The 72,089-nt window shown below is 43.8% G+C and overlaps 1 protein-coding gene across 1 annotated transcript; it reads left to right on the top strand.

The window, feature by feature from the left end:
* Positions 1 to 27,229: 27,229 nt before the first annotated feature.
* Positions 27,230 to 62,732, top strand: LOC311146499 (kinesin-1 heavy chain-like). The gene is made up of 24 exons (XM_084183002.1): positions 27,230 to 27,599; positions 47,364 to 47,451; positions 47,691 to 47,869; positions 48,202 to 48,250; positions 49,847 to 49,902; positions 50,178 to 50,265; positions 50,855 to 50,979; positions 51,454 to 51,558; positions 51,877 to 52,022; positions 52,309 to 52,457; positions 53,109 to 53,296; positions 53,770 to 53,838; positions 54,007 to 54,213; positions 54,422 to 54,565; positions 54,751 to 54,939; positions 55,409 to 55,526; positions 55,686 to 55,741; positions 56,281 to 56,390; positions 57,052 to 57,153; positions 57,369 to 57,429; positions 57,639 to 57,815; positions 57,936 to 58,152; positions 58,486 to 58,621; positions 60,139 to 62,732. Exons 1-24 carry the CDS (start codon positions 27,471 to 27,473, stop codon positions 60,152 to 60,154), a joined length of 2,904 nt encoding a protein of 967 aa, XP_084039128.1. The 5' UTR covers positions 27,230 to 27,470; the 3' UTR covers positions 60,155 to 62,732.
* Positions 62,733 to 72,089: the final 9,357 nt, after the last annotated feature.

The following is a 72,089-nucleotide window of genomic DNA, read 5'->3' as shown; positions in this document are numbered from 1 at the left end:
TTCGGGAGCCCAGATAATTTATTTATAAATCCCATCATTGGATGTTTCGGTAGTTGGGTTTCCCAAGGAACTCCATAGGCCAGCATAGCTGACCAAAGTTGTAAATATAGAAAAAGAGTTGGAGTTGCCTGGTTATGTGTATGCATTTTTCAAATATTGGAATGTTCTCAAACCATTACTGTCCATGATATGTATTGGGGGGATGCAAAAGGCCACCCTCCAGATCGCAAGGCGTTATTGTGAAATATTGGAGTATGCACTGCACTTTTGATTTCCAGTTACATTGTTTTTCAATTTTGCGCCAAATAGAAATTGTGTGAGCAATAATAGGACCAAAGAGTAGTTTACATTGTTTAAGGGATATATCAGTGAAAACCACCTCTTCCAGAGCAATAGGAGACACCATATTTATCTCTATACTCAGCCAGGGGACAGAATAATCATGACTAAACCAATTTAGGATGGGGCAAAATGCTAGAGCCTGGAAATACAATTTTAAAGTTTGGTACGGATAGTCCTCCTACGTCTTTCCCTCTTGGTAAATGTATTCATTTTATCCGGGATTGTTTACCTTGCCATATAAATGTTGAAACCGCACTATGATTTTGATCCCAATAGCCAGAAGGGGGAGCCACGGGAAGCATTGAACTACAGAAATTCAGCCGCGGCAATATTCATTTTGACAATATATACAGCAACTGGGGATATTATTCCATCTACTGAGGTCAGATTTATTCAATTTTATTATATACCAGAAATATACTGTCACGATCGTCGGTAAGAGATGAGGACCAAGGCGCAGCGTTGAATGCGAACATATTTATTTATATAATGATCACCCGATCAAAACAACAAAACGATGACGTGACAGTCAATGGTCAAACACAAACCAACACGAACAAACCAAAACGGAACAAGATCCCACAAACACGAATGGAAAACAGACTGTTTAAATATGGCTCCCAAATCAGAGACAACCAGCAACAACTGACACTCGTTGCCTCTGATTGGGAGCCACTCTGGCCAACATAGAAATAGCACCCATAGAATTTACACCATAGAAACAAAACACATAGATCTACACACCCTGGCTCAACATAACAGTGTCCCCAGAGCCAGGGCGTGACAGTACCCCCCCTAAAGGCGTGGACTCCGACCGCGTCAACCAAATACCACAGGGGAGGGACCGGGTGGGCACTCCACCTAGGCGGCGGATCCGGCTCCGGGCCTGATCCCCGCTCCCTCTCCAACCCCCCAAAGTACCCCTGGTCCGGTCTGGCCCCGCTGGCCGGAGCTGGACTGCACACTGATGGAGCGGATTGCTCTAGCTCCGGCGTAAAGCATCTGACCGGTGCCGAACCAGGCACCAGTGGAACAGGCACGGGCCGTGCCGGACTGACGACGCCCACCACTGGCTTGGTGTGGAGAACAGGCACGGGCCATGCTGGACTGACGACGCACACCACTGGCTTGGTGTGAGGAGCAGGAGCGGGCCGGACCGGGCTGGCGATGCACACCATAGGCTTGGTGCGGGAAGCAGGAGCGGGCCGGACCGGGCTGCCGATGCACACCCCTGGCTTGGTGCGTGGAGCAGGAACGGACCGGACCGGGCTGACGATACGCACCCCTGGCTTAGTGCGTGGAGCAGGAACGGGCTGGACCGGGCTGACGACTCGCACCCCTGGCTTGGTGCGAGTGGCAGGAACAGGCTGGACCGGGCTGGCGACACGCACCATAGGCTTGGTGCGGGGAGCAGGAACAGGCCGGGCCGGGCTGGCGACGCGCACCGTAGGCTTGGTGCGAGGGGCAGGAACAGGCCGGGCTGGGCTGGCGACGCGCACCGTACACTTGGTGCGGGGAGCAGGAACAGACCGGACCGGGGACACACACCACTGGCCCTACACCGGGATCTCGAACGGGCCGGACCGGACTGGTAACACACCCCAGTACCTCTCGCCGTGCCTCTACACCTTCCTTCCCTTCTTTGACCAGTGGCCCCCGTAACCTGGCGGCCTCCTCTGCCAACCCGCTGGACCGCTCTATCGCGGCCTCCTGCTGCCCCGACGTCGTGAGCCCCCCCCTAAAAAATTTCTGGGGGTCTCTCTTCCCCGTGGGCCAGGCCTCTATAGTTCTCGCCCAACTCTCGCTCTTCTGCTTCCAGCTCCAGCCATTCTGCTCCTCATTTGGCTTGACCCAGTCGAGACTCTTCCTCCACTGTTCCCAAGTCCACCCTCTCTGCTCCTCACTAGGCTTGACCCAGTCGAGGTTGCCACGGAGATCTGCTAGCGATTCCCCTGGCGATGGCTCCTGGACACGCTGCTTGGTCCAGTTTTGGTGGGATCTTCTGTCACGATCGTCGGTAAGAGATGAGGACCAAGGCGCAGCGTTGAATGCGAACATATTTATTTATATAATGATCACCCGATCAAAACAACAAAACGATGGCGTGACAGTCAATGGTCAAACACAAACCAACACGAACAAACCAAAACAAGATCCCACAAACACGAATGGAAAACAGACTGTTTAAATATGGCTCCCAATCAGAGACAACCAGCAACAACTGACACTCGTTGCCTCTGATTGGGAGCCACTCTGGCCAACATAGAAATAGCACCCATAGAATTTACACCATAGAAACAAAACACATAGATCTACACACCCTGGCTCAACATAACAGTGTCCCCAGAGCCAGGGCGTGACATATACCTACTGTGGTGTCAGTGGACTTGGAGCCTACATTGACTATTGGCACAGAACCGGGATTAAGGTCTGGAGTTCTTGGGGTCAAATATTTTCCATCTTCAAAGTGGTAGGCATGTTGTATAAATCAAATGATACAAACCCCCCAAAAAATCCATTTTAATTCCAAGTTGTAAGGCAACAAAATAGGAAAAATGCCAAGGGGGGTGAATACTTTCGCAAGCCACTGTAGCTGAATGATATCTAAAGTTGTTATTCCATTATAGCCAAGTCAACCAGCTCTTAGGTTGATCTGCGTTTAATTATTAACATTAGAATATCTGTCTTCAGTTCACACATTTTATCAATTCCTCAATTGCTTTTCAAAACTTTTAAGAAATACAAAATGGTAGTGTCTTTCATGTGTGTGTGATATGTTGTGTCCCAAGTGCAACATAGAGCTGCCATCTCCGTTCCCCTTAAAGCCTCTTTATGACAGACTGATGACTGTGCCTGTGATGCCTCTTCAGAGTCATCCAGGCCTGTGCTGTGAAATGTTCCATACTTACTCACACAGTAATGACACGCAGGCACAAACATACACAATGATGTGCATACATTTTTTGGAATAGAAATCCATGCATTTACATGTGTGTGTGTGTGTGTGTGTGTGTGTCTGTGAAATGTTTGGATCTTTTTAAAATGTACATTTGATTGGTGGATTCAAATAAAGTATTTAAAATGTGCGTGTGTGTGTGTGTGGACAGGGAGAGGATAGACTGCTGCACCCCTGGCAGTGGGAGTGATAGCAAATTGGTGTCATTATGAAAAGTGCTCATCGTGTCATGCCCACAGTTACCTCATCCTCTTCCTCACGTCTCTCTCTCATTATTACAGTACACCCTCTCTCTCTCTCTCTTTCTCACCTCCTCTCAATTCTTCTCCCTGATCCCTTTATAACCTCTCCATCTCTCTCCCTCCCTCTCCCTCTCCCTGTCATCTCTCCATCTCTCTCCCTCCTCACCCTCTGTCTCTCTCCGTCTCTCTCTGACATCTACTTGCCTCTCCTCCTCATGCTCTCCAAAGTCTCTGCAGTAAATTGGTTTATTGGGATGTCAATCATAGCCTGCAGAGTATTAGTCAGCTCAACATCAGCTCCTGCACACACAACACACACGCACACACCCACACAGACAATGAAGCTCCAGCTCAAGAGCTCAAGGCCTCTTATGCTGCTATCACTGTGTTGTGTTGTGTGTGTGTTTTTTCCCCTCTACGTCACAGCTCTTGGGATTCATTACTTTAATATTTCCGACTAGGAGCCAAGGTAGGAGTATAAGCTCTTTGTCGAGCAAAATTTAAATTAATTGTTATGACCTTGGTTCCCATCTCCGATTTCATTATGTTCTATTAAGTTATTCTGCCTTCATTTTTAACAAATGTAATGTGTGTATAAAATTGACAGAAAGAGAGAGACAGAGAGATTACATTTATCTTTCATTGGGTGAATTGATCACTAATATGGCTCTCATCGTCTCTGTAGACCAGAGGATGAGAAAAAAGAATGAGGGAGAGAGAGAGGGCTGTGCTCATGTGTCTAACCCCTCCTCCACCAAACCCCCTCTATTGCCAATGATGCACGGGAGCCCAGCAACCAAAGCATTATGAGGGAGGAATGAATGGCACACAGTTGCCATGGTTCACCTTCCTTTGAACTAAGGTATCCATGGTGATTTCTTCTCACAACTGCTCCAGGGCCGGGTTAATGCAGGGGCTTACCGGGGCTGAAGCCCCTGGGCCCAGGCCTGTGGGGGGCCCAAGCGGCAGCACATTTTTATACTTTAAAAAATAGTAAATACATTCAATATATGAATAACCCTTTAGAATCCATAACGGCCGTCAACGACCTTTCTTTAAATTGATATAGCGGTCACAAACAGTCTTGTTTTTCTAACAATAAGATATTTGTCAATATCGCAAAATGTACTTGCGAACAACCTGTCGTATTCGTGTGGCTGTTATCATCAACCAGAAACCGGAAACAGGGTATGCTATCATTTGAAAAAATAAAAATAATAAAAACGGAATTACTCAAAATGACAGCGCCGAAGCGACCACAACTTTTCACTAGAGGCTGTACCTATGTTGGTTGGTGATACGGATTCGGACACATCATTGCACTTTGAAAGCGATGATGTCGAGATGAGTGAAATAAGTAAACAGCAGATACAGTGAGGGAAAACGGTATTTGATCCCCTGCTGATTTTGTACATTTGCCCACTGACAAAGACATGATCAGTCTATAATTTTAATGGTAGGTTTATTTGAACAGGGAGAGACAGAATAACAACAACAAAATCCAGAAAAATGCATGTCAAAAATGTTATAAATTGATTTGCATTTTAATGAGGGAAATAAGTATTTGACCCCTCTGCAAAACATGACTTAGTACTTGGTGGCAAAACCCTTGTTGGCAATCACAGAGGTCAGACGTTTCTTGTAGTTAGCCACCAGGTTTGCACACATCTCAGAAGGGATTTTGTCCCACTCCTCTTTGCAGATCTTCTCCAAGTCATTAAGGTTTCGAGGCTGACGTTTGGCAACTCGAACCTTCTGCTCCCTCCACAGATTTTCTATGGGATTAAGGTCTGGAGACTGGCTAGGCCACTCCAGGACCTTAATGTGCTTCTTCTTGAGCCACTACTTTGTTGCCTTGGCCGTGTGTTTTGAGTCATTGTCATGCTGGAATACCCATCCACGACCCATTTTCAATGCCCTGGCTGAGGGAAGGAGATTCTCACCCAAGATTTGACGGTACATGGCCCCGTCCATTGTCCCTTTTGATGCGGTGAAGTTGTGCTGTCCCCTTAGCAGAAAAACACCCCCAAAGCATAAAGTTTCCACCTCCATGTTTGACGGTGGGGATGGTGTTCTTGGGGTCATAGGCAGCATTCCTCCTCCTCCGAACACGGCGAGTTGAGTTGATGCCAAAGAGCTCCATTTTGGTCTCATCTGACCACAACACTTTAACCCAGTTCTCCTCTGAATCATTCAGATGTTCATTGGCAAACTTCAGACGGGCATGTATATGTGCTTTCTTGAGCAGGGGGACCTTGCAAGCGCTGCAGGATTTCAGTCCTTTACGGCGTAGTGTGTTACCAATTGTTTTCTTGGTGACTATGGTCCCAGCTTCCTTGAGATCATTGACAAGATCCTCCCGTGTAGTTCTGGGCTGATTCCTCACCGTTCTCATGATCATTGCAACTCCACGAGGTGAGATCTTGCATGGAGCCCCAGACCGAGGGAGATTGACAGTTATTTTGTGTTTCTTCCATTTGCGAATAATCGCACCAACTGTTGTTACCTTCTCACCAAGCTGCTTGGTGATGGTCTTGTAGCCCATTCCAGCCTTGTGTAGGTCTACAATCTTGTCCCTGACATCCTTGGAGAGCTCTTTGGTCTCCATGTGTGGAAATCCTAATAACGCCTCTGCTCAACTGTAGCCTATACCACATGGCAAACATTATTATGGTTTTATTATAAAGAGGATTTTTCTTCAACAGAAAATTTACCAAGCATCGAATTGCATCTTAGTGCACAGATTTGTTTACAGAAAATGATGGTGTGCCAGGAAGGGTGGGCTGTTAAAAAAGCCTAAGCCCTAGGGCCTATGATTTCTTAATGTGGCCCTGAGTATCCCAGAGTCAATGTAAATTGCCTTCAGAAATTTCACACACCCCTTTACTTTTTCCATATTTTGTTGTCTTACAGACAGAATTTAAAATGGGATTTTTTTGTCACTGGCCTACACACAATACCCCATAATGTCAAAGTGGAATTATGTTTTTTTCTCTCGAAATTGTTACGATTAAATGAAAAGCTGAAATATCTTGAGTCAATAAGTATTAAACTCCTTCAAATTCAGAAGGAAAAATGTCCTTAACAAGTCACATAATAAGTTTCATGGACTCACTCTGTGTGCAATAATAGTGTTTAACATTATTTTTTAATGACTACCTGATCTCTGTACCCCACACATACAATTATCTGTAAGGTCCCTCAGTCGAGCAGTGAATTTCAAACACAGATTCAACCACAAAGACCAGGGAGGTTTTCCAATGCCTTGCAAAGAAGGTAGATGGGTAAAAATAAAAAGCAGACATTAAATATCCCTTTGAGCATGGTGAAGTTATTAATTACATTTTGGATGGTATATCAACACACCCAGTCACTACAAAGATACAGGCATCCTTCCTAACTCAGTTGCCGGAGAGGAAGGAAACACAGGCAATGGAACATATGGATAGGGGAAACGGCTCGGGTCACACAAAAGGGAATATATCAATGCGGATAAAGTTAGTATAAAGTTTATGCCGCAGACTCCGGCTCCGAGTGTCGCGTGTTCAATCCCAGTGCTAGGCACTAGTGAAACTAGGGAAACTGAGGCTTTCTAAATACTTCGGAGCTTTCACCAAATTGTGCCGAAGAAAAGGTTTATTACTCTGAGCTTCATTATCGGTTCACAATGCACATTATTGACATCTGCTGGTCAGCAATAAATAGCAGCAAGTGATTATCAGATATAATTGTATTTTTACACTCTTTTCATCAAAACACAGTGGCGCAGTGGTAAGTCATTGGTTTTAGTAGCCCATAGCCTAATCAGTTGGAATACCAGGTTTGCATCTTACAACATGCTTCCCTTTTTTTCCTTCAAGTTTACTATACTGAACAAAAATACGAACGCAACAGGCAACAATTTCAACGATTTTACTGAGTTACAGTTCATTTAAGGAAATCAGTCAATTGAAATAAATTCATTAGGCCCTAATATATGGATTTCACATGACTGGGAATGGGTGCAGCCATGGGGTGGGCCTGGGAGGACATAGGCCCACCCACTGGGGAGCCAGGCCCAGCCAATCAGAATGTGTTTTACCCCATAAAAGGGCTTTATTACAGACAGAAATACTCTGCAGTTTCATCAGCTGTCCAGGTGGCTGGTTTCAGACAATCCCGCAGGTGAAGAAGCCAGATGTGGAGGTCCTGGGCTGGCATGTTTACACGTGGTCTGAGGTTGTGAGGCCGGTTGGACGTACTGCCAAATTCTCTAAAACGACTTTGGCTTATGCTAGAGAAATGAACATTGAATTCTCTTGAAACAGCTCTGGTGGACATACCTGCAGTCAGCATGACAAGTGCATGCTCCCTCAAAACTTGAGACATCTGTGGCATTGTGTTGTGTGACAAAACTGCACATTTTAGAGTGGCCTTTTATTGTCCCCAGCACAAGGTGCACCTGTGCAATGATCATGCTGTTTAATCAGCTTCTTGATATGCCACAATTATATTGGCAAAGGAGAAATGCTCACTAACAGGGATGTAAACAAATTTGTGCACAAAAGTTGAGAGAAATAAGCTTTTTGTGTGTATGAAAAAATGTCTGGGATCTTTTATTTCCCCATGGTCAATTTGGTTTGACATTCGATATCCTTATGGGGCTAGTTATGGGAGCAATTGTGTTCAGCTTAGTATTTGTATTATTTATTTGAGTCTTTTTTGCTCATCTTTATCAAGGGTTCCAATCATTTTGGAGGTGACTTTATTTCCTCCAGCCCATCCTCTCTCATCTTCCTCCTCCCTCTCTCCTACTCTCTCCATCCCCCCTCTCCTGCCCCTTGTTTCACGGTAAAATAGTGTTCCTGTCCATTCTGTCAGTGTTCCTGTACGTTCTGTCACAGGTGGTTACTAACAAGCTGCATTGATGAGGTGATTAGCACAGAAACAAGCTGATGAGGAGGGGAGAGATAGAAAAGGAGAGGATAAGAGATGAGAGGAGTGGAGAGGGGATGAGAATAGGGGAACGAGGAGAAGAGGAGAGGAAGATGGAGGAAGGAGAGGAGAGAAGAGAAGAGAGAAAAGAGAAGGCAAGGGGGAGGAGAGGAAGAGAATGAGAAGAAGATAAGAGAGGAGAGGAAGCAGGGGTGCTCTTTATTAGGGAAGAGAGGAGGGGAGAAGAGCCAAGAGGTGTGACTCAGAAGACTGCAGGAGACTATTGGTATTTTATTAACAGAGAGTGTCACAGACATCTATCTTGTTACCTGCAGTGAGTCACCACTTACCCTTTCACCAAAAAGCATAAGACCTGGGTAAATGAACAAAATCCTTTGACAGATATGGGAATGATCTTATCTCTTATCTTTCCAATCAGTGAGCATTTTAATGTAAATTATAATGTAAACCTATTTTCCTATTTTTTACCATCTCCATATGTTGTTTTTCTTTCATATTCTCTGCTTCTCTCGGCTATTCAGTTTTCAAACATGTGCTCTTAACTTTCTTATCTTCTCATCTGTTCATTCCAATCCCTCCTCTCCTTCACACTCTTTTTCTCCTCCGCCTACCTTTATCACATTCACTCGTTCTACTGTATGCTTTTCAGACTATTCCTCTCCCTGCTCCTCTTGCCTGTCTCTACCTTTCCACCTTTTATTTCTGTATATCCCCCCTCTACCTCTGCCTCTCTCTCCCCCCACTCTCCCTCTCGCTGTCTTTCTCTATCCTCCTGTACTCCCTCCACCGCTCTCTCCTGTAGTGTGTGTGTGTGTGTGTGTGTGTGTCAGTAGCGGTTGGTGACATTTAAGATGAGGGGGGACGATATTTTTTTTAATGAGCATAGCCTTATTTCTATTATAGCATATTGGATGACTGTCATTCATATTCCATTCACCCAGCTCAATGTAACATCGATAGGTTTAGGCTACTACATGATACTCAAATTTTCCCTACACCCATCATGAGGTTGTTACAACCGAGCCTATGAATGAAAGTTTACAACGTACAGTACCAGTCAAAAGTATGGACACACCTACTCATTCCAGGGCTTTTCTTTATTTTTACTATTTTCTACATTGTTGAATAATAGTGAAGACATCAAAACTATGAAATAACACATATGGAATCATGTAGTAACCCAAAAAGTGTTAAACAAATCAAAATATATTTTATATTTGAGATTCTTCAAGTAGCCACCCTTTGCCTTGACAGCTTTACAGACTCTTGACATCTGATTTTATGCACTGCAGTGCTAGTTAGCTGTTGCGTATGCTTTCAGTACTAGATTCATTCTCTGATCCTTTGATTGGGTGGACAACATGTCAGTTCATGCTGCAAGAGCTCTGATAGGTTGGAGGACATCCTAGGTTTTGTATTGAAATCAATGTACCCAGAGGAGGACGGAAGCTAGCTGTCCTCCGGCTACACAATGGTGCTACTCTAAAGAGTGCTGTTGAAGCTACTGTAGACCTTCATTGCAAATTTTATTTGGTGACTTGAATATATTTAGTATAGTTTTATCTAAAAATAATAAAAAATTTAATGTTTCACTATTTTTATTTTTATTAAATCCCTGAATAGGATGGTCCTCCCCTTCCTCCTCTAAGGGGCCTCCACTGGTGTGTGTGTGTGTGTGTGTGAGTGTTCACCTTGGATCTGTCTGACTCTTCGCTGTCAGATGCGCTGCAGGTGTGTATGAAAGTGCCTGTGTGTAAGTGTGTGCGCATGTGTGTGTGTGTGTGAGGTACACAGTGTGACGCAGTCTCTGTCGTAAGGTCAGTGCGAGGGGAGGTTTGCCTACTAGCCCAGCTTTAGAGACTTTTTCACCACTAAAACTAATGAAGAAGACCTCCTGCTAGAGACCAAACATCTATGGTGGTATTGTCTGGGGAAAAGGACAACCTCCCTGCACTTGTAAAATAAAAGGTGCTATAGCAATGGCTCCCTTTATATATGGCCCTCAAAAAGGTTCAATATAGAACTGCAAAAAAATGTTTTGTTGCAATGTATCTCTTCTTGTTCCTTGCATACCTCTTTATCTATAAGTTATATGGTCCATTGTACATAGAGTGTCCAAAACATTAGGAACACCTGCTTTTTCCATGACATAGACTGACCAGGTGAACCCAGTTGAAAGCTATGATCCCTTATTGATGTTACCTGTTAAATAGATGAAGGGGAGACAGGTTAAAGAATGATTTTTAAGCCTTGAGACAATTGAGACATGGATTGTGTATGTGTACCATTCAGAGGGTTGAATGGGCAAGACAAAATATTTAAGTGCTTTTCAATGGGGTACGGTAGTAGGTGCCAGGTGCACCAGTTTCAGTGTGTCAAGAACTGCAACGCTTCTGGGTTTTTCACGCTCAACAGTTTCCCATGTGTATCAAGAAAAGTCCACCACCCAATGGACATCCAGCCAACTTGACACAACTCTGGGAAGCATTGGAGTCAACATGGCCAGCATCTCTGTGAAACGCTTTTAATATCTTGTAGAGTCCATGCCCAGACGAATTGCGGCTGTTCTGAGTTCAAAAAGGGGTGCAACTCAATATTAGGAAGGTGTTCCTAATGTTTTGTACACTCCGTGTATGTTCCTATGTATGGTAATTGTTATACCATCTTATAAGTAGCATTCCTTAGTCTCATTCTGTGGATTAACTCATTAAGACTCCTAATGTATTAGTCATAAAAGTGCACTTGGCTCACTTGACCGGAACTGTCATACTTAGGCTATGCAGACATACAGTTGAAGTCGGAAGTTTACATACACTTAGGTTGGAGTCATTAAAACTCGTTTTTCAACCACTCCACAAATGTCTTGTTAACAAACTATAGTTTTGGCAAGTCAGTTAGGACATCTACTTTCTGCATGACACAAGTCATTTTTCCAACAATTGCTTACAGACAGATTATTTCTATTAGATTTCACTGTATCACAATTCCAGTGGGTCAGAGGTTTACATACACTAAGTTGACTGTGCCTTGAAACAGCTTGCAAAATTCCAGAAATTGATGACATGGCTTTAGAAGCTTCTGATAAATGATGTCAATTAGCCTGAGTCAATTGGAGGTGTACCTGTGGATGTATTTCAAGGCCTACCTTCAAACTCAGTGCCTCTTTGCTTGACATCATGGGAAAAACAAAAGAAATCAGCCAAGACCTCAGAAAAAAAATTGTAGACCTCCACAAGTCTGGTTCATCCTTGGGAACAATTTCTAATCGCCTGAAGGTACCATGTTCATCTATACAAACAATAGTACGCATGTATAAACACCATGGGACCACGCAGCAGTCATACCGCTCAGGAAGGAGACGCGTTCTGTCTCCTAGAGATGAACGTACTTCGGTGCGAAAAGTGCAAATCAATCCCAAAACAACAGCAAAGTACCTTGTGAAGATGCTGGAGGAAACAGGTACAAAAGTATCTATATCCACAGTAAAACGAGTCCTATATCGACATAACCTGAAAGGCCGCTCAGCAAGGAAGAAGCCACTGCTCCAAAACCGCCATAAAAAAGCCAGACTACGGTTTGCAACTGCACATGGGGACAAAGATCGTACTTTTTGGAGAAATGTCCTCTGGTCTGATGAAACAAAAATAGAACTGTTTGGCCATAATGACCATCGTTATGTTTGGAGGAAAAAGGGGTTGGCTTGCAAGCCGAAGAATACCATCCCAACCATGAAGCACAGGGGTGGCAGCATCATGCTGTGGGGGTGCTTTGCTGCAGGAGGGCCTGGTGCACTTCACAAAATAGATGGCATCATGAGGAAGGAAAATTATGTGGATATATCTCAAGACATCAGTCAGGAAGTTAAAGCTTGGTCGCAAATATGTCTTCCAAATGGACAATGACCCCAAGCATACTTCCAAAATTGTGGCAAAATGTCTTAAGGACAACAAAGTCAAGGTATTGGAGTGGCCATCACAAAGCCCTGACCTCAATCCTATAGAACATTTGTGGGCAGAACAGAAAAAGCGTGTGCAAGCAAGGAGGCCTACAAACCTGACTCAGTTACACCAGCTCTGTCAGGAGGAATGGGCCAAAATTCACCCAACTTATTGTGGGAAGCTTGTGGAAGGCTACCCAAAACGTTTGACCCAAGTTAAACAATTTAAAGGCAATGCTACCAAACTTCTGACCCACTGGGAATGTGATGAAAGAAATAAAAACTGAAATAAATCATTCTCTCTACTATTATTCTGACATTCACATTCTTGAAATAAAGTGGTGATCCTAACTGACCTAAGACAGGGAATTTTTACTAGGACTAAATGTCAGGAATTGTGAAAAACTGAGTTTAAATGTATTTGGCTAATGTGTATGTAAACATCCGACTTCAACTGTATTTTTAAGACCTCAGAGTTAGTGTATTTGGATAACGAGCAAAAGTGTGTAAATTCACACATAATGTTCAGTGTATTGTACCATTCTCTTTCCATAATGATCTTTATTGGTTGCTACTTGACTAATGGCCTTGGCACGCGTAGCTCTCCGCACACTATGGGAGGTTATTTGTTCATTACAGTCCCCCACCTTTCCATCTCTCCATTCCTCCATCCCTCCCTCCATCCCCTGACAGTGTGAGGTTGTGGAGGATTTGTTCTGGAGAAGAGTCTGCAATGGTAAGTGATGTGATGGTGTTGATAACGCCAGAATTTGACCACACTGGAGACAGAGCTCATTATACTACAGCCGCCTGCCTGCGTGTGTGTGTGGGCATGTGTGCATGTGTGGGCGCATGTGTGCGTATGTAAAAAAAAAGAAAAAAAAAAAGAGCACAACAACACAATGGGAAAGAGAAAAACGTACACACATGAACTCAGACAGAAATGGGCAGACAGATAAATGCACACGCACATGCACACACACTTCTATGAGTGAGAAAAGTGCACAAACCTACATACACTCACTTCAGCTTTCTGAGTCATCAAACCAGCAGCCGTCTGCCACACCCTAGCCTCATTGAGAACCCTAATCGGAACGCCTGGTGAAGTCAATGGCAGAAAGTAGCTAAAAAGGGGTGGAAACCCAGTTTAAATCAGTGGCACCACGTCAAACCAATCGAATGCCTTGCTTGGGCGGAGCGGAGTTGTAATTTCTTTTTTTTCACCTTTATTTAACTAGGCAAGTCAGTTAAGAACAAAATCTTATTTACAATGACGGCCTACACCGGCCAAACCCGGACCAATTGTGCGCCGCCCTATGGGACTCCCAATCACGGCCGGTTGTGATACAGCCTGGAATCAAACCAGGCGGTCTGTAGTGACGCCTCAAGCACTGAGATGCAGTGCCTTAGACCGCTGCGCCACTCGGGAGCCCCTGTATTGCCTTCATTGATTCGATTTTGTATATAGAGCACACTTCTGGCCAAAAACCTCCAGTCTTTCTTCAATTTAGCAAACTAGCATACTGTCACAACTCCCTCCGAAGCTGCCATCTCTCCTTGTTCGGGCAGGCTTCGGCGTTCGTCATCACCGGCCTTCTAGCCAATGTCGCTCCTCTACTCATCATTCCATTTGTTTTGTCTTGTTTATTACACACATCTGGTTCATATCCCCTCATCAGTACCTGTATAAGTGTTGCCTCTGCCCCCTTGTCTTTGTGTGGGATTGTTTATTGCAGAGGATAGTGATGCTCGGGGGAGCTCCGTGTATTTTGTATCGCCGGGATATTTCCCCGTGTGCCTGTTTTGCGCACTGAAGTGTTTTTGACGCATTACTGCGTAATTCTGTATTTGCGGAATAAAGCCTGTTATTCCGTGATTTACACTCCTGCGCCTGACTCCTTCAACATCACCTCATCACACATACGCAACAGCTCTCTGCAAAATGTGTCCTATCCGGTCAGAAAACAGTGATGTGACGAACACAACACGCAGCACTCCTTCTACGGGCATGTGGGGAGATGTTCTTGAAATGTAACGTCCAATAAAAATGTAGCTGTTGGAAGCCAGCGGACCATTCGTATACAAAATCCAGGAGGCGATTTCGAGGTATGGCTACGCAAGACTAACCATGTTTGGGATTTGTTATTGTAGTGAGATTTTCAAAACCGTTCCTCCCACTACCTTTTCTTCTCCTCCCTCATCACCCTCTCTCCCCCGCTCTCCCCATCATACCTCTCTTCTCTCTTTCTTCATGCGTTTGTCCGCTCTCGCTCGCTCTCTCTCTCTCGCTCTGTGTTGGTTGTGTGATGATACTACTTTGGCTGTCTCCCAAAGCGTTTGCCCCCCCCTGACTCCCCTTCTACCTCCCCCCACACTCATATTATAAATACCCCGCACTAGTGAGTCATTGGACAAACATATGGCACTCCCTCTCTCAATCCCTCTCTCCCTCCCTCATCCCCCTACCTCATCCCTCTCTCTCTTTCATCTCTCCCTTAATTTCTCTCCCTCAACCCTCTCTCTCTCCCTGCTGAATGTCTGTCTCATTAAAGACCTCACACACCAACACAGCACAGCACAGTACAGCCCATTCCAACTCAACACAGCGCCAGCTCCAGCTCAGCCCAGTATAGATTAAAACAGCCCCAGCCTCGGCCCAAGTCCCAGTCCTAGACCCAGCCCAGACCTGCCAGTGTGAGCCAGAGAGCAGAGCCAGGTTGTGGGTGAGTTCATTTGAACAGAGTTCAACAACTTTTGTTGTTATTTGTGTGCATTCTCAGAATCCGACTGATTCTGAAAATGCACACAAACAACACCAAAAGTGATAGAACTCAGTGTGGGCTGAGCATTGTACTTTAAGGAGAGAGAGGGGAGGGATGGGAGGAGAGAAATAAGTAGGTGTGAGACCAGGGGTTGGAACCAAAATGATTTTCCAATCATTTCGTTCTGAACAGAACCCACATTTTTTCTTTCCTTTCCACTGTTCCAACCAGCAAAATAAAGTAAACAGGTTCGAACCCCAAAAAAGTAACTGTTTATATCGTTCCTTTCAGTTCCTTTTTAAACCTCAAATCGACATGTTTTTACATTTAGCTCAAAATTAAATTACTTCACCAATCAGTGAGGATAGAGCAGCTTGCAATGGAGCAGGCAAGCTATAGTTGTTTACATGCATTGGACAGACAAGTGTAGGGCGCGAGTTGTGACTGAAATTTTGCGGAGGGCGAGAGAGGGTGGAGGAGAAGGCTTGGCTTGAAGCCCTGTGCATCTTGTTATGACATGCATTATTTGAATTAGGCCCACAGAATCATACCTATGGAGGAGTGAGTGGCTTCTATGAAGGCACTTTGAACTTGAACGGTCTTTGAACTTCCGAGAGTTGGCTTAACGTTGGACTAGAGCTAGCAAGCTAGCTAGCTAACAATCGTGTGTGTGCAGAGCGGCACCAGAATAAAAATAAAAATATGTCTTACCTTTTTGTAGTTAATAAATCCAACGTGATAACTATAGTATCCTTAACTAGCATTGAAAAAGTTAATCCATTCTTATCTAATAAAGAATCTCTCTCCCTAATTTCTGAATCACGCTTTTAACGTCAGTAGGCTACAGTAGCCTATGCTTCGAGGGGCAGGTAGCCTACACAGGCACTCACACTGGCAAACATTTTCAGCTGGCAGGCAGACACTGGAATAAGTTTGAGTGACAGAGGGAGAGCTTTTTTGTGGGACTGGGGAAAAAAATGCACAGAACATAAAATCACGTTATTAACCGGTTCCCATGCTCTTAAAATAACGGTTCTGTTCCGGAACGGTATAGAAATCACTTTTGCACTTTCTGAATCTGTTCCTCAAATAATTTCGTTATTTTACGGTTTTCTGTTCTGTTCCCTGAACCGGCTTCAAACACTTGGTACACGCACACCAAGTTTGTGTGTGTCATTTACATTTTAGTCATTTAGCAGACAATCTTATCCAGAGCAACTTACAGTTAGTGAGTACATACATTTTCATACTGGCCCCCCGTGGGAAACGAACCCACAACCCTGGCATTGCAAGCGCCATGCTCTACCAACTGAGCTACAGGGGACTATATGTGTCACGCCCTGGCTCTGGGGACTCTAGTATGTTGAGCCAGGGTGTGAGTTTTCATTTGTGTTCGTTCTAGTATTGTGTTTCTATGTTGGCCAGTGTGGTTCTCAATCAGAGGCAACGTGAATCAGCTGTTGCTTGTTGTCTCTGATTGGGAACCATACTTAGTCAGCCTGTTTCCCACAGTATGGTGTGGGATCTTGTTCCTTTTGGTTTGTGTTTGTACCGTAGGACTTCACGTATCGTTTGTTGTTTTGTTTGTGTAACATTAATAAAAAGCATGTTCACCTTTCACGCTGCGCCTTGGTCCTCTGTTCCCGACGATCGTGACAGAAGATCCCACCAAAACTGGACCAAGCAGCGTGTCCAGGAGCCATCGCCAGGGGAATCTCTAGCGGATCGCCTTTGCAACCTCGACTGGGCCAAGCCAAGTGAAGAGCAGAGAGGTTGGACTTTGGAACAGTGGGATGAGAGTCTGGCGAGAGATATGGAGGCCTGGTCCACGGGGAGGAGAGACACCCAGAAAATGTTTAAGGGGGGGCTCACGCCGTGGACGACGGGGCAGCAGGAGGCCGCGATAGAGCGGTCCAGCGGGTTGGCAGAGGAGGCCGCCAGGTTAAGGGGGCCACTGGTCACAAAGGGGAAGGAAAGTGTAGAGGCACGGCGAGAGGTACTGGGGTGTGTTACCAGTCCGGTCCGGCCCGTTCCTGATCCCCGCGTAGGGCCAGTGGTGTGTGTCCCCAGTACGGTCCGGCCTGTTCCTGTCCCTCGCATCGAGCCTGTGGTGCACTTCGTCAGCCCGGTCCGGCCCGTTCCTGCTCCCCGCACCAAGTCAGTGGTGCGCTTCGTCAGCCCGGTCCGGCCCGCTCCTGCTCCCCGCACCAAGTCAGTGGTGCGCTTCGTCAGCCCGGTCCGGCCCGTTCCTGCTCCCCGCAGCAAGTCAGTGGTGCGCTTCGTCAGCCCGGTCCGGCCCGCTCCTGCTCCCCGCACCAAGTCAGTGGTGCGCTTCGTCAGCCCGGTCCGGCCCGCTCCTGCTCCCCGCACCAAGTCAGTGGTGCGCTTCGTCAGCCCGGTCCGGCCCGTTCCTGCTCCCCGCAGCAAGTCAGTGGTGCGCTTCGTCAGCCCGGTCCGGCCCGTTCCTGCTCCCCGCACCAAGTCCGTGGTGCGCTTCGTCAGCCCGGTCCGGCCCGCTCCTGCTCCCCGCACCAAGTCAGTGGTGCGCTTCGTCAGCCCGGTCCGGCCCGCTCCTGCTCCCCGCACCAAGTCAGTGGTGCGCTTCGTCAGCCCGGTCCGGCCCGTTCCTGCTCCCCGCACCAAGTCAGTGGTGCGCTTCGTCAGCCCGGTCCGGCCCATTCCTGCTCCCCGCACCAAGTCAGTGGTGCGCTTCGTCAGCCCGGTCCGGCCCGCTCCTGCTCCCCGCACCAAGTCAGTGGTGCGCTTTGTCAGCCCGGTCCGGCCCGCTCCTGCTCCCCGCACCAAGTCAGGGGTGCGTTTCGTCAGCCCGGCTCGGCCCGTTCCTGCTCCCCACACCAAGCCAGTGGTGTGCGTCGTCAGTCTGGCACAGCCCGTGCCTGTTCCACCGGTGCCTGGTTCGGCACGGGTCAGCTGCTTCACGCCGGAGCTAGAGCAATCCGCTCCACCAGTGTGCAGTCCAGCTCCGGTCAGCAGGGTCAGACCGGACCAGGGGTACTTTGGGGGGTTAGAGAGGGAGTGGGGATCAGGCCCTGAGCCGGATCCGCCGCCAAGGCGGAGTGCCCACCCGGTCCTTCCCCTGTGGTGTTTGGTTGGCGCGGCCGGAGTCCGTGCCTTTGGGGGGGGGTACTGTCACGCCCTGGCTCTGGGGACTCTAGTATGTTGAGTCAGGGTGTGAGTTTTCATTTGTGTTCGTTCTAGTATTGTGTTTCTATGTTGGCCAGTGTGGTTCTCAATCAGAGGCAACGTGAATCAGCTGTTGCTTGTTGTCTCTGATTGGGAACCATACTTAGTCAGCCTGTTTCCCACAGTATGGTGTGGGATCTTGTTCCTTTTGGTTTATGTTTGTACCGTAGGACTTCACGTATCGTTTGTTGTTTTGTTCGTGTAACATTAATAAAAAGCATGTTCACCTTCCACGCTGCGCCTTGGTCCTCTGTTCCCGACGATCGTGACAATATGTGTCCTGCTGGTGGTGGTTTCCAGTCGGTTTTACCTGACCCGCCACTCCTGCCTGCATGTGTGTGCGTCAGAGGGTCAGTGGTCCAATACAGAAAGTGTTACTGCTGGGAGGTGAGTCAGACTCAAGCGCCAGTAGGTCTGAAGGAGGGACAGCCAGGGGAGCTGCCATTGATGACTACATATCTCCCAGTAGTACTCTATAATGGCTTCTGCTCCGAGTCTTCCGCCCACTCTCCCTTTCCTTCACTGATAAAATAATTGGAAATGTCGAAGGGAAGGAGATAAGGAGATGAATAAAGGAAGGCAGGCATTAAGGGAGGGAGGGAATCTTAAGGATTTCTGTGACTCAGTGGGGTATTTTGGAGGGGGAAATGGTCATATTAAATAATAATAATTTGGTGGGTGCTTATCATTCCTATTTCAGACATTTACAAGTGTGTATTAATACACGTGTGAATTGGAAATGTGTAGACTGGGGTTACGTCACGGCCTCTTATTCAGTAACAAATATTGGTGCATATTCCAACTCCCCCTGAGATACCCTCGTAGCGTGCGGTCACGTCACGGCCTGCTCTTCAATATCAAATATAGGTGGTGATGATGATAAAACTATTTCACCCACAGTATTGCATCTATACAGTATTTTGGCACCTTTCATTAGAAACCACAGTGCCGCACATGTTTGTTTGCATATGAATATATTGGAATTATCCTGATATTCATGATGCAAGGGTATAGATTCAGCCCTTGATAGAATGGAATTACAATGTGATTTCATCCTAGTCTGCCGGGATCATGGGAATTGACTTCCTGTGCGTTAGAATGGAAGGCTTTTGTTTACTTGAGCTGAAATGAATGACTGTGAGTGTGGTATGAGCTTGTTTGTTCTGTCCACGTCAATTCATCATGCATCACACAGTCATCTTCACAACTGACACACTCATCAAACACACACTTCCTCCTGGCCTTCATTGCCATAGAAACGCTCGCTTCAGGACACGACTCTAATCAAGCCGTCGTGTTAGTCACTCTGTGTCTGTGATGGAATGTACAGGTGTACAGACACGGTTCAAGATCATTCTCATTCAAAAGGCAGATCCACATTCACAAGAATCAAAATAATCCTCACAGCAACTATGAATGAGCACATACAAATATGGGCATTTTTTAGACCAATCACAAACTTTGATTTTCATGACAATATTCCAAGGTGAAATTAGAAATATAAAAGGAAGGTGACACTTGCAAACAGCCCATGATGTCACAAGGCCAGTAACCCACAGAAATGTATAAATATTGTACATTCAATCAGAATTTCATATTTCATCAATAACTAGAGCTATGACAAAAAAATATGACGATGTATTACTGTAATACCAAAAGGGATATCAGAGTAGATAGGCTACTGTATGACACAAACAGTCTTCCAAACAGCAATCAAAAAGGCAACCAATGTATAGATCTGGACTACAATTCATTGGTTCTCTTGGAAACATCCATGCAGTACATTGCAGCATATAAAGCAATACTGTAATACTAATTTGCCATTGACCAAGAATTTAGGACAACTATTATAAAGGTATGGAGTATGTTGTGATTGTTCCAACAGTTATCCTGGCTGTCACCAAACCAAACTCACATTACAGCATATTCTCATTCACCCGGTTTTAGTTTTATCTCAATAAAATTTTAATCTGTGATTTAAATATACAGAGATACATGTTCATACTTTTATCTGTACTACTCAATATCAGATCAAATCCTAAAAAGACAGGTCAAACATGTCTAAGTGAGGACAAGTAATCAAAACTTTGTAATTCAAGTTTAAAAGTTTTACAATGAGAAGAGAAAGAAAGATATCAAAGGACCATAGTCTAATGAGTCAGAACTAAAAGGTCTGTCAATGTGAAAAGCTGCTCAGAACACAATCTAAAATTAGGTGTAAGTCTGCCATCTTGTGGCGGCTTTGGATGAGGCTGCAGAAATGCCTCTATTGAAAAGATGCATGTATAATTCATAACTAATTTGTAAGTCGCTCTGGATAAGAGCGTCTGCTAAATGATGTAAATGTAATAACTGTGTATATTTTTGGGGAATGAGTCTACTTGGGTTGTGGCTATTTTGTATGGATTTCTTGACATTTGAGTGTCTTCCTGATATATTTTAGCTTTTTTTCTATAGATGGTGTAGTAATTTCTATTATCTTAAATGTCTTTGGTATTCACTTGCCTCTGCTGTTTTATACATTTTAAAGAAGCCTACTACTACATTCCATTGTGAAGTATTCTCTGATACGATGAAGCATTTTCTAGTACGTTCCTCCAATTAGCTAAACTGACCACCTGATGTCACTGTTGTCACATGCAAACCCAAAACCAACTCTTGCAGGCACAAACTCGTGGGTGCATACTTGGGAACATTAGAATAAGTTTAAACATTTTCTGTCTCAATGCGCATCAGCCAATTAAAATAGTTGACATAGTTACAAGTGATAAAACACTACATGTTAGCTGTTAACACAACCTAGATGGCACATTTAGCCCTATGCTGACCTGACCAGGTGACAGTGATTATGTCCGGTACAAATTCTGCATCAGCCAATTACAAATATTGACGTAGTTGGACGTGATGGAACACTTTTCCATGAGTGTCCTTAACAGAAGTCAAACAGCACCATCAAAGTTATTAAAACACCCACAAAATTTGACTAATAGCACACAGTGTAGCCAGCCTGACTCCTGGTAATTTTCGCCGTTTGCGGCAAGTTCGAATCCCAGGTGAGATATTGGCCGTGTTCGAGAGCATCAAAACGACTCCCGGCGACTGACTGATTTATCTACTAATTGCATAATAAATAATGCCTCATTATTAGATCAGTCAGTCAGTCACAATTTACCTATGGTCCTCTGTAGCTCAATTGGTAGAGCATGGCCCTTGTAACGCCAGGGTAGTGGGTTCGATCTCCGGGACCACCCATACGTAAAAATGTATGCACACATGACTGTAAGTCGCTTTAATAAAAGCGTCTGCTAAATGGCATATTATTATTATTATTATTATTATACATTGCGGTTTTGATCCTCTCGAACACGGCCAATTTTTTTCCTTTGAAATGTAGAATTACATTTATTCTAGTTAGGCCTACCCACTGGGCACAGACGCCAGTTCAACGTCTAATTTTGATTTACATATGGTTGAGGTGTCAACTAACGTGAATTCAACTTCAAATCAACAAAATATTTCACCATGTCATTGGATTTAGGTTCAAAGTTGGGAGAAAAAAAAGACGACATTCCCTTACATTGATGACTTACGTTGCAAATCCAATTAGTTTTCGTCGTTGATACAACGTCATCGCATTGTATTTTTTTGTTTGTTTAAATGACATGCAAACAACGTTGATTCAACCAGTTTTTGCCCAGTGGGTAGTGCGTTGCGAAGGGAAGTGCAGCCAACATATTGAAAATTAAGGTAAGAATAGCCTACATTTAACGAGCTGCATCTTTCTTCAGCCTTGTAGACAACTACACTGCTAATAATCAAGTTTATAGAGAACCACTATGAGTCATAATACCCATCAAATCTAGCGGTCAAACAGGGAAATGGTTCCAATCGTTTTTCCACAATTAATTTTCCTATAGGGGATTTCAGAAACACTTAAAATAAGGGCTGTGTTTCGTGTAGGCTTACCCTGGCGTGACGTTTTCATAACCGTGTAAATCTCTCTAGGACAAGGTGACTTTTATCAATATACACTGCTCAAAAAAATAAAGGGAACACTTAAACAACACAATGTAACTCCAAGTCAATCACACTTCTGTGAAATCAAACTGTCCACTTAGGAAGCAACATTGATTGACAAACTAAAATGTAAATGTAATAAATGTCACATGCTGTTGTGCAAATGGAATAGACAACAGGTGGAAATTATAGGCAATTAGCAAGACACCCCCAATAAAGGACTGGTTTTGCAGGTGGTGACCACAGACCACTTCTCAGTTCCTATGCTTCCTGGCTGATGTTTTGGTCACTTTTGAATGCTGGCGGTGCTTTCACTCTAGTGGTAGCATGAGACGGAGTCTACAACCCACACAAGTGGCTCAGGTAGTGCAGCTCATCCAGGATGGCACATCAATGCGAGCTGTGGCAAGAAGGTTTGCTGTGTCTGTCAGCGTAGTGTCCAGAGCATGGGGGCGCTACCAGGAGACAGGCCAGTACATCAGGAGATGTGGAGGAGGCCGTAGGAGGGCAACAACCCAGCAGCAGGACTGCTATCTCTGCCTTTGTGCAAGGAGGAGCAGGAGGAGCACTGCCAGAGCCCTGCAAAATGACCTCCAGCAGGCCACAAATGTGCATGTGTCTGCTCAAACGGTCAGAAACAGACTCCATGAGGGTGGTATGAGGGCCCGACGTCCACAGGTGGGGGTTGTGCTTACAGCCCAACACCGTGCAGGACGTTTGGCATTTGCCAGAGAACACCAAAATTGGCAAACATCTTATCTTTTGATTTTAAGCCTCAAAATACAACAACTTGCCTAGCTAACAGCTCGAGGCTCTACATTTTGTCATGGAATTATTAATGTTATGTTTAACAACCAATCATGGATCACGCACAAAATCCAGCTGCATAATGTTGCCATTACCGAAGGGCCAGTCTCTGGGAAAACAGAGTACAAGGAGTGGAATGTTAGCTGAACAGACTGGTACCCAGGCTATCGAGGACCAGCAGTGAATGTTTTTTTGCCCTTAACAAAAACGCTTGATGCAAGGGGGGCTCGAACCCATAATTGATGTACCCTGCCAACTTCATGTTAACCGCTTTAGCGATTTGTGCCACCTGCAGTGATGGTGATAACAGAAGCCTACATGACAGCTATTTGACTAGTCCATAAGGCTCTTCTACTTTTTTAATGATGTATGATAAATGTACAAGTTGTAATTAATATTTTTTTCTGTAAAAGCAAGTATGTGAATTTTATAAGCTAAATTGTGGGATTTTGTACTGTATGCTAAAACATGCCTTTTGAAGTTTGTCTAACGTAGGTACTAGTAGCTAGTAGCCTAGTCCAGGGGTTCCCAAACTTTTTCACTAAGGCCCTCCTTCCAGCATCGGGGAACATCCCGCGCCCTCCATTTCTATGGACACAAGCACTATTCATGACACATTTACATTACATTTACATTTTAGTCATTTAGCAGACGCTCTTATCCAGAGCGACTTACAGGAGCAATTAGGGTTAAGTGCCTTGCTCAAGGGCACATTTACGTCATTTAGCAGACGCTCTTAAACAGAGCGACTCACAAATTGGTGCATTCACCCTATAGGCAGTGGGATAACCACTTTACAATTTTTTTTGGGGGGGGGGGCGGGGGGGGGGGGGGGGGGGTAGAAGGATTACTTTATCCTATCCCAGGTATTCCTTAAAGAGGTGGGGTTTCAAATGTCTCCGGAAGGTGGTGAGTGACTCCGCTGTCCTGGCGTCGTGAGGGAGCTTGTTCCACCATTGGGGTGCCAGAGCAGCGAACAGTTTTGACTGGGTTGAGCGGGAACTATGCTTCCGCAGAGGAAGGGGAGCCAGCAGGCCAGAGGTGGATGAACGCAATGCCCTCGTTTGGGTGTAGGGACTGATCAAAGCCCGAAGGTACAGAGGTGCCGTTCCCCTCACTGCTCCATAGGCAAGCACCATGGTCTTGTAGCGGATGCGAGCTTCAACTGGAAGCCAGTGGAGTGTGTGGAGGAGGGGGGTGACGTGAGAAAACTTGGGAAGGTTGAACACCAGACGGGCTGCGGCATTCTGGATGAGTTGTAGGGGTTTAATGGCACAGGCAGGGAGGCCAGCCAACAGCGAGTTGCAGTAGTCCAGACGGGAGATGACAAGTGCCTGGATTAGGACCTGTGCCGCTTCCTGTGTAAGGCAGGGTCGTACTCTCCGAATGTTGTAGAGCATGAACCTGCAGGAGCGGGTCACCGCCTTGATGTTAGCGGAGAACGACAGGGTGTTGTCCAGGGTCACGCCAAGGCTCTTCGCACTCTGGGAGGAGGACACAACGGAGTTGTCAACCGTGATGGCGAGATCATGGAACGGGCAGTCCTTCCCCGGGAGGAAGAGCAGCTCCGTCTTGCCAGGGTTCAGCTTTAGGTGGTGATCCGTCATCCATACTGATATGTCTGCCAGACATGCAGAGATGCGATTCGCCACCTGGCCAACTGTTCACACCCCTCTCGTTGGCTGAGAGAAACTTTTGCAGGTTTAAAGTTTATTTCCTGCAATTCTACATTTTGTCATGGGGTGCAAAGAAAATGTTGCAGTTTTAAAGCTCATGGCTAATGTGTATTCATGTGATATTTCAGTAACTTGAACATTACTACAAAATCTATGGGCTAAAAAACCTAGCCAAAAAACGTTAGCTGACATAGTTGATCTGGATCCTAATTTTCACAGTATTATTCCAATGTCATAGTGTGGAAATATATTTTAAAACACAGGAAAGTCACACTTTTGACTGCATTGGCCTAGTCAAGGATGCATCAATGATGCGATATTGGGACTACACTTTACTTACCAGGTGGAAGTAAACCTTGAATTTTGAGGTTTAAAATAACCCTCTGGTGGCCAAGTTGACCTATTTTAAAGGCCCATTGCAGTCAAAAACGTGACTTTCCTGTGTTTAAAAAATATATTTCCACACTATGAGGTTGGAATAATACTGTGAACATTAGGATAAGGCCCCTTTAGCGTAAGAGCTGTTTTGAGAAGACTATTCAGTCTATTTTGGTGGGAGCGAGTTTTGGCCTTCCCATTTCAATTGAAAGCGGGCCATCTAAGTGGTCATTTTCAGGATGGAAACAGTTTCAGTGTCAACTTAAACTACCAAAACCAGATAGAAAGCATGCAGAAAAGATATTGAACTATAATATATTTTTTAAATAATACCATCTTTGAGAACTAACAATCAAATAAAAGCTAGACAGTCAGGGAGAATAGAAAATTCCCAAACTGGGCATTCACGGCATATGCCCATTGATTTTGTTATGTTTGAGCAGAGGAACGCAACATTAGCCATGGCAAAATACAGGAAATTTGCTTTAAAATAGCAAAAAAATTTATCTCAGCTCAGTGGAATATGTGTAGAATTGCAGAAAATTAGCTTTACAACAGCACCATTTTTTCTATGCTGCCAAGATAACGGTACCTTTCTAGCTAATAGACTGTTAGAGTTTACACTTCCTCCTCCAATGAAATGTGGGGAGGTCAAAATAATGAAACTGTCTACCAAATCTATTCATGTTAAAATGCTGATTACTTGCCATTACCATTCACCTGATAAGACAATGTTTTTTGTTGTTGTTGCAAACATGATGGGGGTTCCTGGGTCGCTGGTTTGCCTGGGCGGGGGTCCCTGGGCAAGAAAATATTTTTAAAAACCCTATAGGCTGCTCAGCGTCTCTCAGGGGTTGACAGTGACACCCAAGTGAGACTGCTGCGTAACAGGGGAATGAATGGTCCCAAAATGGCATTATGAATTTCAGCAAACAAAGAAAGGCATGCACCTACAGAGGACAAACATAGGTACAGGTAAGCGTTTCATAATTAGCATTTTAAAAATGATTTACCTTGTAGTCTGAGCTGAATTCCACAAAGCCTGGTCTCTGCTCAACTCCGTTGGTGGAGTTAATCAGAAACTTCCTTCACCATGGAGTTGAGTTTAGTCAGATAGCTTTAGATATATTTATACAGGGATGATGACGAGGACACAGTGCTAAAACATATTGGGTCTTTCTATGAGGAAAGATGTGGAAAATAATGTTACGTATCAATATCACATGTCCTTGCTTGTAATGAAAACTAAACTTATAGATTACCATCGTTCATCATCTGAGGGAACATAGAATAATCAATAACCATGCAATGCCATCAAGAAAATCCCATATCGCTTCATGAATGACTAATAGCTAAGTAATAACTGATCTCAATAATTAGTCTATTAATTGATTATTGCCATGGTAAGAACTTGCAGAAACATACATTTGCCAGTCAGGATAGTGTACTTCAGAGGGAGTGTTGATGATTTAGGGCAAGGGTCCCCATTACATTCAGCCGTGGGCCAATTTATCCTTGAGCGGATGGTCAGGGGCCGGAACATACAGTAGTTATACACTGAAAATTGCCCACAAGAATCCCAATCAGTTTTGACAAAAACAGAATAATTTCTGACCTGGGATATGATCACATATGCCTCAGTTGGTAGAGCATGGCGCTTGCAACGCCAGGGTTGTGGGTTCGTTTCCCACGGGGGGCCAGTAGGAAAAATGTATACACTCACTAACTGTAAGTCGCTCTGGATAAGAGCGTCTGCTAAATGACTAAAATGTAAATGTAATTTATGCGTGGGAATACTTGGGAACAGATTTCCTAAATGAAAATCAGTTTCAGCTAATTTCCTGGTGATTTTACGGTCTTATGTCCAATAAATAAAATTACACTTGTTTTGCTCAGAAAACCATGGGGGCCCAAATAAAATACCGCCTATTGGGGAACCCTGATTTAGGTTGACGTAATTTGTTATATGGGTCCCACACAGATAGAGAGGGTGCGCAAGCCAGTGATCCACTGGTATCATGTCTTCCATATTGGAAATGAAGTGATTTTAGCACACCCTAGAAGAAAAATAGCCATTCACTGCTGAAAATCTGAGCCCATTCTGGTTTCAGGTTGGGACTGAGGGGCCGGGCCGCCCTGTCTTGCCCTCGGCCGGCTCTAGAACGAGGATCTACTGTGTTTTTATTGTGAGATTTCATCCGCAAATCGTGGAAGATGGCCGACGTACCGGCGGAGTGCACCATCAAAGTAATGTGCCGTTTCAGGCCCTTGAACAGTTCAGAGGTGGCCAGAGGGGACAAATACATCCCCAAGTTTCAAGGGGAAGACCATGTGGTCGTCGGGGTAAGTTGGTTGCCATAACTATTTATTTGTCTGCAAGCAAGTGCCCTCGATAGTGCGATGCGCCATTGGTGATCGGCCAGTGTCAGGACAGTAGCTAGTTAGCGTAGCTGGCCCTCATCAGCTATGTTTTGCACCAACGTTAGCAGTAGGCTAGCTCAGCCACACCATCACGGATCGGGACAGGACAGTATGTTTGGCTAACAGTTGGTAGCCAGTCAAGGTAGCTAGCTGTATTTCGCTGATTTGGCGAGTCAACTATGTCGTCGCGATTAGTTAATCTTGCCACATCGGCTAGCTAGCTAGCCAGTCAGCTGTCACAACAACATCAATGGCAGCCAAGTGCTTGCTAACGCGTTTGCTAACTACACTAATAGCGTCAACGTAATCTTCCAACAATATGTAACTAAACGTTGGGTTCAAAATAATTGCACATCTTTTGAGGTAACACCCAGAATCATCTGGGACTGAGTTCATTTATCTAGTTAGTTAACTAGCTAACGTTAGTTTTCCAATCATAGCAATGCTTGAAATTGCTAGCTAGTTAGGCCAACTGAGCTGGCAATGGTAAATTAACTAGTTGGTCTAACGTTATCTACACCCAGCAGCAAAGATGTTGCAGAATTTGACTAGCTAGCTAACTAGCATGAACTATTTCATCAACAAGATCACTGACAAGCCAGCTATGAAGATGCCCCCTGGCCCAAGTTAATTTTGTCAAACAAGACTGCTGTGGGATACAGAACAACACAGCACAATACAGCACTGTGACTGTATCGAGCAGAATTCAGGTGCAACACATTTCGTTCATTTATAACCACTGGCAGTAGATGTGTTTTGTAGCTAAAATGTATTCATTTCAGAGTCTGTAGCCTAAAATGGTTTTCTAACATGATGGTGGATAGTGACATACATTTCCTAATCATGTTATTGTACTTGGCTACATTAGTTATCTCTGAACATATCTGGTTACAGTTATACCACTGGTCCATTAGTAAATAGATTCAGGAAATGGCCTTTGTTTTTTCTTTTGCCTAATTAGTCATCTTGTAATGTAAAACCTTGGTCACGTCTCAAATGGCTCCCTATGTAGTGCACTACTTTTGACCAGAGCCCTATGGGGTGTACTGTATATAGGGAATAGGGTGCCATTCAGGATGCAGACTTGACACCCAAAAATGATAATTAATTGGGTGCCACTCTGTTATGACAAAATAAGGAAATGCCTTCCACACAAAGTGGTGCTTAGAATGTTTTCAAACAGCAGACCTGGCCTTCATTCCTTGATCACTGGAGAAATGGGTTTGAAAGAAAAAACGATGTACATGTCATATAATGCCATATTTCCATATTTGCACTACATGCCCTCAGTGAATAAGAGCGATATGTGGAATGACCTTCCTTTGTCATTGTTCAAACAGAGCTTTAACTTTACAAAGAAACAACAGAGTAACTCCAACGGAACCATGTTGGAAATAACTGGACTATTCCTCAAATTGACAGTAAAGTAATAGACATGAAAAAGGACGGTTAAATATAATATTTTCACTACAAGAAATCCTCCTGTTTCTCATGGACTTTGATGCACTGGACACGCCTCACCAAGGCCAATGCAATTAAGTTTATAAAGAAGAAATCAATTGTAGTTCAGTAACTTATTGGCACTGAGTGTGTCCTCACAAATCTTCAACGTCAACCTCCCTTGCAACACAGTCAGTGTCTCTAGTTTAAATTTGGGTAGTGCACTATATAATAATAACACACTTTGGTATAGCCTAGTCCTATGACTTGGCCTGAATGAAGAATTACATAATTCATGGGAAACACACTCAAGATCAATAGGCCTTTGACGGTTATGGCCTACTATATGTCATCATGGCTGTTGGCCACTGAAAGGGATGCTCAGTAGGGATATATTTGGGCCAGGGGTGGATCTGATCTGTCAAAATGGGACTAGGCCAGCTTGCCTATATCATCTAAGTTGGACGATAATAATATAGGGTTTCGTAATATAGATTTAGAAAGTGATGGTTGTCTCAGTGCTTGTTTTGTTTACATTTTTAGGGCTTGTGACATCACTTTCCCATCGTATTATCAGCTAGTTGTAGGATCTGAGCTTAGGCCTGTCTGTGTAACTAGACTCCACATCTCAATCTGGGCCTAAAAAGGACTATCAAATACATTTGATTGATTAGTACCATGACCTCTACTGATGCTACCATTGTGCTAACAACAGACTCCCCATAACCCACCTCCCACGCACACACACAGCACCGTGAGAGAGTGTGCTACTTTTAGCTTTCGCAGTGGAAACTAACAGGGGGAGAGGGGGAAGAGTGAGGGAGACGAGTTGCTCTAGGAGAGGAGAGAAAAGGAATGAGGGAGAGATGAGAGAGATGCTTCCACTAGGATTTGAATTGTAACTGGGAGTAGCCTACTATTCAGGCAGTTATTACCATGCTATTGCTTAGCAGATAGTCTGTGGGGGGTGGGGGGTGGGGGTAGCAGGTTGATTGGTAGGCTGGTCAACCCCTTAGTTACCCCTGTGGCTGTTTATTTTGCTCTCTGAGTGATCTTGGATTTATCACTGGCCTATTGATTAGAAGTGTTTGTACATTCAAGACAAATCAGATTTGCCTACAGGGTGGAAGACCAAGAAGCCAGTAGTAGTATGCGTGAAAGAGATCACTTATAAATACTAAAACAATGGTTTCACTGTGTCATGATTATCACTGAGTAATCATTGTTTTCGGATGCAGTGTAGTGGAGGTAACTGGGGCACTGCCTTCCAGACTCATGAGGACTTTGAACTGGGGCTGTGCTCAGGCTGTACTGTTAGTAAGGGGTCTGGCTGACCTGATGTTATGGGTACAGCTACAATACTCTGCTTCAGTGGCAGTCACAAAAGCGGTCCAAATGGCACCCTTTTCCCTATACAGTGCACTACTTTTGACCAGGCTGTACACGATATAGGGAATAGGGTTCAGTCAACTATAACCAATAGGGTAACATTTGGGACGCAGCCTCCGTTTGGCTATGTTGTGTCTGGCTGTACTTAAGTGTCTGTGTCAAGTCTTGTGACTGACCAGTAGGTCAGGTAATGCCAGTTAGATAACTGTTTATATTTAGAGTCATATTCCTGTAAAGCTTAGAAAGGATCTCATGTCAAATGCTGTTGAAGTAATATGGATACAGGTTCACCTGCCTCATCTAAAGCCTATTCTTGTGGGAAGCTGCTATAGACCACCAAGTTCTAACAGTCAGTATCTGGATAATATGTGTGAAATGCTTGAAAATGTATGTGATAACAACAGAGGTATATTTTCTGGGTGACCTAAATATTGACTGGTTTTCATGAAGCTGTCCACAAGCTTCAAACTGTAACCTGTGCCTGCAACCTGGTTCAGGTTATCAGTCAACCTACCAGGGTATTTACAAACAGCACAGGAATTAAATCATCCATATGTATTGATCACATTTTTACTAATGCTGCAGAAATCTGCTCTAAAGCAGATGCAGTGCTCATAATATAATAGCCATATCTAGCAAAACCAAAGTTCCAAATGTTGGGCCTAATATAGTGTATAAGAGATCATACAAGAGGTTTTGTAGTGATTCCTATGTTGAAGATGTAAAGAACATTTGCTGGTCTGTTGTGTGTGTAATATGGACCAAGCAGAAACTGCACTTGATGCATTTATGAAATTGCTTATTCCAGTTACTAATAAGCATGCAGCTATTAAGAAAATGACTGTAAGAACTGTTAAATCCCCGTGGATTGATGAAGAATTGAAAATTGTATGGTTGAGAGGGACAAGGCAAAAGTAATGGCAAATAAGTCTGGCTGCACAGCTGATCGTCAAACGTACTGTAAATTGAGAAATCATGTGACTAAACTAAACAAAAAGAAGACGAAACTACTATGAAACAAAGATGAATGATGGTAAAAAGCTTTGGAGCACCTTAAATGAAATTTTGGGCAAAAGGTGAACTCTGCTCCATCCTTCATTGAATCAGTTGGTATTAGTGGGTTTTGTGATGAATGAGCCAACTACTTAAATAATTTTGTTCATTGGCAAGATTAGCAATTTTGGGCATGGCATGCCAACAACAAACTCTGAACCTACACATCCATTCATAACTGACCAAATTATGAATGACAAGCATTGTAAAGTTGAATTCCGTAAAGTGAGTGTGGAAGAAGTGAATTTTTTAGTTGTTGTCTATCAACAATGACATGCCACCTGTGTCTGACAACTTGGATGGAAAATTACTGAGTATGATAGCGGACTGTATTGCCACTCCTATTTGCCATCTCTTCAATCTAAGCCTACAGGAAAGTGTGTGTCCTCAGGCCTGGAGGGAAGCAAAAGTAATTCTGCTACCCAAGAATAGCAAAACACCCTTTGGTTGGCTGTTTGAGCCAGTAATCAGCCTGCTAACAACCTTTAGTAAACTTTTGGAAAAAATTGTTTGACCAGATCCAATGCTATTTCACAGTAAACCAATTTAACAACTGACTTTCAGCATGCTTATAGGGAAGGACACTCAACATGTACAGCACTTACACAAATGACTGATTTGGCTGAAAGAAGTTGATAATAAGAAGCTTGTGGGAGCTGTTTTATTAGACTTCAGTGCAGCTTTTGACATTATTGATCATAATCTGTTGCTGGAAAAACGTACACTACCAGTGAAAAGTTTGGACACACCTACTCATTCAAGGGTTTTTCTTTATTTTTACTTTTTTTTTATATTGTAGAATAATAGCATCGACAGTGGCACCGACGAAGATGGCAGTGTCGTGACTAACTCTTAGGAAACTTTGCAGTATTATTCTAATTTTTTTTTTATGGATAATTTTTTACATTATTAGCTCAAAGTGTTTTGCATCATTACATACAGCCGGGATAAACTATTGGATATCAGAGCGGCAGTAACTCACCAGCATTACGACCAGGAATACGACTTTCCCGAAGCAGATCCTTTGTTTGCTCTCCCGAGGGCAACTGAACTGATTCCAGCGGCTGACCCAAAACATCGCCGGCGGATGAGAGGCACTCTGAGCGGCCTGCTGGTTCGACTTAGGAGGCGTGCACACCACCCACCAATTCCAAGTATACTACTTGCTAATGTTCAGTCTTTGGTTAACAAGCTCGATGAACTCCGGGCAAGGATTTATTTCCAGAGAGACATCAAGGCCTGTAACGTACTCTGTTTCACGGAAACATGGCTCTCTTGGGATATTCTGTCGAAATCGATCCAGCCAGACGGGTTCTCAGTTCATCGCGCAGACAGGAATAAATATCTCTCTGGGAAGCAGAAGGGCGGAGGTGTGTGTTTCATGATTAATGACTCATGGTGTAATTGTAGTAACATACACAAACTCGAGTCCTTCTGTTCACCCGACCTAGAATATCTCACAATCAAATGCCGACCGTATTATCTCCCAATATAATTTTCTTTGGTTATAGTCGCGGCCGTATATATCCCCCCTCAAGCCGATACCACGACGGCCCTCAAAGAACTTCACTGGACCTTATGCAAACTGGAAACCACATACAGTGAGGGGAAAAAAAGTATTTGATCCCCTGCTGATTTTGTACGTTTGCCCACTGACAAAGATGTGATCAGTCTATCATTTTAATGGTAGGTTTATTTGAGCAGTGAGAGACAGAATAACAACAACAAAATCCAGAAATACGCATGTAAAAAAAAGTTATAAATTGATTTTCTATTTTAATGAGGGAAATAAGTATTTGACCCCTCTGCAAAACATGACTTAGTACTTGGTGGAAAAACCCTTGTTGGCAATCACAGAGGTCAGACGTTTCTTGTAGTTGGCCACCAGGTTTGCGCACATCTCAGGGGGGATTTTGTCCCACTCCTCTTTACAGATCTTCTCCAAGTCATTAAGGTTTCGAGGCTGACGTTTGGCAACTCGAACCTTCTGCTCCCTCCACAGATTTTCTATGGGATTAAGGTCTGGAGACTGGCTAGGCACACCAGAACCTTAATGTGCTTCTTCTTGAGCCACTCCTTTGTTGCCTTGGCCGTGTGTTTTGGGTCATTGTCATGCTGGAATACCCATCCACGACCCATTTTCAATGCCCTGGCTGAGGGAAGGAGATTCTCACCCAAGATTTGACGGTACATGGCCCCGTTTATTGTCCCTTTTGATGCGGTGAAGTTGTCCTGTCCCCTTAGCAGAAAAACACCCCCAAAGCATAATGTTTCCATGTTTGACGGTGGGGATGGTGTTCTTGGGGTCATAGGCAGCATTCCTCCTCCTCCAAACACGGCGAGTTGAGTTGATGCCAAAGAGCTCGATTTTGGTCTCATCTGACCACAACACTTTCACCCAGGTCTCCGCTGAATCATTCAGATGTTCATTGGCAAACTTCAGACGGGCCTGTATATGTGCTTTCTTGAGCAGGGGGACCTTGCTGGCGCTGCAGGATTTCAGTCCTTCACGGTGTAGTGTGTTACCAATTGTTTTCTTGGTGACTATGGTCCCAGCTGCCTTGAGATCATTGACAAGATCCTCTGGGCTGATTCCTCACCGTTCTCATGATCATTGCAACTCCACTAGGTGAGATCTTGCATGGAGCCCCAGGCCGAGGGAGATTGACAGTTCTTTTGTGTTTCTTCCATTTGCGAATAATCGCACCAACTGTTGTCACCTTATCACCAAGCTGCTTGGTGACGGTCTTGTAGCCCATTCCAGCCTTGTGTAGGTCTACAATCTTGTCCCTGACATCCTTGGAGAGCTCTTTGGTCTTGGCCATGGTGGAGAGTTTGGAATCTGATTGATTGATTGCTTCTGTGGACAGGTGTCTTTTATACAGGTAACAAGCTGAGATTAGGAGCACTCCCTTTAAGAATGTTCTCCTAATCTCAGCTCGTTACCTGTATAAAAGACACCTGGGCGCCAGAAATCTTTCTGATTGAGAGAGGGTCAAATACTTATTTCCCTCATTAAAATGTAAATCAATTTATAAAATGTTGATGTGTTTTTCTGGATTTTTTTGTTGTTATTCTGTCTCACTGTTCAAATAAACCTACTATTAAAATTATAGACTGATCATTTCTTTGTCAGTGGGCAAACATACAAAATCAGCAGGGGATCAAATACTTTTTTCCCTCACCGTATCCTGAGGCTGCATTTATTGTAGCTGGGGATTTTAACAAAGCAAATTTGAGGACCAGGTTGCCGAAGTTCTGTCAACATATCGACTGTTGTACTCGCGCTGCCAAAATCCTCGACCATTGCTATTCGAACTTCCGGAATGGTTATAAGGCCCTCCCCCGCCCTCCTTTCGGCAAATCTGACCACGACTCCATTTTGCTTCTCCCTTCCTATAGGCATAAACTCAAACAGGAAGTACCCATGCTAAGGACTATTCAACGCTGGTCTGACCAATCTGAATCCACGCTTCAAGATTGTTTTGATCACGCGGACTGGGATATGTTCCGGGTAGCTTCCGAAAATAATTTAGACGTATACACTGAAACGGTGACTGAGTTTATCAGGAAGTGTATAGGTGATGTTGTGCCCACTGTGACTATTAAAACCTACCCTAACCAGAAACCGTGGATAGATGGCAGTATTTGCGCAAATCTGAAAGTGCGAACCACCGCATTCAACCATGGCAAGGTGACTGGGAATATGGCAGAATACAAACAGTGTAGCTACTTACTCCGCAAGGCAATTAAACTGGCAAAACATCAGTATAGAGACAAAGTGGAGTCGCAATTCAACGGCTCAGACACAAGTTGTATGTGGCAGGGTCTACAGACAATCACGGACTACAAAAGGAAAACCAGCCATGTCGCCGACACCGTCTCGCTTCCAGACAAGCTAAACACCTTCTTCGCCCGCTTTGAGGATAACACAGTGCCACTGATGAGGCTCACTACCAAGGACTGGCCTCTCCTTCTCCGTGGCCGACGTGATTAAGACATTTAAGCATGTTATCCCCCGCAAGGCTGCCGGCCCAGACGGCATCCCTAGCTGCGTCCTCAGAGCATGCGCCGACCAGCTGGCTGGTGTGTTTACGGACATATTCAATCTATCCCTTTCCCAGTCTGCTGTTCCCACATGCTTCAAGATGGCCACCATTGTTCCTGTACCCAAGAAAGCAAAAGTAACTGAACTAAATGGCTATCGCCCTGTAGCACTCACCTCTGTCATCATGAAGTGCTTTGAGAGTCAAGGATCATATCACCTCTACCTTACTTGTCACCCTAGACCCACTCCAATTTGCTTACCGGCCCAACAGATCCACAGATGATGCAAATGCCATCACACTGCACACTGCCCTATCCCATCTGGACAAGAGGAATACCTACGTAAGAATGCTGTTAATTGACTATAGCTCAGCATTCAACACCATAGTACCCCTCCAAGCTCATCATTAAGCTCGAGGCCCTGGTCCTGAACCCCGCCCTGTGCAACTGGGTCCTGGACTTCCTGACGGGCCGCCCCCAGGTGGTGAAGGTAGGAAACAACATATCCACTTCGCTGATCCTCAACACTGGGGCCCCACAAGGGTGCATGCTCAGCCCCCTCCTGTACTCCCTGTTCACCCGTGACTGCGTAGCCTCCAACTCAATCATCAAGTTTGCAGACGACACAACAGTAGTAGGCTTGATTACCAACAATGACGAGACCGCCTACAGGGAGGAGGTGAGGGCTCTGGGAGTGTGGTGCCAGGAAAATAACCTCTCACTCAACATTAACAAAACAAAGGAGATGATCGTGGACTTCAGGAAACAGCAGAGGGTGCACCCCCCTATCCTCATCGACGGGACCGCAGTGGAGAAGGTGGAAAACTTCAAGTTCCATGGCGTATACATCACCAACAAACTGAAATGGTCCACCCACGCAGACCGTGTGGTGAAGGCGCAACAGAGCCTCTTCAACCTCAGGAGGCTGAAGAAATTTGGCTTAGCACCTAAAACCCTCACAAACCTTTTTACAGATGCACAATTGAGAGCATCCTGTCGGGCTGTATCACCGCCTGGTAAGGCAACTGCACCGCCCCGCAACCGCAGGGCTCTCCAGAGGGCGGTGCAGTCTGCCGAACGCATTACCGGGGGCAAACTACCCGCCCTCCAAGACACATACAGCACCCGATGTCACAGGAAGGCCAAAAAGATAATCAAGGACATCAACCACCCAAGCCACTGCCTGTTCACCCCGCTATCATCCAGAAGGCGAGGTCAGTACAGGTGCATCAAAGCTGGGACCGAGAGAATGAAAAACAGCTTCTATCTCAAGGCCATCAGACTGTTAAAGAGCCATCACTAGCACATTAGAGGCTGCTGCTGCCTATTGAAATCACTGGCCACTTTAAGAAATGGAACACTAGTCACTTTAATTATGTTTACATATCTTGTATATGCTGCATTCTATTCTATAATATTCTACTCTATCTTAGTCCATGCCGCTCTGTCATTGCTTGTCCATATATGTATATATTCTTAAATCCCATTCCTTACAAGTTTTGTGTGTATTAGGTATATGTTGTCAAATTGTTAGATACTACTTGTTAGATATTACTGCACTGTCAGAGCTAGAAGCACAAGCATTTCGCTACACCCGCTATAACATCTGCTAAACACGTGTATGTGACAAATAAAATTTGATTTAATAGTGAAGACATCAAAACTATCAAATAACACGTATGGAATCATGTAGTAACAAAATACGTTTTTTTTATATTTGAGGTTCTTCAAATAGCCACCCTTTGCCTTGATGACAGCTTTGCACACTCTTGGCATTCTCTCAACCAGCTTCACCTGGAATGCTTTTCCAACAGTCTTGAAGGAGTTCCCACATATGCTGAGCACTGCTTTTCCTTCAGTCTGCAGTCGTGAGTCATCCCAAACCATCTCAATTGGGTTGGGGTCGGGGGATTGTGGAGGCCAGGTCATCTGATGCAGCACTCCATCCTTCTTGGTAAAATAGCCGTTACACAGCCTGGAGGTGTGTTGGGTCATTGTCCTGTTGAAAAACAAATGATAGTCCCACTAAGCCCAAACCAGATGGGATAGGGTATCGCTGTAGAATGCTGTGGTAGCCATGCTGGTTAAGTGTGCCTTGAATTCTAAATCACAGACAGTGACACCAGCAAAGCACCCCCACACCGTAACACCTCCTCCTCCATGCTTTACGGTGGGAAATACACATGCGGAGATCATCCGTTCACCGACACCGCGTCTCACAGACACGGCGGTTGGAACCAAAAATCTCAAATTTGGACTCCATACCAAAGGACACATTTACACCGGTCTGATGTCCATTGCTCGTGTTTCTTGGCCCAAGCAAGTCTCTTCTTCTTATTGGTGTCCTTTAGTAGTGGTTTCTTTGCAGCAATTCGACCATGAAGCATTTATTTGGGCTGCAATTTCTGAGGCTGGTAACTCTAATTAATGTATCCTCTGCAGCAGAGGTAACTCTGGGTCTTCCATTCCTGTGGTGGTCCTCATGTGAGCCAGTTTCATCATAGTGCTTGATGGTTTTTGCGACTGCACTTGAAGAAACTTTAAAAGTTCTTGAAATGTACCGTATTGGCTGACCTTCATGTCTTAAAGTAATGATGGACTGTCGTTTCTCTTTGCTTATTTGAGCTGTTCTTGCCATAATATGGACTTAGGCTTTTACCAAATAGGGCTATCTTCTGTATACCAACCCATACCTACCTTGTCACAACACAACTGATTGGCTCAAAACGCATTAAGAAGGAAATAAATTCCAAAAATTAACTTAAGAAGGCACACCTGTTAATTGAAATGCATTCCAGGTGACTACCTCATGAAGCTGGTTGAGAGAATGCCAAGAGTGTGCAAAGCTGTCATCAAGGCAAAGGGTGGCTACTTTGAAGAATCTCAAATATAAAATATATTGATTTGTTTAACACTTTTTTGGTTACTACATGATTCCATATGTGTTATTTCATAGTTTTGATGTCTTCACTATTATTCTGTAAAGTAGAAAATAGTAAAAAATAAAGGGAAAAACCTGGAATGAGAAGGTGTGTCCAAACTTTTGACTGGTACTGTATGTGTTGTGGCTTTACATCCATTGCTATATTGTGAAATAATAATAATTAGTCATTTAGCAGACACTCTTATCCAGAGCGATTTTAAAGGAGCAATTAGGGTTAAGTGCCTTGCTCAAGGGCACATCGACAGATTTTTCACCTAGTCGGCTCAGGGATTAGAACCAGCGACCTTTCGGTTACTGGCACAACGCTCTTAACCACTAAGCTACCTGCCACCCTGTGAAATGAGAGTTACCGGTCTATCAGAACACAGAGGGTGTTCTTTAATGGAAGTCTCTCCTAGATAATCCAGGTAGAGTCGGGCAGTCAGTCAGTTTTAGATATGGGGGCAAGTAATAAGCTAGTACTAAACATTTCTAACTAACAGCGTTGTATTCTGGACAAACCATTCACTAAACCCTAATCCTCAACTAAATCTTGTAATGAATCATGTGGAAATTGAGCAAATTGAGGAGACTAAACTGCTTGGTGTAACCCTGGATTATAAACTGTCATGGTCAAAACATATTGATGCAACGGTAGCGGTCTGTCCTTAATAAAGCGCTGCTCTACATTGTTGACATTGCTATCAACAAAGCAAGTCCTACAGGCCCTAGTTTTGTCGCCCCTATTGCCCAGTCATATGTTCAAGTGCCACAAAGAGGGGCATAAGCAAATTACAGTTGGCCAAGAACAGAGCAGCACGGCTGGCCCTTAAATGTACATGGAGAGCTAACATCAATGACATTCATGTAAATCTCTCCTGGCTCAAAGTAGAGAGATTGACTGCATCACTATTGGTCTTTGTGAGGGGTATTGACATGTTGAAAGCTCCGAGATGTCTGTTCAAATGACTAGCACACAGCTCAGACACCCATGCATACCCCACAAGACATGCCACCAGGGGTCTCTTCACAATCCCCAAGTCCAGAACAGAGTCCGGGAAATGCACAGTACTACACAGAGCCATGGCTACATGGAACTCTATTCCACATCAAGTAACTCATGCAAGCAGTAAAATCTGACTTTAAAAAACAGATAAAACTACACCTTATGGAACAACGCAGACTGGAGGAGACACACAGGCACACACTCTACACACACACACGTACACTGTGGTATTGTTGTATGGTGATATTGTACATTTTGTGGTGTGGATAAGTAGTGGTGTAGTAATGTTATACTGTTTTATTTTTAGTTTTTTGTGTGATGTGCCATGATGTGTTTGGACTCCAGGAAGAGTAGCTGTTGCCTTTGCTGTGTGTGTTGCTTAGTTTATGGTCTAGATTCCAATGTTAACTAGCAAGCTGTTTCTTGGCAATTTCTCGCATGAAATACCCTTATACCCGGAGTCGCCTCTTCATTGTTGACGTTGAGACTGGTGTTTTGCGGGTACTATTTAATGAAGCTGCCAGTTGAGGACCTGTGAGGCATCTGTTTCTCAAACTAGACACTAATGTATTTGTCCTCTTGCTCAGTTGTGCACCGGGGCCTCCTACTCCTCTTTTTATTTTGGTTAGAGCCAGTTTGCGCTGTTCTGTGAAGGGAGTAGTACACAGTGTTGTACGAGATCTTCAGTTTCTTGGCAATTTCTCGCATGGAATAACCTTCATTTCTCAGAACAAGAATAGACTGACGAGTTTCAGAAGAAAGTTATTTGTTTCTGGCCATTTTGATCCTGTAATTGAACCCACAATTGCTGATGCTCCAGATACTCAACTAGTCTCAATTATTGCTTCTTTAATCATCACAACAGTTTTCAGCTGTGCTAACATAATTACAGAAGGGTTTTTTAATGATCAATTAGCCTTTTTAAAATGATAAACTTGGATTAGAAAACAACGTGCCATTGGAACACAGGACTGATGGTTGCTGATAATGGGCCTCTGTACGCCTATGTAGATATTCCATTAAAAATCAGCCGTTTCCAGCTACAATAGCCATTTACAACATTAACAATGTCTACACTGTGTATTTCTGATCAATTTGATGTTATTTTAATGGACAAAAAAATTGCTTTTCTTTCGAAAACAAGGACATTTCTAAGTGACCCCAAACTTTTGAACGGTAGTGTATATAATATCATGTTATCCACAGAGTGAGACTTTATTCTCTAAGCCCCCTCTTCGAATATCTATTGATAGTGGTGTTATTACGTATTGCTATGGCTAAAGGCTCAATTGTGATGGCAAACAGCTGAGGGGATAGAGGACAACCCTGTCTTGTCCCATGTTGAAGTTCGAAATAGGATGAAAGGCTATTATTTGTGCGCACTGCAGCCAAAGGGGAGGAGTAAAGGACTTTGATCCAGGACATAAAATTGGGACCGAATCCAAATTGTTTGAGAGTATAAAATAGATAATCCCACTCCACCCGATCAAATGCCTTCTCAGCATCAAGTGATAACAGTATCTCTGGAGTGTAAGATGATGAGGGATTATGAAGTATATTATAAAGATGCCTGATGTTGAAAAAAGAGTGACGATTTTTAATGAAACCAGTTTGATCTGTAGAGATAATGGACGGAAGGACTGACTCAAAACGGCAGGCAATCATCTTAGAAAGTATCTTTACATCGCAATTCAGTAAAGAAATTGACATATGAACCACACTCTAGTTTCTTTTCCCTTTTTCATAATAAGTGAAATACATGCTTGTCTCATTGTTGAGGGTAAAGAGTTTGAGGAGAATGATTCCTCAAATACGGAAAGCAAGAGAGGAGAGAGTTGATCTGAGATTTTTTTTAAAGAATTCGCTTGGAAATCCGTCGGGTCCAGGGGATTTACCACACTGCATAGATTTAATTGCCAACACAATCTCTTATACAGAGAACTGTTCTTCTAATTCAGCAGCTATCTCAGGTTAAACTGTAGAAATATCTAAGTTCTCAAAGAAGGTGTCATGTAAGGTAGCATTACCAGCAGATTCCGACGCGTATAATTGTGAGTAAAAGTTATGAAAGCATGAATTGACCTCTAAATGATCAATACATTTGTTACCCAGCTCGTAAGTTAACGAGCTCAGCTGGTAGAGCACGGCGCTTGTAACGCCAAGGTAGTGGGTTCGATCCCCGGGACCACCCATACACAAAAAAAATGTATGCACGCATGACTGTAAGTCGCTTTGGATAAAAGCGTCTGCTAAATGGCATATTATTTTTATTTATTATTTTAACTCCAGTATGGTTTGATTTGCGGTTCTCTGACGCAGCTGGTGTGCTAGCTTTTTCCCTGATTTTCTCTCCATGTTCATAATTTTGTATCGAGATTGATTAATTAGATTTTCAGCTTGTCGAGTTGAAAGAAGATCAAACTGTCTGAAGTGTCAAATGTTGTTTTGGTAAATCTGCGGATGAAGAATGTGAATATGCCATATTATTTGTAAGTTCCCCTAGGCATTGAATAATGCACTTCCTTAATCTTGCGCTGTACGAAATAATTGTGCCTTTTAGATAAGCCTTCATTGATTCCCAACTGTTGTAGGAGACATTCCAGGGGTTTGATTAAGCTTGAGATATTAGGCTGTATATTTGGTGTAAGTAGTTTCATAGTAAGAGGAGAATGATCCGAAATGACTATAGCTTGGTAATCGCACTCCGTGATAATTGGCAGAAATCTATTGTCTAGGAAAAAGTAGTCTATATGTGAGAAGGTCGTATGAACTGGCGAGGAAAAAATAATACTCCCTAGCTGTGGGATTGCGGAAACGCCACGCATCAGATATGTCTTAAGAAATAGCTGAATTGTGGATACTGTCTTTGATGAAGATGATACCTTAGGAGAGCTACGATCCAGATTTGGGCGACAGTACACAATTCATATCACCACCTAGTATAGGTAGTGTGTGTCCATACTTCGTAATCGAGAAAATAAATTGGTGAAGAATGAACTGTTATCCCAGTTTGGTGCATAAATGTTAGCCAAGATAACAGGTGTATTATACAATCTGCCTACTACAATAATTAAATGGCCTGCTGAGTCTGCCTCTACAATTGACATTGCGAATGGTATGTTTTTACTAATTAAAATGGCTGCTCCTCTAGTTTTAGAATGAAAATTGTATATGTTATGTGATTGACCGATCCACCCTCCTTTTAAACGAGAGTGGTCAAAAGTGCGGAGATGTGTCTCCTGAAGAAAGGCGATATCTACTTTTAAGGTGATTTTAAATGAGAAAGAACCCTTCTACGTTTCACTGGGTGATTTTAAAGATTTAACATTCCAGCTAGCAAAAGTCACCGAGCAACCAGCTGTCCCTCTCATGATATTAGGCCTAGCCATGTAAAGTCAGGTGGGAAAAGGATAGATGCCAGATTACAATAACAACTGATCCATTAAACGTTTTTCCCGAAATAGCAAATAAAAAACCTAAAAGTTGAAGAATAATAAAGAACATAAACAAACAAAGTCTGGTATGAAAAAGAAAACCCACCCTGGTCACCTAATGGAACAAGGTCACCGCTAATCCCCACGCAAAGATATCCACACATGATGTGCTTGTAGTGGGGAACACTAAACCTAAATAGTAGAGAGTCCTGCTGAAATAGTGAAGGATTTAAAACAACTTGTGCATAATAAATGAATAAGAAATACTTGTTTACAACCCAAAACTAGGCTGTTTTAAAAGAAAGTATAAAACATTTGTATAAATCACATCTTACAGCAATACCACTAGCAGCAACGTCATTAAAGAAATTACATTGTAATGTCTAATAATAGAACTGTGCTTTATCTACCATGGATACAGGTACCATTGAGAAATAGAAATGAGCAGCTTCATGGTAATAAACTAAAATGTTAAAACAAAAGGAGAATTGACTTACCAGAACTAAGGCACTAACGTTACCTAATAATAACATCAGCCGATGGTACCAGCAACGTTCACTAACGTTAACTTACCTAATAATAACAATATCAACTGATACCACTGGCAACGCTATACAGTATCTACAAAAGAAAGACTGAGTCTGCAGTGGTAAACACATTTGCCAAATAGGTGAACATTCAGCCATTTGCTTCGTCCGACCTAGGTAGAATGTTCACCTTTACGAAGGCCATCGCCTTATGGGGGTCTTGGTACTCCTTCTCGGTGCCGTTGTGTGTTAAACGGAGCCAGGCAGGAAAGCCACACCATACCGAATGTCGGTCCGTCCACGGAGCAGACTCTTGACATCGTTGAAAGCGACACGGTCACGAGCAACGCTGGGGGCATAGTCTGGGAAGATCGAGATGGGTGCTCCATTGCATCGAAGAGGGCCAAATTCTCTGGCACGCCGAAGAACATCAATACAATCCTGATAGTAGTGTAGTTTAGCCACAATGACGCGAGGTTTTCCGCCAGGCTTTCTTGCTTGAAAGCCCCTATGTGAGTGGTCTACAAGGACATCTTTATCCATTTTGAGGGCTTCCTTCAATGACTTTGAGACCGATGACGTAGAACTTGAGCCCGGGTCCTCAGCCACCCCCATGATCCTGATTATTGGATCTTCACATATGTCCTTGTAAATGTATGCATTGTTCCTTAAGGCTAGCCACATCTGTTTAGAGCTTCTTAACCATGGTTTGTAGCGTAGTCGAATCGTCCGAGCATGTTGACAAGCCTGGTTCCATGTCGGAGACAGTTTTCTTAACTGTATCCAGTTCGGTACGAGCCATTGCTGTATGCTTTGCGAGTTTATTCTTGACTTCTTGTAACTCCAACTTAATAAAATGAAAGTCCTCACTGAGCGCCTCCTTGAGCGCGTCCTTGAGTTCCGACTATAGATTAAATGTCCGCTCTGAGGGCAGCAAGAATCTCGGCCTTCAAATCCTCAGTGTAATTTTTTTTGCCGAGCCGAGTGAAGGAGCCGCTGCTCCCACTTGTTGAAGAACTCGAGTACCTCGTCTTGGGCCTAGTGTTTTCTCTTTTGTCAGTGACTCCGCTGAACTTAAACTTTTGCAAATCTAAGGAGGAAGCTTTGCATCGGTCAGTAGCCTACAGAGTAATACGGGAAGTTTGCAATTGCTGAACTTATGTAGATATTATAAACAGTTATAAAAAGTGTTTTGATAACTTTCAAGTGTAACAGTTCCATGTTGAATACACTATAGTTCACATAATACTGTAGAAGTGTTCTGCAAATATAACAATGTGCAAGTATTATACCTTCCTGTCCCGTATAAAACAGGAGTTCCCTGATATGTTTGAAGAGTACACAGGGTCCCCACCCACTGATAGTACCATTCGATTCAATAATAACAAGAGACAACAACATGTAATCAATTTCTTATATAATTGTAATGCTGAGTGCAAGGTCTCAGTATCAACCTGTCTTTCAGTCAGAGGACTCCATTTCAAAAGCATCTCTTCTGCCCATCTGTAGAAAAATTAGGAAGAGTTGATGACCATACAAGACACACATATACACACAGCACTGATTACATTGTATGTGGTGGTAAGGTGAATTCCAGGACAGATAGTATTTTGACCATTGACCAGATCAAATGCGGCCAACCTGATTCATGTGTCCTCCATTACTCTGAAGCGGGACCGGTTTGTTATGTAGCCTGTGAATGAAATAAAATATCTTCACTCAATATACATATAGCGAGAAAAATAACTTTCTCTACTTTGGAAGTAATTTATATCCTAATAAAGTGACTGTAAAGTTGCAGAATAGATGACGCTGACGCCGTTAGTATGCAACCAGCTGTGTACGTTGCTGAATGCTTGCTGATACATTTTGTTATTTGCTGTCAGAGCTAAATTTGTAGTAGACCATCCATTTATTTTTGCTACCATCCATTTATTTTTGCCCTACAAAATACTCAAACTTTGATGAGAACAGGCATGTTGTTTGGGGTTAGCAGATGAAAACCCTGAATGCTAACTTGCTAGCTACCTAACTTGAAAATCCGGGTTAGTTATATCTTTGTCAGAGTTTAAATGAATTGACTAGATTGCTATTGTTAGCTAGCCAGTTTGAGTTTAAACATTATTGAAAGAAAGCTGGCTACATCCTATTATTAGCTAGCAAGCTAGTATCCAAGTGCCTGCCCTGTATTGACCCTAAATGCCAATGGGCTACAGTTAGCTGTTGTTAGCAAGGTAGCTACCTAACGTGAGCTATGCACATCTTCCTCTGACATGCTACATCACATTACACGTTAGTTTGATAGATTTAACTAGCTAGAGTATCATTCCCCATTCATCTGTGGTATCATAAACTAGCCTGGCTCGCTGGCATGATCAAATCATGTTGTATAACCAACAGTAGCTACTAGTTAGCTAGGACCAGCAAGCTACTTAGCTAACGTACTAACCAACACCAGTGGTTTGACGGTTGACAGGCAGCAGAAGTGACCGCGTCGGATGTAATCCATTCCTTGCCATCTGGCAATATTGTTGAAATGCATTGGAAGTTTGCACCAACTTTATGGAAGCCCATTTTCACTCCTATTAGCCAAGCGAAATGTGCATGCGTTGGACCATATCATATGCAGACTTGACTACAAATGTCCACATGGCAGCTGGGCAATTGGGCATCATTGACAAAAGTGGGCATGTAAGTAATCCATACCCAACCCTCCAGTAAGTCGTGACGAACTCACTTACAAAACTCCGTTTTGGACTGGCTTTATGACCAAAATTATCCTATTTACACTTTGTAGTCAATTTAGGTGTTTTCATTCAGCCTGATAATTACTGCTGGGATGCCACTGAGACGATCTGGTCTGCGGCCAGATCAGGCCAATGGTCTAGTCCGAGGTGGCTGTGTCTGTGAATGGTTCATATCCATCTGGTAGATTGGGAGGGGGAGAGAGGAAGGTTTTTAAACAGACAGAACTGGGACTCCTACTCTGAGTCACTTTATACAGTTTTTCATGCTGAACCGCTAAAGTGCCTATAACATCAGTTTAATGCCCTCTGTGGTTGACTTATTCACATTATTCTTATGTCCATTATTGCCATCTCATTAGAATGGTATGTGCTTTGATTTCTCCCTCTGCACAGTTCTCCTCCAAAATAGCACCTTATTCCCTACATAGTGCACTACTTTTTACCAGAGCACTATATAGGGAATAGGGTGCCATATGGGATGTAGGCTACCTAGCTCATTAGGCCAGAGCTGCAGAGCTGAAGCTCAGAGCTGGCGCAGTGGGGAGACGAGAGCCACAGCACTATACTGCGGAAGCATCCCAAATGGCACCCTATAACATATATATTACACTACTTTGACCAGCTCTGGTCTAAAGTAGTGCACTATATAGGTTATCTCTTGTGGACAGACTACGTAAACATAAATGATCTGACCAAATTACGCATGATTTTAGTTCTGGGTTAACCGAGATTACTACTGTATATATAGGTAATAGGGGGGGGGGGGGGGGGGGTGTGTGTGTGTGTGTGTGTGTGTGTGTGTGTGTGTGTGTGTGTGTGGAGGTGATCATGGTGTGGTTTTAACAGTGTGGTGGGGTGTTGTATTTATTGGTGGTTATAATTAGCTGTTTCTGTCGAAGAGAGCTGTGTATCTTGTGTGTGCATGTGAGAGCAGTTTGATACCTTTTGATAGCTACTTTGCATGGTATAGCCCCTTACTGTGGCACACTTTGTTTGTTTCATCTTGATTTTAAAGCTGTGTTTAAATTGAATGTCAGACAGAAAAGTTGTTAAACTCATTCTCTAACCTCTCTCTCTCTCTCTCTCTCTCTCTCTCTCTCTCTCTCTTTCTGTCTCGCAGAGCAAACCGTTCCAGTTTGACAGAGTGTTCCAGCCGAATACGACACAGGAGCAAGTATATAACGCCTGCGCCCAGAAGATTGTCAAAGGTGAGCTCTCCTCATTCATTGTTTATGAACACTCTCCCTACTGTAGATGTTTTCTTAATGTGTCAATGCACAAACCTGAGGAGAAAGCCGGTCTGAAAGAGGAGTAACTTTGCAGTGACTACTTCCTTATGATCAGGCTGTCTATTTGGTTTCTTTGTGTGTATTTCTGTGAGAGGGGTTGAGTACAGAAGACACATTTCTGTCTCGTATGAATTAATAAAGTAGTCTTCTTCTTACAGATGTTCTGGAGGGGTACAATGGGACAATATTTGCATACGGACAGACGTCTTCCGGCAAAACACACACGATGGAGGGTAACCTCCATGACACAGATGGAATGGGGATCATCCCCAGGATAGTGCAGGACATCTTTAATTACATCTACTCCATGGACGAGAACCTGGAGTTCCATATCAAGGTAAGTACTGGTTAGTACTCTACAAATACATCCCCCTGTTTGCGTCCTAAATTGCACCCTATTCCCTATATAGTGCACTACTTTTGACAGGGCCCATAGTTTCTGGTCAAAAGTAGTGCATTATGTATGGAATAGGGTGCCATTTGGGATGCAGATTTGTTCTGTCCAATTAGAACAACTCTTCCTACTCTCCATAGGCAGCTTGCTAACCTTGACTTGCCATAGCTAGTTCAAAGACACTCAGTAGAATCACTTCACTTAGCAGGTTTTTAAAACCTATTGATTTCTCTCTGTGGGATCCCAGCTAATAAGAGATGACTCTTCTCTTCCAGGTTTCATATTTTGAAATTTACTTGGACAAGATTCGGGACCTCTTGGATGGTATGTCCCAGGCAGAGTGAACACAGACTGTCCCAATAGCACCCTATTCCCTAATTTTGACCAAAAGTTGTGTACTACATAGGGAATGGGGTGCCATTTGGAACACACAATGTGTAGCGTGCCTCTCCTTTTGGCTCGTGGCCATGCTACAGTAGTGTGGATAATTGGCTAGTTTACATAACGATCTGTTAAAAGGCTACATAGAGCAGATCTGATTAATGAAATGTTGCATGTTGAAACAGGAAAAGGGTGGAAATGTTACTGATATTGTAATGAAAATGTTGACTGAAAATAAAGAATGTCTGCATATTGCTACGTAAACATGCTGTAGCTGTATCTGCTATTACGTAAATTCTCCTCACCCAGTTTGAGCATGAGGTTTCTTCACACACGCTATGGCTTCGTTTATACAGGCAGCCCAATTCTGAACTTTTCCCCAGTTATTGGCAAAAGAGCTGATCTGATTGGTCAAAAGATCAATTAGTGGAAACAAGTCAGAATTAGTTTGCCTGTGTAAATGCTGTCAATGATACTTAAATGGCTAATTCAGGGGTCTCCAACCTTTTCTAACATGAGAGCTCCTTTTTTAAAAATTAAACATTTTTTTTTTTTAGCTTTCAAATAGGCACGTTCTTCTCCTCTCCCCTGCAACTCTTCCCTGGGTCCTTAGTGTACAAGAGAAAGTAGTGCACTATGTTTTCTGTCAATATACCTAGTAAAATAATGGTTAATAAACAACTATTTTTTTCACCCAAATTATTTATTATATTTTTCAAAATTGTATTCTCACTTTTCAGATTATTATTTTTTTCACTCATAATGTCAATTGTTCATAGAGAAGCAACGAAATTGGATGTTCTGAGTCCATGTCAATTCTTACATCACATTTGAATACCATTTTATTTTAAAGGTCTGGAAGAACACTCACACATTTAGATTTTTTTGTGTAATTCCCCTTTAATTGCACATCTAGCGAGTGAGGAAAGGCACGTCTAATGTGCCGGTCTAGTGACACTGCTGCTAATTTCATAGCAAAGTTTGCAAATAACAGATACAAATGATATACTTACTGCCAGGTAAACCTACTTTGCAGTTAACATTTAATTGAGAAGGTTTTGGGGAAAGTATTTCTGTCAACACACAAGATGGTTATCACATCAACTGGCTACACACGGAGTGACAGGCAAACGCTCGCACCACACAGACAGACGGGCAATATTGCTGGAAATTAATTGGCATATATTGTGTTAGGTTTGGCTTTTTAAGCTAATTGTGGTTAACCAGGGGTGGGATAATGTCAATGTTGCATTCTTTAGGTAGTAGCTGGGAGCTTGCGGTATCTGATACTTCTTCGATTTGTTTATGATAGTTTGCGGTAGAACACGTGAAAATTGCATATACTTTCAGAATTGTTTGGCGAGCTACTCATAGATGGGCTACGAGCTACTGGTAGCTTGCGATCGACCTGTTGGAGACCACTGGGCTAATTAAATCTCGATTTGTAAGCAGAAGACAGGCTTTCTGCTGTGGAGACAGAACTAGCCAGAATATTCTAGAGTCTTGACCATGCTGTATGTTTCCTTCTCTCTTCTCCAGTGTCAAAGACAAACCTGTCAGTGCATGAAGACAAAAACAGAGTTCCCTATGTCAAGGTGAGTCTTCCAATCCAGGGATGAACTAACTAACACCCAGTAAACTGTCACAGAGTTAGACTGCAGCCACCTAAGATCAAAAAACATGGTGTCATCTGACCTTGCTAATGTAGCTATTCCCTATGAAAATACACATTCTCTGAAGATATGTATGCACACACTAGTGCATTTCGCTCTGAATAAAAGCACCTGTTGAAATGGCTATTATTATTATTATTATATTTAGAATTTATAAGATGGTCCTGTGTCACATCATAGGTTTTTCTTGTCCACAGGGATGCACTGAGAGATTTGTCTGCAGCCCAGAGGAAGTCATGGACACCATCGACGAAGGCAAATCTAACAGACACGTAGCAGTTACAAGTAAGAGACCGCACCAATTTTGCATCCCAAATGGCACCCTATTCCTTTTATAGTGCACTACTTTGGAGGATTGGAAGTGACGCAGACAATTACATTGATGGAAGTTACAATCTATCTGCAATATTAAAGCTGATCTACCCCCTAAAAAAAAGAAATGGTTTAATGTGCTCAATGTTTTCTCATGCTAGCCTGGTCCCAGATCTGTTTCTGCTCTCTTACTGACTCCTTGTCACGCAAAACATGGCATGACTATTCCATAAGGAGTTGGCAAGAGAACACAAACAGATTTAGCATCCAGGCTATTCTCACGCATGTCAGAGCTCTGGTTACCGAAACCGACTCATCCATCAAATCGAACCAATCTACTGTATATAATAAGAACCAGTGCGCCACAGACTACATGATTATACACTCTGTCTGGAGTGTATATTCATTCCCTTTATAGTGCACTACTTTTGAGGGCTCTGGTCTATGTAGGCTCTGGTCTATGTAGGGAATGGGGTGCCATTTGAGATGCAACCTGTGTCTATTTGTGTACTAATATAACTGCTTGATCAGCGCTGATCCCAGATGTGTTGTCTTGCTGTAGATATGAATGAGCACAGCTCCAGAAGTCACAGTATCTTCCAGATCAACGTGAAGCAGGAGAACACTGCTACAGAGCAGAAACTCAGCGGCAAGCTCCACCTCGTCGACCTGGCTGGAAGTGAAAAGGTAGGAAAAGCCCTTGCACATCGGAGTTAACGTGTTGCAGGTGCGTGGGAATAAAACAATCATATTAGAAAAGAAAAGAGGACCCTGCACACTGCTCTTTCCCGTTCTGATGAGCTCTGAGGCAGATAACGATACGTCATCTTAATGAAGGTGTACTGGCAAGAGCGGTCTCTCTCTCTCTCTTCTGCACTCTCTCACACTTAGTCCTCTCTGCAGCATGGTAGAAATGGAAAATAGATTTCCGTTTCTGTGCAAATGCACATAGCCCATCTGTCTTTTCCCAGTTGCCTAATCTTGTGAGCCTAATTTTTGCCCCATTTTTGCCAGTTGCCTAATCTTGGTATTATCAGGACTGATAAACATTGTTAGGCAATGTCATTGTTAGGCAATGTTAAGGACTCTGTTGCAAAGCAAGTGTTACTGTTCAAGTCCTCCATCTTACCAGAAGGTCCCTGTTTGTCTCTTTCCTCCCAGGTCAGCAAGACAGGAGCAGAGGGTGCCGTGTTGGACGAGGCCAAGAACATCAACAAGTCTCTGTCATCACTGGGCAATGTCATTTCAGCACTGGCTGAAGGCTCTGTGAGTACTTCTCTACTATGACTGATATTATGACTGGCAGTTTGTTTGGTGTTCATTCAGTGCTAAGACGCATAGACTCACTAAAGACCAATACCTCACATCAACAGTATTCTCAATTCTTGAAGAGATCAAAATACATGTACCTCAAGGCAAGGTTTTGGTTCAAGCTGATTCAAAGTTGTATAATTCTACACCTTTTATTTTAATCATAGATTGGTTTGTTTAGTTTCTTTGTTCAGAATTGAACAACCTGGAGGCAATTGTATTGTTGTTTCTCTTAATGAATTTTCTTTGTTTGTTTGGTCTGCTTTGTTTCAGGGCTATATCCCGTACAGAGACAGTAAAATGACCAGAATCCTTCAGGATTCTTTGGGGGGGAACTGCAGGACCACCATCGTCATCTGCGCCTCCCCCTCCGCCTACAACGAGTCGGAGACCAAGTCCACCCTCATGTTTGGACAGAGGTGGGCTCACTCACTAGCTCTTAAAAGGATAGTTCACTCAAAAACGATATTTTCAGTAGTCCACTGTTGATACAATCCCCCAAAAAGTGTGCATGTCAGCAGTCAGATTTTCAAGATGGAGCACTTTCAGTACAGAGCAAAACGTGTGGTGATGAGTTTTACATCATATGAAAAAAATACATAAACAATTCGCGATGAGTTGCCACAATCACTATTTTGTGAGCTATTCAGGGCGGCTGGATTAGATTAGGGTGTAATGCTTTGGTCCTGTTTGTGATGTTTCCAGAGCGAAGACCATTAAGAACACGGTGTGTGTGAACGTGGAGCTGACGGCAGAACAGTGGAAGAAGAAGTATGAGAGGGAGAAGGAGAAGGGAAAGGCCCTGAGGAACACCATCACCTGGCTGGAGAATGAGCTCAACCGCTGGAGGAACGGTGAGGAGGAGAGGACATTCACCTGGGCTGAGTGCCATATGGCATCCTATTACCTATGTAGTGCACTACTTTTGACCAGGGCCGACATAACCTTGACACCCTTGACAGGCCATAGGGCTCTGGTCAAAAGTAGTGCATTTGGGTCGCAGCCCTGGTTTGGGCCTATCTCATCACTTCACTGGAAACCATTTGCTCTGAGTGGAAAGACTCCACTTCCCCCCCCTAGCTTCATCAACAAATCCATTCATCATAGATTATTCAAATATCCCCCCTCCCTAACACGACACCAAACGTACACATGTACGCACGCACGCACAAACATTGACCATGCAAACCTGGGTCGTGTTTAATGGGTGCAAACCGGAAGAAAAACACTCTGTTGCGAACAGTATCGCTACGGTATGCCTTAATGAACAAGACCTGCTGTTCTACTAGGTCTGCGCTGTACAGTAAAGGCCTAGCAGGGTGTCTGTCTGACCTCTCTGGGGTAAAGTTTCCCCTAGGTACAGATCTAGGATCAGCTTTCCCTCCACCAATCCTAACCTTAACCATTAGTGAGGAAAATGCAAAACGGATCGAAGATCAGCTTCTAGAAGCAACTTCATCCTACTCCTGTCTGAGCTTTCTGTGTGACCACGCTACCCCCTGCAGGTGAGAGTGTGCCGGTGGACGAGCAGTTTGACAAGGAGAAGGCCCAAGCTGAGGTGCTGGCCCTGGACAATGTGCCCAACGACAAGCCTGCCTCCACCCCCAACATGCCCCAGCTCCGTCTGACTGACGCAGAGAAGGACAAGTGTGAGGTGGAGCTGGCCAAGCTCTACAAGCAGCTGGACGATAAGGTGAGAGAGACCTGCCACAGAGCGCGTGTGTGTGTGTCTAAGCTAATCTTTCATCTTTGCAATGGCCGCTTCTGTGACAGCATGGGCAGGGCCATTGACGGCTATCTCCATTATGGGCCGATTGCACCCTCGATTCAACTCAGTGGTGAAACCGGCCACAGAACCTCCTGTCCTGTAGGAACAGAACAGCCAAGAAGTTGAAGGAATGGAGCTGAGTGTCATAGAGACCACAGTGTGGAACAGTCAATGGTTGAATTCAGAGAGGGTACTGTGCAGAGAGCAGGCTCTGACGTTTATGTGCAGCAGATTCTCTCAAACACCGCCATGGACTCGGTGTTAACCACCTCATTTTGAAGTTAGACGATGCTCAAAGGGAGGCGAAAATGTAGACAAACTTGATCGTTTCAACATACAGTTTGAGCCCTGTTTTAAATGATTGTGATGCTAACCATGTCCTCTCTCTGTGTGTCCAGGATGATGAGATCAACCAGCAGAGCCAGCTAGCTGAGAAGCTCAAGCAGCAGATGTTGGACCAGGAGGAGGTGAGTTTGTCTGTTTCCCAAATGGCACCCTATTCCCTATATAGTGCAGTACTTTTAACCAGAGCCCTATGGCCTGTCAAGGGTTTCAAGGTTATGTCGGCCCTGGTCAAAAGTAGTGCACTACATATTGAATCATAGAATGGGTTCAAAACATGTTTGTATTTGTAGCTGCTGGTGTCGTCGCGGCGCGACCATGATAACCTGCAGTCGGAGCTGAACCGCCTGCAGGCTGAGAACGAAGCTTCCAAGGATGAGGTGAAGGAGGTTCTGCAGGCATTGGAGGAGCTGGCTGTTAACTATGACCAGAAGAGCCAGGAGGTGGAGGACAAGACCAAGGAGTTTGAGATGCTCAGCGACGAGCTCAATCAGAAATCGGTGAGACAATGTCACCCACTGTCCCTGCTCATGAAGATAGCTATATGTGTCCTATTCATTGTCATGCTTTCTAGGACCTGCATGTAATTTTTTCCTGGTTGCTTCAATATATTCTCAAAATATTTTATACAAGTCAGTCATAGCCCTTTTTTGTCCCTAATATTTAGGAAATATTTATGTTAAAATGTTTTTCTCTTTCTCTCTCCAGAGCGTCCTGACGTCCATTGACTCTGAGCTGCAGAAACTGAAGGACATGAGCAACCACCAGAAGAAGAGGGTCTCTGAGATGATGTCATCACTACTGAAAGACCTGGCAGAGATTGGCATCGCCGTGGGCAGCACCGAGATCAAGGTAAAAGGACATTACACATCACCACATGACACTCCAAAGATGGGTATTATTTTATTGCCAACTAAACGAAATGTTTAAAATCATTTTCTCCTAAACCTGAATAAAACGAGAACACTACTCCGACTCCTTTCTCTCTCTCTCTGTTCTCTCTGTTTCTCTCTCGAAATCACCTCCCTCACCCCTAGCAACACGACGGCAGTGGTCTGATAGATGAGGACTTTACGGTGGCTCGTTTGTACATCAGTAAGATGAAGTCTGAGGTGAGGACCATGGTGAAACGCTGTAAGCAGCTGGAGAGCACCCAGTCAGAGAGCAACAGGAAGATGGACGAGAATGACCAGGAGCTGGCCGCCTGTCAGCTAAGGATCCAACAGGTATTACCATATCATTACATTTAGAAAGCCCATTATTAAAGGATCTCTATGCGTATTAGCCAGCTTCTCTCATCATAGTTCTAGATCCACACACTCCACAACAGCCTCAATCTGCCACTATCAGGGTTGCGGTCAATTCCATTTTAAATTCAGTCTATTCAGGAAGTAAACTGAAAGTCCAATTCTAACGCAATTCCCTTCCTGAATTGACTGAATTGAAATGGAATTGGCCCCAACCCTGGCCACCATACCATAATCACTCTCACCAACCTAATCTTCCACTGATGTTTGGCTTGACAATGACAATGGAGAAGGCAAAGCACAAACAGATCTGGGACCAGGCTTACTCTCTCCTGTTCCTCCCATGAACACAGTCATCAAACTGAGACCTGCTAAAGAATCACTAGATGTGTAATCCACATAACCCCCTTGTGTAAATAACAGTCTCCATCTCTCTCCCCCCATGCAGCACGAGGCTAAGATCAAGTCCCTGACAGAGTACCTCCAGAACGTGGAGCAGAAGAAGAGACAGCTGGAGGAGAACGTTGACTCTCTGAGCGAAGAACTAGTGAAGATCAGTGCCCAGGGTACAACACACACACACACTGCTACAGCTATTGCACACACAGCTGCTCTCTATGCACTGATAACACATATTGGACTACATTCCTTAAAAACATCTCTAAAACAGATGTAAGGCCTATAGTGCCACCTAGTGACAAATGTCAAATGTTTCCCTTTTGCAGAGAAAGTCACCGCCATGGAGAAGGAGAACGAGATCCAATCTGCCAATGAAGTCAAGGTAGGATGTCTTGTCCATACCATAGGGCTGCTTATTACTCCAAATTACATTTCAGATCAGTGTTGCGACCCAAATGGCACCCTATACCTTATATAGTGCACTACTTTTGACCTAGCGGACTAAACTCCACTCCATGGTGAAGGAAGTTTCTGATGTACTTCACCAATGGCGAGGAGCCGAGACCAGGCTTCATAATTTTTTGTTGTTGTTGAAGTATTTGACCTTGGGCGAATTGACTTAGTCGGAGATAGATTCCACATAAACCTGGTCTCGGCTCCACGCCGTTGGTGGAGTCATAAACTTCCTTCACCATGGAGTGGAGTTTAGTCTGCTACTTTTGACCAGGCTCTGGTTAAAGGTAGTGCACTACATATGGAATAGGGTGCCAGTTGGGACACAACCCAGAAGTCATGATATATTCCAGATGACAAAGTTGACTAGTCCCTACTTGTCCAATCTAGTCCACTTGTCCGACTGCCTACTATGATGACATGTTACGGATGTTGATTGGTGTCCCGTGACCTCTGTGTCATCCCCAGGAGGCTGTGGAGAAACAGATCGCTGGACACCGCGAGGCCCATCAGAAACAGATCAGCAGCCTCAGAGATGAGCTGGACAAGAAGGCGCACCTCATCACAGAACTGCAGGAGTAAGAGACTAAACGCAACCCCATGCACACGCTGTCCACTGTTTACTGTGGTTACGTCCCATACGCCATTTGAGGCAACTACAATGTCTCCTGTCTCCAGTGCTAAGGTGGTGTTGTTGTGTTACATCACTGGGGCCAAGCTTCCTGCCATCCAGGTCCTCTATACCAGGTGGTGTCAGAGGAAGGCCCTAAAAATGGTCAAAGACTCCAACCACCAAAGTCATAGGCTGTGCTCTCTGCTACCGCACAGCAAGCGGTACCGGAGCGCCAAGTCTAGGTCCAAAAGGCTCCTTAACAGCTTCTACCCCCAAGCTATAAAATGGCTACCTGGACTATTTGCATTGACCCCCTTTTTACACCGCTGCTACTCACTGTTTATTATCTATGCATAGTCACTTTACCCCTACCTACATTTACATATGACCTCAATTACCTCGACTAACCCGTACACCCGCACATTGACTCGGTACCGGTACCCCCTGTATATAGCCTCGTTATTGTTATTTTATTGTGTTACTTTTTTAAACTTTAGTTTATTTAGCAAATGTTATTTTACTCTGCATTTTTGGTTAAGGGCTTCTAAGTAAGCATTTCACGGTAAGGTGTACACCTGTTGTATTCGGCGCATGTGACAAATACAATTTGATTTGATTTGTTCCAGTCTGAACCAGAAGATCATGCTGGAACAGGAGCGTCTCAGGGTGGAACACGAGAAACTCAAGTCCACCGACCAAGAGAAGAGCCGCAAACTTCACGAGCTAACGTACGCTACATACACCTACAGATAGTGGGCATGTTCAGAATATATGATCGCTAATTACTGTGCGGCATATATACCAATGATGTTGTTCACTAGTGCCCACATAACATGCTCATTATAGAAGCTATCACTGCTGGTTAGCTTAGATTAGCACTATACTTGTCCAATGTTACTGCAGTCAAGCTGTGGCTAATGCGTCTGTGTGTTGCGCTGTGCAGGGTGATGCAGGACCGGAGAGAGCAGGCCAGACAGGACCTGAAGGGATTGGAGGAGACAGTGGTGAGTAGACTACAGATAACAACAGCTCTTCGGCTTTCCCCTTAAAGGGCAGTTAAAAGGTACATTTTAATAAACCTTTATAGTCAAACTTCTTTCTTTTCATGAATCTTTATGCCTTTCTATGAATAATAATTGCAAAAAATAAGGGTAATTTAGGTGAGTGTTTCGATTCACCTTTAACCTCTCTGTCACTTCCCCAACTCCGCCAGACCAAGGAGCTCCAGACTCTGCACAACCTGAGGAAGCTCTTTGTCCAGGACCTGGCTACCAGAGTGAAGAAGAGTGCCGAGATGGACTCTGATGACACAGGAGGCAGCGCAGCTCAGAAACAGAAGATCTCCTTTCTGGAGAACAACCTGGAGCAGCTTACCAAGGTTCACAAACAGGTATGTTCTCAACTATGAAACCAACAAAAAGACCCAAACACACTGAAATCATACCATACTCTAGTGCTTTTGGAGATGGCTAATTTGCCAAACTTTTCTCTCTCTCTCACTCTCTCTCAGCTGGTCCGTGATAATGCAGACCTGCGCTGTGAGCTTCCTAAACTGGAGAAGCGTCTGCGTGCTACGGCTGAGCGGGTCAAGGCCCTGGAGTCGGCGCTGAAGGAGGCCAAAGAGAACGCCGCACGCGACCGCAAACGCTACCAACAGGAGGTGGACCGCATCAAAGATGCCGTCAGGGCCAAGAACATGGCCAGGAGGGGCCACTCCGCTCAGATCGGTGAGGAGAGAGGGAAGACACAAACACTGCATGCTGTAATCCTGGTGGTTAATGTATGGTTGGATATGCAGTATGCATGCATGTATGTTAATGGATGCCATTCCTAAACAGTTCCTCTAGCCTATATTTTTGTGTACTGCTTTTACATTGACTGTCTTTTGTATGACTTATGTTTTTGTTTTTCAGTTCATAACAAAACACATAGCAAAAATGTATTCCAATACCTACAAATGGCAAAATAAACTTGATCCTTGAACTTTGAACACAAACGTTATTCAGTATAGAAATGGATGCCGTTCCTAAACTGTTGTGTTCCTCTGCCCCCCTCCACAGCCAAACCCATTCGTCCTGGCCATCCTCCAGTGGCGTCTCCCACCCACCCCAACGTGAACCGCAGCGGAGGGGGTTTCTACCAGAACAGCCAGACCGTGGCCATCAGGGGAGGGGGAGGCATGAAGCCAGACAAGAAGTGAGTGACTGACTACTGCCTCAATGGGAAAAATATTCTGTAGAATATGATGAGAAACACAAGTTTGATCCTGGATCCATAACTCCCAACATGGTGATCCTTTCGACTTCTCCCATATGTCTAAAAGAGTTGATGCAGTGTTGTAATGTGTAGGGCCTGTGTGGCTCAGTTGGTAGACCATGGTGCTTGCAATCAATGGCAGGATCGTGGGTTTGGTTCCCACTGGTGCCCCCCATACAAAAATGTATGCAAGCACTACTGTAAGTTGCTTGTATAAAAGTGTATTTTAAATGGTACACCCATCTAGTACCGGGTCGGACCCCCCTTTGCCTCCAGAACAGCCTGAATTCTTCGGGGCATGGAAACGTTGCTGAATTGGTATCAAGGGACCTAACGTGTGCCAGGAAAACATTCCCCACACTATTACACCACCGCCACCAGCCTGTACCGTTGACACCAGGCAGGATGGTACCATGGTCCCATGCTGCTTAAGCCAAATCCTGACTCTGCCATCAGCATGACGCAACAGGAACTGGGATTCGTCGGACCAGGCAACGTTTTTCCACTCCTCAATTGTCCAGTGTTGGTGATCGCGTGCCCACTGGAGCCGCTTCTTCTTGTTTTTAGCTGATAGGAGTGGAACCCGGTGTGGTCGTCTGCTGCAATAGCCCATCCGTGACAAGGACCGACGAGTTGTGCGTTCCGAGATGCCGTTCTGCACACCACTGTGGTACTGCGCTGTTATTTGCCTGTTTGTGGCCCGCCCGTGGTCCTCTGTAGCTCAACTGGTAGAGCACGGCGCTTGTAACGCCAAGGTAGTGGGTTCGATCCCCGGGACCACCCATACACAAAAATATATGCACGCATGACTGTAAGTCGCTTTGGATAAAAGCGTCTGCTAAATGGCATATTATTATTATTATTATTATTATTATTGTAGAATTCTTGCCATTCTCCTTCGACCTCTCATCAACGAGCTATTTTCGCCCAAAAGACTGCCGCTGACTGGATGTTTTTTGTTTGCTACACCATTCTAGAGTAGAGACAGGAGCTGATACACAGGTGAGACGGACATGTCACTCTATGGCAGGAGGAGGCAGGGATGATGCCCATAACACACTTAGTATGAATGGGCCTGTTTGAGAGGCAACTCACTTGCATGGGGCTTGGGAGTTTTTAATGGGTCGATTTTCTACTGTCTTTATAATTGACCTGTGTTAATAGATTCTAAATAGTAGAGCTCTGAAGACTGCTTTGTGGTTGAATGGCCTTGACTTTCCTGGTGGCTAGCAAGGATCCTCTGATATGTCATGTTTGTTTTTTTGCCAACCCCTGCTAATGTTTTCTAAAATCTTATTACCACATGTACATCTAACATGCCAGATTATTTCTCTCTAGGAAGATGCCAGTAACACTTTGTGTTAGTGGATGTCACCCATGTCTGGTAAGACTAACAGCCCTCCCTCTTCTCCCCACCTCCCCTCTCTCTCTTCCTCTCGCATCTGAATCGTTTGAAGACTGGAGGGGACATGACCACAGAAGATGCAGATGGATATCACCCTGGCAACCTGTCATTCCATTACAGCCATTGGCTCCCTGCAGGCTATATATTAGAGAGAGTGAGGAGTTTTAATATAAATATATAAATATTCCTGGCCTGTACAGATCCACCTACCTTCATGTTTCCTCTCTCTGGAAAAAAGCAACGACGACGACTAAATTAATTTAATATACAAAACAAAACACAGAACAAGACATCCACCAACTGCAGAGTACAGTCATGGCGCAATGAACTACATTTGACTTGAATTTGTAGTTTTGTTTGTCATCTTTGATGTCTTAAGGTTTAGTCTGCACTGTGCCAATGTGAATGTACGGTAACCGGGATTTCAAAAGAGATGAGAAAAAAAAAGAAGCCGACTGAAACAAAATAAATATATATGTTGGTCCTTGATACCACAAACATTCTTAGGCTAATCTCTTGTACAGTACATTTCATTATTATTCTACTGGTTGTACCACACTCTTTCTATGAATAGATTTTACAAGCTTCTTAAAAGGTTTGAACCGAATAGATGGCATTTTGAGCACTACTGTCCTGTTGTACATATGTAATATGGCACTGCACATGCTTCCATAAGATGTGTTTTGGATTTGAAATGCCAAGAGGTGCGATTTAGATTTATTTAAATACAGAGTACCTTTGGTGGCCATTGTTTTTATTATTATTAATAAAGTGACACAAACTGGTGTGGTGACTACATTAAACAGATGTGAGAAGGAAAGAGGAGTCTGATCAGGAGCGAGCTTTCATGGCTTGCATCCCAAATGACACCCTATATTTTTACTTCTTCAACGGTTTTAAATGCGGTGTTATGCTTGGATGTTATTTATCTATCTGCACATTGGAACACAGATGGCACACCCACTCCTGTCCTGTTATAGCTAGCTAGGTCCTCTCATCCACTCACCACCTTTGTCCTGACCTCCTCTAAACAAACCAAGGATATTGGCTGGTGGTTGTTTTTAAAATGTTATTTGTAAATTAACTGTTTATAGTACTTTTGTCAATGGGCTCCTTTCGGTCCCCCCACCCCCAGTAATGTCAAGACGAGTGGAGTAAATACATCTAGGGGAGCCTCTGTTTAAATTCATATTGGGAATCGATATAAGGCAGGCTCTGACTTTTCCAAAATCACCCTCTTTTGGTTGAGTCGGGTGAAGTGCACATGTAATCTTATTGTGGATTGGTGTAGTTGTGTATCTGTCTCACTGTTCCCTAGCTTGACAAGCATATCTGATCTGTATTGGTTGGAATGTTGGAGGGCAGTGTTTGATTGGCTCGCCCTTGCCACTGATCAGCCAGTTAGATGAGCAGGGGGCCTTCGGCTAGGAAGGAGATTGGTCGGGTTCAGTCCGCTGGTAAACTAGTCTAGGTCCGAAATGGCACAGCCCAATGGGCCCTGGTCAAAACGACATAGTGAATACGGTGCCATTTCAGATGCAGCCCATCCTAAAGCAGTGCATCTTGGGAAGTGGTTTAATATTCATCCATTTTGTAGTCGGGAGCCAAGGACTTTATACATTTTACACTTCTTGTCTTGCCTTTGTTGTTTTCTTCCCGAATCTCCTTCAATTATCTTTTCTTATGTGAGTAAAATGTCTCTCCAACCCTTGTTTTTATGTCATGTTGTGTAAACTCTGAAGCATTTGCTAAGATGTTGCTGTGATTTGTAGCCCAGCATAAAACAAAAACACTGACATCTTGTGAGTACAATTATTATATATCAACGAAATATTGTTAGGTGTGACCAGGGTTGAGTCTTTTTAATAGTCTGCAGCCACGATAAGGTGTTGGTGTTTTAGGTTATGAACGTTTGTTGTCTTGGAAGGATTTGACATAAAATTGACAGATAGCACTTCAGAATTCTTCTCCATATACTCCTGCGCTTAGTGTAAAGTTTAAACCTTAAACTGGGTTAGAAAATACTCCAATTTGTGGTAATTTATGGGGGTGTAAACCATAATTTTCTGTTATTAGAGGCTATTTTGGGAGAGGTAGGTAGCCTATTCCTTTGACAGGATAAGTCTATCAAGTTTTCCTCTGTGTAACCTTTAGAACAGTAAATGCTTTGCAACATCGTCTCCAAAGTGCATAGTACCCTATCCTTACCTGCCAGGGTTCCACTGTACTCCATCAATTTAATGGATATGAAATGGGAAAGTACAGAAAAAGAACAACTACCATTTGTCCATGATGTTTACCAAATTCATTTGTTTGCATTGATTCTCAAGAAAAGCGTAGCCACTATTTTATTACTGTGTAATAGTTACTTACATTTCTAATTGACAGATAAGGATTCCATCAATGGAAAAAGGTACTGGATCATTCCTAGGCTACGTACTAAATGGCACCCTATTCCCTATGTAGTGCACTACTTTTGACTACATAGGGAATAGGGTGCAATTTGGGACGGACCCATAGAGAACTGGGGGACAATCGCAGCACTCTCATTGGAGGAGGTGGAGGGGATGTTAAAGGTTTAATGATATCACCATTTTGGATTGACTGCATGATGTAAATGTATGTGTGATTAAATATGAGAACCTACCTGGTGTCAGTCTAATTCTGTGCTTGACTCGTTCGGTCTCATTAAAACTTTCTTATGGAAGTGCATGGCAAGTTCTAGGATGATAATTCTGGGTGGGCAGCAGAAATTTGTTGGCTGTTTCTGAGCTAATATGACTTCAGCGTAATCATTTGGGCGGGCAACATGAATGTTTGGGAGGGAAATGCCCTGCCCTGCCCTGCCCTGCCCTTCCCTGCCCTGCCCTGCCCTGCACCCCCACTAGAGCCGGCCCTGTTGAAGGGATCAAGATTCTATTGTGTCTTATATTGACTGGTTCAAAAATGCTAAAAGTAACCTGACCAGAAAAAAATATAATATATAGTATATTGTTCATACCACTAAGAAATTATTTGTGACGTGTACCATTGTCTACCTCTACCAACCATTTTTGAATGCCACCATACATTTCAGTTGTAATGGGGTGTAACCTTGATTGATAGATAGACAGATAGTGTCAAAATTCATTATCGCATGTGACAATGAAAAGAATCAGGCAATAAATATTGATATCTGATATACTATATACTGTGTGAACAGTACTGTATACAGTTGCTTTATGAGTCTGCTGTAGCCACACTTGACATTACTGCAGTGACCACCAACCTTTTTTATTTGTTTATTTTATTTCACCTTTATTTAACCAGGTAAGCCAGTTGAGAACAAGTTCTCATTTACAACTGCGACCTGGCCAAGATAAAGCAAAGCAGTGCGATAAAAACAACAACACAGAGTTACATATGGGGTAAAACAAAGTCAACAATACAACAGAAGATATATATACAGTGTGTGCAAATGTAGCAAGTTATGGAGGTAAGGCAATAAATAGGCTATAGTGCAAAATAATTACAATTAGTATTAACACTGGAATGATAGATGTGCAAGAGATGTGTAAATAGAGATACTGGGGTGCAAATGAGCAAAATAAATAACAATATGGGGATGAGGTAGTTGGGTGGGCTAATTTCAGATGGGCTGTGTACAGGTGCAGTGATCGGTAAGGTGCTCTGACAACTGATGCTTAAAGTTAGTGAGGGAGATAAGAGTCTCCAGCTTCAGAGATTTTTGCAATTCGTTCCAGTCATTGGCAGCAGAGAACTGGAAGGAATGGCGGCCAAGGGAGGTGTTGGCTTTGGGGATGACCAGTTAGATATACCTGCTGGAGCGCATACTACGGGTGGGTGTTGCTATGGTGACCAATGAGCTAAGATAGGGCAGGGATTTGCCTAGCAGTGATTTATAGATGGCCTGGAGCCAGTGGGTTTGGCGACGAATATGTAGTGAGGACCAGCCAACAAGAGCGTACAGGTCACAGTGGTGGGTAGTATATGGGGCTTTGGTGACAAAACGGATGGCACTGTGATAGACTACATCCAATCAAATCAAATCAAATCAAATCAAATTTTATTGGTCACATGCGCCGAATACAACAGGTGCAGACATTACAGTGAAATGCTTACTTACAGCCCTTAACCAACAGTGCATTTATTTTAAACAAAAAAAGTAAGAATAAAACAACAACAAAAAAAGTGTTGAGAAAAAAAAAGAGCAGAAGTAAAATAAAGTGACAGTAGGGAGGCTATATATACAGTAAAATAAAGTGACAGTAGGGAGGCTATATATACAGGGGGGTACCGTTGCAGAGTCAATGTGCGGGGGCACCGGCTAGTTGAGGTAGTTGAGGTAATATGTACATGTGGGTAGAGTTAAAGTGACTATGCATAAATACTTAACAGAGTAGCAGCAGCGTAAAAAGGATGGGGTGGGGGGGCAGTGCAAATAGTCCGGGTAGCCATGATTAGCTGTTCAGGAATCTTATGGCTTGGGGGTAGAAGCTGTTGAGAAGTCTTTTGGACCTAGACTTGGCACTCCGGTACCGCTTGCCGTGCGGTAGCAGAGAGAACAGTCTATGACTAGGGTGGCTGGAGTCTTTGACAATTTTGAGGGCCTTCCTCTGACACCGCCTGGTATAGAGGTCCTGGATGGCAGGGAGCTTTGCCCCAGTGATGTACTGGGCCGTACGCACTACCCTCTGTAGTGCCTTGCGGTCAGAGGCCAAGCAGTTGCCATACCAGGCGGTGATGCAACCAGTCAGGATGCTCTCGATGGTGCAGCTGTAGAATTTTTTGAGGATCTGAGGACCCATGACAAATCTTTTTAGTCTCCTGAGGGGGAATAGGCTTTGTCGTGCCCTCTTCACGACTGTCTTGGTGTGTTTGGACCATGATAGTTCGTTGGTGATGTGGACACCAAGGAACTTGAAGCTCTCAACCTGTTCCACTACAGCCCCGTCGATGAGAATGGGGGCGTGCTCAGTCCTCTTTTTTTTCCTGTAGTCCACAATCATCTCCTTTGTCTTGGTCACGTTGAGGGAGAGGTTGTTGTCCTGGCACCACACGGCCAGATCTCTGACCTCCTCCCTATAGGCTGTCTCATCGTTGTCGGTGATCAGGCCTACCACTGTTGTGTCGTCGGCAAACTTAATGATGGTGTTGGAGTCGTGTCTGGCCATGCAGTCATGGGTGAACAGAGAGTACAGGAGGGGACTGAGCACGCACCCCTGAGGGGCCCCCGTGTTGAGGATCAGTGTGGCAGATGTGTTGTTACCTACCCTTACCACCTGGGGGCGGCCCGTCAGGAAGTCCAGGATCCAGTTGCAGAGGGAGGTGTTTAGTCCCAGGATCCTTAGCTTAGTGATGAGCTTAGAGGGCACTATGGTGTTGAATGCTGAGCTGTAGTCAATGAATAGCATTCTCACGTAGGTGTTCCTCTTGTCCAGGTGGGAAAGGGCAGTGTGGAGTGCGATAGAGATTGCATCATCTGTGGATCTGTTGGGGCGGTATGCAAATTGGAGTGGGTCTAGGGTTTCTGGGATTATGCTGTTGATGTGAGCCATGACCAGTCTTTCAAAGCACTTCATGGCTACAGACATCAGTGCTACGGGTCGGTAGTCATTTAGGCAGGTTATTTTAGAGTTCTTGGGCACGGGGACTATGGTGGTCTGCTTGAAACATGTTGGTATTACAGACTCAGTCAGGGACATGTTGAAAATGTCAGTGAAGACACTTGCCAGTTGGTCAGCACATGCTTGGAGTACACGTCCTGGTAATCCGTCTGGCCCTGCGGCCTTGTGAATGTTGACCTGCTTAAAAGTCTTACTCACATCGGCTACGGAGAGCGTGATCACATAGTCATCCGGAACAGCTGGTGCTCTCATGCATGCTTCAGTGTTGCTTGCCTCGAAGCGAGCATAGAAGTGGTTTAGCTCGTCTGGTAGGCTTGTGTCACTGGGCAGCTCGCGGCTGTGCTTCCCTTTGTAGTCTGTAATAGTTTTCAAGCCCTGCCACATCCGACGAGCGTCAGAGCCAGTGTAGTATGATTCAATCTTAGACCTGTATTGACTCTTTGCCTGTTTGATGGTTCGTCGGAGGTCATAGCGGGATTTCTTATAAGCGTCCGGGTTAGAGTCCCGTTCCTTGAAAGCGGCAGCTCTACCCTTTAGCTCAGTGCGGATGTTTCCTGTAATCCATGGCTTCTGGTTGGGGTATGTACGTACGGTCACTGTTGGGACGACATCATCGATGCACTTATTGATGAAGCCAGTGACTGATGTGGTGTACTCCTCAATGCTGTCTGAAGAATCCCGGAACATGTTCCAGTCTGTGCTAGCAAAACAGTCCTGTAGCTTAGCATCTGCGTCATCTGACCACTTTTTTATTAACCGAATCACTGGTGCTTCCTGCTTCAGTTTTTGCTTATAAGCAGGAATCAGGAGGATAGAGTTATGGTCAGATTTGCCAAATGGAGGGCGAGGGAGAGCTTTGTATGCGTCTCTGTGTGTGGAGTAAAGGTGGTCTAGAGTTTTTTTCCCTCTGGTTGCACATTTAACATGCTGGTAGAAATTAGGTAGAACGGTAGAGAGTAGAGTGTTGGAGGCTATTTTGTAAATGACATCGCCGAAGTCAAGGATCGGTAGGATAGTCAGTTTTACGCATTTCATATTATTCTGTACATAAAACTGAGACACCCATTTAGTATGATATGTTACGTTTCATATGGTATGTATTAATTTGTAAATGTCATAACTAATTTCGTATTATATGTAAAGAATTTGTAAAACGTACAATATATTACGAATTTGCTAAATGTACAATGTGTTATGAATTTGCAAAACATATGTGTTATGAGTTCTAACTAGGTGGCTAACGTCAGCTAGGTGGCTAACGTTATCTAGCTGGCTAATGTTATCTAGCTGGCTAACGTTATCTAGCTGGCTAACGTTAGATAGGCTAGGGGTTAGGGTTAAGTGTTGTTTTAGCAGTATGCTTAGGGTCATTGTCCTGTTGGAAGGTGAACCTCTGTCCCAGTCTCAAATCTCTGGAAGACTGAAACAGGTTTCCCTCAAAAATGTCCCTGTATTTAGCGCCATCCATCATTCCTTCAATTCTGACCAGTTTCCCAGTCCCTGCCAATAAAAAAACATGGTGTTCTCGGGTGATGAAAGGTGTTGGGTTTGTGCCAGACATAGCATTTTCCTTGATGGCCAAAAAGTTCAATTTTAGTCTCATCTGACCAGAGTACCTTTTTCCATATGTTTGGGAAGTCTCCCACATGCCTTTTGGTGAACACCAAATGTGTTTGCTTATTTTTTTCTTTAAGCAATGGCTTTTTTCTGGCCACTCTTCCGTAAAGCCCAGTTCTGTGGAGTGTACGGCTTAAAGTGGTCCTAAGGACAGATACTCCAATCTCTGCTGTGGAGCTTTGCAGTTCCTTCAGGATTATCTTTGTTCTCTTTGTTGCCTCTCTGATTAATGCCCTCCTTGCCTGGTCCGTGAGTTTTGGTGGGCGGCCCTCTCTTGGCGGGTTTGTTGTGGTGCCATATTCTTTCCATTTTGTAATAATGGATTTAATGGTGCTCCGTGGATGTTCAAAGTTTCTGATATGTTTTTATAACCCAACCCTGATCTGTACTTCTCCACAACTTTGTCCCTGACCTGTTTGGAGAGCTCCTTGGTCTTCATGGTGCCGCTTGCTTGGTGGTGCCCCTTGCTTAGTGGTGTTGCAGACTCTGGGGCCTTTCAGAACAGGTGTGTGTATATACATGTACTGAGATCATGTGACACTTAGATTGCACACAGGTGGACTTCATTTAACTAATTATGTGACCTCTGAAGGTAATTGGTTGCACCAGATCTTATTTAGGGGCTTCATAGCAAAGGGGCTGAATACATATGCATGCACCACTTTTCCGTTATTTATTTTTTAGAATTTTTTGAAACAAGTAATTTTTTTCATTTTACTTCACCAATTTGGACTAATTTGTGTATGTCCATTACATGAAATCCAAATATAAATCAATTTAAATTACAGGTTATAATGCAACAAAATAGGAAAAAACCAAGGGGGATGAATACTTTTGCAAGGCATTATAAATCTTGGTGGGGCAAAAACAAAACAAAGTGGGATGCATGCCAGCAAAGCCACAACACAACACTAAACAATACATTAATTGCACTATAACGGTGACAAACGGTGCCCACAAACTGTTAGGGCCTACATAAAGCTGTCCCAACAGCAGTCCCAACATCTTACCACTGCTACACCTGACAATCAGCAGAGCCTTGTCTGGCAGCAAAACAGTTCATTCAGCCTCATTTACTGCTTTTAAACCACAAATGTGGTTTCTAATGACAATTGAGATGTACAAACTAAGGCATAAGGGGACGACAAGTGGATAAGAGGCAATACGTAATTTCAATTAAAACATTAATGAGCGAGCTAGGACGGACGTAGTCATAACTATTTGTTTAGCACTTTTGAAATGTACAGCGATAGAATTCAGTACATGGGCCATTCTTAGTGTTCTCCATGTACACCAAGTCAGAACCGTAGTATAAATAAAGGGGGCAAATAAGCAGACAATGAAACCTCTTACAATATTCAATAATTACATTTCTCTAAAACAGGTTATAGGCTACATGTGCACCACCAAGTCAGAACAATAGGTGAAATTAAGAGGGGTAAATAGACCAAATTATTACACAACATACACTTAGTATTACTTTCTTAGCTACAGTATACATATCTCCCTGGCATATTACATCATTTATGCAGCAGCATACAATATCATTACATTTACATTTTAGTCATTTAGCAGACGCTCTTATCCAGAGCGACTTACAGTTAGTGAGTGCATACATTTTTTATTTTTCATACTGGCCCCCCGTGGGAATCGAACCCACAACACATTTTTGGACTCACCTTGTTGTGCTGTGCTCACTTGAACAGGAAGGTGGCGCGGCGGTCATTCGTGGGCAAATTTTGTCATCAAAGTCTGGCATTCTCTGGATTTATGGTGCTTTCAAGACAACTGGGAACTCTGAAAAAACAAGTTTGAATCATGATGACATCATTGATCTTCAGGTTGTAGCTCTAGAAAGAGGCCGGATTTACAATTCAGAGTTGGATGACCGTTCAAAACGTATTTTCCCAGTCGGAGCTCGTTTATTCCCGACTTCCCAGTTGTCTTGAACTCACTGCAGTCAACATTTCGCAGTTCCGAGTTAACAGTTGTTTTGAGCGCGGCACAGATAATACTTCATTGACAGCATGGCCAATGTTGAATGCTTATCATTTTAAACTTGGAAAAGAGCCCCTTAATCCCAGATTTGGGACCACACAGCCGCTCCGCTGAATAGCAGGCTGGTGATTGCTTTGCAATGCTTGCAGTTAGCCACTGTCACCGATTCCTTCCAAACACACTCATTCTTGAATGTGCGCTTCCAACTTGTGTAATGTTTATGTCCAATGGCCGATGAGCACCGATACATTTGATCTATTATTTATCTTCATATGACAAGGATTAAAAGGGATTTGCCAGTAGATTGTCGACTTGATTCATGATGATGACTGCTAGCTAAGATTTTGAAAGTATGATGTTGACATGATCAGTCCAATCAAAGCTACTGTACATATAACGTGATTTGACGTCATTTTATCTGTGGCCAATGACCTTGAGCCTTCTTGGATGGGCACTTCTAATGTAACTCTATGGCAGCACCAAAGGGGCTTTAATTTTCTCTTTAAGTATCTCTACCCTTAGACTTGGCGGTGACGTAGTGTCCCCATGAGTGACAGAACACTGAGCCAATCACAGCGCAACGCCCTGTATTTTCCGCTGGCTGCCCCACCACCACAGAAAGCACTGAGCTAGGCTGAAACACCTGCATTTTGCAGCTGCCTTACTCAAGAAAACAAAAAAGACACCATGTTTCTATGTGGCTTTATTAAATCAATGATATATATCTTTTTTACATTGTTTGCAAACTGATATGTGACACGTATTAATGCCAAAATAACATGCAAAACAGGCAAGCCCCCCCCCCCCCCCCCCCCCCCCCCCCCCCCCCCAAAAAAAAAATGTGGGGCTGAAAACAGGTGGGGCTCTGTAGACATAACATAGTAGATGTAACCATACCAAAGGTAACATATACTAATTTGAGTGTCCTGGATTTTAGCTTAATCTTTTACGTCTAGTGAGTTACGTGTAGTCTATGAGACCAGGCTGCGACCACAGGTGTTTGGAGACGTTTTCCCTTCCGCCACATGGTGGCGGCAGTACCCCATCACTGCTCTCTCCCTCAAAACATTTTTGCTGGCTGTCTTGATAGGTAGCGAAGTTTGCAGGCATGCAAAAGCGGGAGCGAGCACAAACGGGAACGTCAGGGGAAAGTGGAAACGAGGCGGAGAAAATGAGTGTAGTGCTTCTACCTTGCTAGTAGTGGTGTGACTGTTCACGGTGTTGGGTTGACGGGGATGTGAAGGGGAAAAGACAGACGAAAAGTTTATGGAATTATACCCTTTTCACAAGTGCTTAGTTTTACAAAACAAGGATTATCACCGCCAGAAGAAAAGGTATGTCAAGTCTGATTTATTGTGTCTTTTCCCTGGAGTTTGACAAATGTCTTACTTATTTAGCTACCCTAGTTAACGTTAGTGCGTCTTCTCACAAATATATTTGCTTTCAGCGAGCAAAATTACCCCATTTGCTGGGATGAGAATCAGCCTGTTTAGACGCGCCGTTCCACGGCACATTCTGGTGTTTATATTGTCGACAAGTAAGTTACTGGTTAGGTGAGAGCTTGGAAACAGTAACCATGTACTAGGAGGTAAACGCAAACCAGGTAGAGTTACTTATCTCGTGCCCTGGAATGTGAAAAAAAGAATGGTAATACTCGTTTCCCCTAATAATCCACACCACCTAGCTAGCTATAGTTACCGATAGAGAAAGGCAGCCTGGTCTCAGAGCAAAACGTATTCTACTAAAACCCGTGTCTCTACATTTAGAATATGTTATTTTTCTGTGAGGTTACATTACATTGACTACATATAACATAATACGTGTAAATCCGTGTTTTTTCAAGTATGTATGTTATGTTTGGTATGGACAGTAGGTTGCTTAAGGCAAAAACGAAAGCAGGGTGGTTGGTCAGGCATATACCGCAAAGGTCTAGTTAACAAAGTTTGCATGTTCGAATCTCATCACGGCATCTTTAGCATTTTAGCGAATTATCAACTTTCTTTGGATGTTAGCTAACTAACCCTAACCTTAACCCTTTAAACTAACATACCTTATCATACTAAAGCAGTCGAACATAATATATCTTACTAAATGGGTTAAATGCGATCCAGACGTAGGATACTATGTCATACAATTTGTATTATATTGTACGACCGCTATTACATTGGTAGGCCAATGTAATGTAACCCTAACGTAAAGTAACATATCATACTAAATGAAGTGACATAGATTTAGTGTAATATATTACGTTTTGCTCTGAGACTAGGTTGAGAGAGGAGAGGCAGAAATATTCCAGGAAGCTATGCAGTGGCACCAACCTTCATTCTGTTACCAAACTTTGCATCTGCAGGGTGGTTGTGTGTTTATAAAATGTTCTGTGGAAATTGTTTAAAGTAGTCCTTGTGCATAAAGTTGTATGGTTTGTTTAACTTTGCAATCATTGGTTTATGTTTGACATACATTTTAAAGTGAAAAACTGAGTTTCAGCATCACTCTTACTGTGGAATTGTCCTGATTACAGCATAACCTCATCCCCAGCCTCAATTGCTAGAGAGTGGGCTGGCCTGGGGAGGAGATTAGTTACAGCATTACAAAATCATCAGGATGCCCTCTGTGTATTTTAGTCCAGGATTTGTGTCTTCTCTTACCCTTGAAAGTTTCCTCAATAATCCCAGTTCTCTTATATCTCCTTACCTTGGTGTCTGTCTCTTTCCATTCTGTAAATAACTGAATGCAGCATCAATGAAATGCTCTAAAATAA

The sequence above is a fragment of the Coregonus lavaretus genome, assembly GCF_964263955.1.
Source record: "Coregonus lavaretus genome assembly, chromosome: 19".
Taxonomy (NCBI): Eukaryota; Metazoa; Chordata; class Actinopteri; order Salmoniformes; family Salmonidae; genus Coregonus; species Coregonus lavaretus.
The sequence above is the reverse complement of the archived record's forward strand: the minus strand, read 5'-3'. Positions and strand labels throughout refer to the sequence as shown.

Excerpts from the sequence above, each read along its gene's own strand:
- LOC311146499 (XM_084183002.1), top strand. The coding sequence starts at position 27,471 with ATGGCCGACGTACCGGCGGAGTGCACCATCAAAGTAATGTGCCGTTTC. Across the intron at positions 47,870-48,201 it reads ACCTGGAGTTCCATATCAAG|GTTTCATATTTTGAAATTTA; the intron begins GTAAGTACTGGT and ends CTTCTCTTCCAG. Across the intron at positions 54,214-54,421 it reads ACGAGCTCAATCAGAAATCG|AGCGTCCTGACGTCCATTGA; the intron begins GTGAGACAATGT and ends TTCTCTCTCCAG.